The sequence below is a fragment of the Lissotriton helveticus genome, chromosome 7, assembly GCF_964261635.1.
Source record: "Lissotriton helveticus chromosome 7, aLisHel1.1, whole genome shotgun sequence".
In the NCBI taxonomy this organism is placed as follows: domain Eukaryota; kingdom Metazoa; phylum Chordata; class Amphibia; order Caudata; family Salamandridae; genus Lissotriton; species Lissotriton helveticus.
Window position 1 is genome coordinate 896,781,056 of NC_136068.1, and position 72,089 is coordinate 896,853,144.

Here is a 72,089-nt window from a genome sequence, read left to right on the forward strand (position 1 = left end):
ATTCTTGGCTTCCCCGAGGGTGGGCAGGTCGCTGTTATTTGTCCTTTTTGTATCCACCAGTGTATATAGCACCCTCCAATTATCATAAGGATCATCGATTAGATGACCAAGGTCTGCCTGTAGTGCGGGATAAAAGGGAGATTGATACCACCGAAATAGACCAAACTGATACTCCTGAACTGCATTTTATTGACATTGTAAAAGGAGTATTTCCTATTTGGGGCTTCATCATCACTAGCAAGGAAATAAGGCGTCTGTCTAGGGTAGTTGAAAGAGTAATAAATGCCACAGCAGGTATACTAACTAATTTGACTGTAGAGCTTCAGGCTACGAGACTTGTCTCGCTTCAAAATCGGATGGTTTTAGACGTTATCTTAGCTGATCGAGGAGGAGCTTGCCGCGTGTTTGGCAGTTCCTGCTGTGTATATATTCCTGACTCTGCCCCATCTGTTCATTTGGCCATTCAAAGGTTACACCGTCTGGCTTCTGAAGTACATGCAGATACAGGTACCTGGTCCCTATCCGGATTGTTTTGGGATCTGTTGTCCACATGGGGTTGGAAGATTCTAATGATCTTAGCTGGCATAGTAGGGGATATCTTTACCTGCTGTCTTTGTATACATTGTGGGCCTGCCTGTTGCTCTTATTGTGCATCAAAAATGACTTCCTCTGTGACGAAGTCTTCCCCTGCTGTAGTAAAAGCCCAAATGGTTCAGCAAGAAATACGAGATATGATGCAAATTGAGGAAGGTATTTTTGAGGACTGATTTCTTTAGTTAGCTACATCATGCTAAAAGGGTGGTTCTGAGGGATAGAATCGATTTTCCTGTAATCACAGTAATCTTTTGTTAGCATGATGTATGTATTTGTATGTGCAATCTCCATTATTCGCAATAGCTTTTATCTACCTAGTTAAGTTGATAGGGAATTCCTTTACCCGTTGTTTTTCTGTATTCCTTAAACACGAACCGAAAACCAGACAGACGTCATTTTGTTTGTACACACATTAGTTTCGGCAGCGGTCACGTGCTGTCCTCCAAGTAGTCAGTAGGCCCCTGCTAGTTGAGTTATAAGAAGCAGCTGAATGTACACTATTCTTTCTCGTCTTGAGACCCAAGGTCGCATCTGGCTTCAGAGGTGATGAGCGCATTCCTGAAGGCGCCGTGCCTGTGCTCCCAGGCACCGAGACACAAGGGAGTCACCCCTCCTGACCCTCCCCAATAATAGTAGAAGCAGACTTTCAAACTAGCCTTGTGTGCCCTATATGGTCTTTCCTTCTAGCTTCAGTGCCAATTAGTATCTTTCCATGTACGGTGATCTCATGCATCATGATAAAGGTATATATGCCATGTACTGACTATGAACCGGCAGTCTTCTCTGTGCACCGGCTGGGTGATGACAGAGAGGCTCCTCTATAGAGTATTTTGTGTTAATAAATGATTGATTTTTCTTCACTGCCAAATGACTGATTATTTTGGTAAAACGATATTGGGGCTATTGGTAGGTATAGCTCCTTATGTTATTTTTATACTACGTCAGTCCTAGCTAACGTAACGGAAAGTTTCAATTCTCTTATGGACTCGGAGGCGAGGATTATGCCTTCTTTCTCCACTTTATTCTCGAAGCAGCGTAGAAACAGACAAACTACATTTGCCATGGAACATCGGGAAAAGGTAGTAAGAAAAACAACATGGCAACAACCAATCAGGAAGGAGCACCAATGTCCAATCAGGGGCTAGAGAGCCCAACATAGTCCTCTGTCAGTGTCCCCTTTTCCTCTTTCTGAGCACGAAGACAGCCATCCTGGGCACGTCAGGCATCTTGTTTCTGGGAATCAGAACCTGAAACAACAGGGAACAAATTACCTAAAGAAACTACTACTGACACCTACATAGAAACATGTAGCAGTCACTTAAAATACAGTAGAAACCATCACACTTATCTAAAAAACAAGTACTTACTGCAATACGGGGAGGGGTCTCCTCCTGGAGCGTAGGGCAGGATAAGCCTCGCCTCCGAGTCCTTAATAGAATTGAAACTCTCTGTTAAGTTAGCTAGGACATTTTTCATTCTATGTAAGGACTGGAAGCGAGGATTATGCTTGTTCAAAGCTAGCCCACAACCAGTTGAGCCATATTATGCACTGGTATAAAGTAAAACCTCTTAAAGGTAGAGTCCGAAGACCAATCTGCCGCGTTGAGGATATCCTCCAACCAGGCAGCCAGGTGAGACGCCTTAGAGGCCATAGCTCCCAGCGTGGAATGCGCTACAAAGTGCCAAAGGCTAATGCCCGCATCTTGCATCACCCAACGAACCCACCTAGCAATGGTGAGAGATGAAGCTGCCTTAAAGGGTTTCCGGAGTGCAATAAGGAGCTGATGCTCTCCTGGTTGGCGGAACTCTACCGTCATTTCCTCGAAGGCTTTAAGGCATCTAACCACACACAGTTTTGGGGAATCAGGGAACTCCAGATAACCCTGCGATGGCATTTGGTACCACGAAACAATGTGAAGGTCACTCCCTCAGGGGTGAACATCCTTCCAGAAATGTCCAGGGCCCGGATATCCGAGACCTGCCTGCAAGACATGAGACAGAGGAGCATGGCCACCTTTGCCGAGAGTTCTTTCCTGGAAAGAAACCTGTTAGGTTGCCAAGACAGGAACAGGTTGAGAACCTGATTAACATCCCAAAGAGCATAATAGCGTGACTCCGGAGGTAAGAAAAGACGAATACCCCTCAGAAGTCTGCAAACTAAGGGATGCTCGCCGACAGGGGCCCCCTGGACCGGCACATGACCCGAAGAAATGGCTGGCCAAAAAGTGTTAATGGAACGATATGCCAAACCGTTGGAAGCGAGGTGTGCCAGGAAGTTCACGACGTGAACGACGTTAGCGACCAGGGGATCAAAACCCTGTCGCAAACACCAACTGGTCCATCTGCCCCACACAGACTTGTACCTTTTGACCGTACTGTCCGCCCAAGCCTTGGAGATGAGGCTCTCAGCTTCTTGCAAAAGTCCTGGGACTCCCGTCTGCCCCTGAAATCCGACACGCCATGAGAAATAGCGATCCCGTCATGACCAGTGGATGAGGCATCCCGTCTGGATTCGTGAGAAGAGTCGGAAAGTGGTGGAGTAGGATTGGAAAATCCCAAGAAAGTTCCAGAAGAACCGGAAACCAGACATTTGACCTCCAGAGAGGGGTAATCAGTACCAGATGCCTGAGGACTTGAGCTGAGGTTCATGTGATCATCGTGAAGGGAGGGAACGCGAACCTTGCACCAGACTCCAGTCTTGAAGGAAGGCATCTGTGGCCACCACCAAGGGATCCGTCCTCCAGCTGAAGAATCGCGGAATCTGATGGTCCAACCTGGACGTGAGCAGATCCACTGAAAAGGGACCCAGTGATCCTCCAGCGTCGCAAAAATGGACTGGACAGGCTGGAGTCCCAGAAGGGGCCACTAGGTCTGAGAGAGCCTTTGATCTGGTACCTTCCAGGTGATTCACATAGCGGAATGCGAAGACATTGTCCATTTTCAGAAGAATGCAGGACTGTACCGAGTCTCTCATCCGGCAAAGCACTGCAAAGGAGCCCACCAGAAGCTCCAGACAGTTGATATGTAACTTTTTTTCTTCAGGTGACCACAAGCCGCCTGTAGACAAATTGCCGCACCTGGCACCCCAGCCCTGTCTGCTGGCGTCTGATTCAATTACCAGGTCGGGGGCTGAGCCGAAGATCGCCCCGCCATTTCAGGCCTCCATGTGGTCCAACCACCATTGGATTTCAGCTTTTGCTTTGAGGCGTTGAAGGGCCCTGTAATAGCGTGCCCGGAAAGATGGCTGGAATTGAAACCGACAGAAGCCCCACTACCCGGCCAGCTGGCAAAGAGAAACCTGTTGTTTGGACAGGACTTGACATAGCTCGAGCTAAATTTTGGCTACCTTCCTGGAGGGAAGATTGAGAGTAGAGGTTGTGGAGTGGATCACGAACCCCAAGAAGGTAAGAGACTGGGCAGAATGTAACAGAGATTTGCTATCATTGATCATGAAACCCAGATCCTGGAGGAGGGAGACGGTCACCTGAAGCTGAGAAGTCAGCTGACGAGGACAAGAAGCCATCAAAAACAGGTCGACTAGATACACGATAATTCTGATCCCTCAAGCTCTCAAAAACTCCACCGCCGGTTTGAGGACCTTGGTGAAACACCAGGGGGACGAGGAAAGGCTGAAGGGGAAAGCTGTGAATTCGTAGATGAGGTGGCACCAAGCAAATTGAAGAAATCACCTGTGAGGGGGAAAAATCTGAATCACCAAATAGGCGTCCTTCCAGTCCTGAGGGCGAAGAAGGTCCCGAAGGAGCTGTATTCCTTCCGTTTTGAAATGGAGATAGACTAGCCATTCGTTGAATTCGCTCAGATTTATAATAGGTCTTTTGCCTCCGTCTGTTTTGTCCACCAAGAAAAGATTGTTAAAAAGCCCCTGGGGTGCAGAGAGGTAAGGGAGATGGTGCCTTTGCGGTGGAGGGAAGCTACTTTCTCGTCCTTTAAGGCTGAGTCTTGCACGGAGAACTGGATGGGCCAGGGTCTGGTTCTTTGAACTGGATGTCCTATGAACTCTATGTGAGACCCATGTACCATTTGAAGAACGCTTGCATCGTGCGTTAGAGACAAGCCTGGTAACAACTTGCCAGTCACCCCCCTATGTTCAACAGGGAAGAAGGGTGAACACTCACCAGAATTAGAGGCGGAGGATCCTCCCCGGAATCCTTTTCCTTTCCCATGTCGTCCTCTGGTGGGATGAAAGTTCCCGAAACAGGACTGGTCCTGGTACTGACCAGTTAACCTGGGGGTGCTGACGACCAGCCGAATGGCCGTTGCCTCCACTCGGCCCGCGAAAAACACGGGGAAATACTTTCTTTATTGTTATCTGAACTCTGTCCAGCAATGTGAACGTATTACAAGTTCTTTTACAAAAGGCTCACCGAACAAGCCACCTTGAGCGATAGCGCCGGCCTCAGAATCCTCCAGGTCTCCTAACTTTGGGTCTATCTTTATGAGGAGAGACCGGCGGCGCTCAATGGAGAGGGCACAGTTTCCACTGCCCCAAAAAATCATTACCCTCTGCGCCCAGCTTGAAAGGGCCTCCGGAGAGATAATTGAGCCAGACTCTTTGGTCTCCTCGGCCATAACTAGTATTTTTGTGGTTGAACCGAGGGCAACCAGGAGCTTGTCCTGGCAAGCCCTTCAGGATCTATCAATCCCTTTCTTAGGGTCAAGAATAAACTTTTGAAGGAAGGTGGATATGCGGAGGTCAATCTCTGGGGTCAGAGCCACCTTCCCTTCCAAAGATGGGCATGGGCATTCTGCCCGGAGGCAATTGCCGGCCTCCTTTTCTAACGGGCGGCAAATGTGTTCTGCTAATGCAGCGACCTTCTCTGCTAGGATCCACTCCGAGGAGCGGGAGTGGACGATGTCATTGGGGTCCAACATATCAGAAGTGATTTGTGGGGGAGCTAGAGGACGTGGAGGAAGTCAGGGCCTTGAAGGACCTGGAGAATCGGGGTCACCAGACAGGTCTGTGTCAGTAGACTGGAGAGCCAGGGTGGAAGAAGGGGGAGTCCCTGTCAGTGGCACCTTTTGGCTATTTACAAACGCTTGTCGCAGATGCTCAAAAGCGTCCAAATCTACCCCAGGCTCCCAGGGGCGTTTGGCCGGTGGTGAACCAGTGGGAGCGGGTACCGAAGGACCAGAGGTGGCAGGGTCAGCAACAATCCGCTGCTCCAGGCATGAAAACGCCTGATTAATTTGGCTAGAGCGCCTATCTTCCAAGGGGGTAATAGCTTGATCCACCGCTTGGTAAATAGATGAGTCCACCGCCTCATCCCAGGGCATGTCCGCAAGAGGGTCTTCCTCCTCTGGAAAATCGTCATAGTACTCCATGGTACAAACACTGGGGGGTGGAAACTTACAGAGGCAACCAAGGCACAAGCTTTTTTCTTACAGGCTGGGTGGCAGCCCACTTTGGGGGCGGTAAATCCGCAAATTAAATGGATTTCTAGCCCTGGGGACAAATGCTGGCCAAATCACAAGATAATCAAAAGAGACTGCAAACCCAAAAGGGTAACACTGGCCTGGGACATGTCCCCTCTGAAGGCCTTCACAGGGCAATACAGGAACTCTGACGAATCGCCAATTTTTTTACTGTACCGATACTGACTCCGATTCCCTCAGTGTAATGAGCTCAGTGCTTAATTTGTGCAGGTGCTTTCCGGTGCTTAGCACCGGCACTTAATAATCAGGGCCGGGTCTATGCATCTGCTGTGCATGTCACACATAGATGTTTTTAAAAATTTACTGTAAGTCTGTACTTAGCGTGTTTGCTGTGAGTCACGGTGGTTAACAGTGACTGGTCACGGCTGTTGTTGACACTTCTTAATCACTTCACCTGCCCTGAGCCCAAGAAACACTGCACTGTGAACTAGGGGGCTGCGGCGCGCGGCCGCCATGATCAACATATATATAATTCATGAATCTGACTTAGACTTGGGGCAGTCTAAGTCAGATTCATAAATTATATATATGTTGATCATTGCGGCCGCGCTCCGCAGCCCTTAGTTCACAGAGCAGGGTTGACTGTTGCAGTGTTGCCACCTTCCGGTGGGCGGGCCGCGGGGGACACACACTGATTTATTTGGGCGGGCTGGATTTTGGTTCTGATGGGGGGTAGGAGCTGTGTGCGCAGCGCGCGCAGATTTTTTTCACATGGTCACGCCCGCCCCCAACATAACCACCGCAGCTAACTGCTCACCGCGAGTCATCATCGTCGTTGAAGGGGACCCCCGATCGATCACGTTGAGAGAAGGGCCGCCTGTGCAGGCATTGTTCAGCCAGTAGTACAGTGCACTACTGTCTGGTAGCAAGCAGCATCAGGGCGCCTAATCGCACAATTCACTGAGAAAAGGCAGTGCGGCCAGTGTGTGTCTCTGCCAGCCCGCCGGCCGGCTCACCACGCCTAACGGCGGTAAGAAGTTAAACCTTTATTTACTAATCCTCTTTTGAAGGTGTCACAGGCCTTGAAATGATATCCACCCTCCCAACATGATCAATACTTCCTACGTAATCTGATGGGCTCACCAGCTCTGCAACTCTTCGTCACTCTCGAAAAACTATTTCCGTTCTGTTGACATCCACGACCCACCCCCGCCAAAAGCCCCATAATTCACATTCGCTTGAGACGTGAAGGGTACGAAGAGTCACTGAGCCCTGGACACTGGCATTTTTATATTTTCGAAGACAAATACCGCACATTTGCAGGGCAGCTTTAAAAACCCCTACCAAAACAAACCTGTTTATAATTTCCTGGATGAATCGCTCCTCTACCTCTATGGACGAAAGCCCCATCATTTGATTTCCTGGGGGTGTCCGGACCGAGCACAGGAAGGGCCCTCCCACTGCTGCCCCACACACCAGTGAGTGCATGGATGTGCCCCGCCCCCACCCTTCCAGAGGTAAGATATGTTATATAAACATACTGGGTTCTCAATGGTCTCGCAAACTGTGGAAGAAAGAATATCTATTTTATACCAGGCTGAGAGACAGCAGCCTTGACCCCGGGATGTTTCTAGTGTTCTGGCTTCAGAGGATGCTCGCAGTACTTTCTCTTTATAAACTCTACTCCTTCCACCGGGCCTCTACCCCCTCCGCCATTATTTATTTATTTTTTATAGAGTTTTATATAGCGCGAACTTGACCCGAATCGGCTATCAGAGCGCTTTACATAGCACCAGTGAACCAGTTAACTTTTAACTTCCTCTTGCCTTATTTGTCATGGCATTTTTTCATGAGTCTCTTTTCTCTCCTGAATTTCTCAAAAAAAGTCTACATTTTCTCTCCAAATAGTTTATGCAACAATGTTAATGGTCTGAACAGGCACTGTAGCTCATGTCACAAAGATCTGTGACAATTTCAGTCCCCTCTTTTGTAATTCTTTGTATGCCCACATAACTTGTGTTACCACAAAAAAACACATGACAAGTTATGGGAAACCAGGTCCACCACATTTCAGACTGCTGTATACCTAGAGTCCTGGGAGCTCTGTTCAATTTTTATTTATTTTATGGGATGCATTTGTCGAGTGTCAACCTAGCTACAAAAGATAGCAGAGTGCTGTACAGTGGGAAAAGAAACTCATAAGGACAGTCATGCAGACATCTAGGTGTGTTAGCGAAGAGAACAATAAGCACATACATCTTCAAAAGACATTTGAATTGTAGCATCAGAATAGTGTTCACCAGGTAACTACTAGTCTTGAAAACGCGGCTTTCTCCACATTTCTCAACACTGTTCCTGCTGAGAGGCCTCTGCGTATCGCTGGCAGGAAGCCGGTTTAGCAACTCAGCTGTGCTAGTAGCCGCTGCGGGTTGCAAGCACGACCACAGCCCTGGGGTAGTCAGCAGTGAGATAGATGCAGCAGTGCCTGTCTGTGGTAGCAACCACAGACAGGCACAGAGCATCACCACAGCCCTGGGGTAGTCAGCAAAGAGATAGATGCAGCAGCAACCACAGACAGGCACAAAGCATCACCATGGCCCTGGGTACAGTCAGCAGTGGGGTCGATATAGCAGCATGTCTTTGGTAGCAGCTACAGTCAAGAACTGAGCATGACCACAGCCCTGGGGCAAAGTCAGCAGCATGTCCATGGGAGCAGACAGAGGCAGGCACCGAGCATCACCACAGCCCTGGGGTAGTCAGCAGTGAGATTGACGCACCAGCTCCTCTGTGCTACTAAGAAACGTTACCCTAGACCTGGAGACCCACCCAGCAATGGGAAGCAGCAACCCCTCCAGAGCATTCATATAGGAAATGGAGTGATGGTCAGCAATGGAGTGAAGGCACTGACGTCTTACAGCAGCTTTGAATGCAACTAACATTACCATACTCCTGGGTGAATAGTCAGCAGTGGAGTACCGCAGCCCATCTATGGCAGCACTGCTGCAAGCAGATTTTCCGACAATCATGCTGGCATTTCCAGCCAGATAAAAATAGTTGTGGCATCCGACAAAGATTTCAGCACCTGCACTTCATATTTTACAAATTAAGCACTGAATGAGCTGTGGGAACAAAGCGCAGAAATATGCAAATCGGTGTTGCGGTAATTGGAACACCGACCCCGTCTATAGACCCTTGAAACGGGCATTCACCTCGGGCCAGAGCTCCGTTTCTGAAGCGTGCGCGCAGTGTTTGAACTCCTAAGGAGAATAAACACCGCATCGCCCCGAAGCTGGCCTCCTGCGCCACCTGTTGGCGGGAGGTCCGCAGAGCGAGCCAGCAGATGCCCCGTAGGTACGGAAAACCCTGTACCCGCGGCGTCACAAGAGAGAAGCGCCGAAAGCGCTCAACAAACAAACGCACCGCGAACTCGATCCACAATCTAGCTCCAACGCCAGACAGAAAATAGACAGCAGGCGGAGCCCAATAAACACGCCTGAAAGGTAAGCGCAATTGGTGACAATAACGCTAAGCGCATGGAACCATTAATGATAATTCTAATACAACAGCATACAAAAGCATGGAATCATTAAGCAATCACAGTACTACACAGAAAACTGAGAGGCACTTATCTCTATCTGTTGAGCAGCGAAGGAAAAGGAGACAGTGACAGAGGACTATGTTGAGCTCTCTAGCCCCTGATCTTTGTTACCTTTTTCAGATGTTCCATGGGAAATGTAGTTTGTTTGTTTCTACGCTGCTGTGAGAATGAATTGGAGAAAGAAGGCATAATCCCCGCCTCCAGTCCTGACATAGAACTGTATCATCTCCAAAGCATCACTTGACAACACCTCCTAGTGCTCAATGGGGCACTTGTATAATTGTGATGGGAATTATTAATGCTACCTGAGTAACCGTTGTTCTCCATCGGCCTCTCCCCTTTCAATATCCATGCATGAACATTACCCAATGTATCTGCTTCCTTTGGCAGTTTCTATGTACATTAATTGAAAGTATGTTTATTTAGAGCACTCCATGTAATACCCAAGTCTAGTTTGGCCTCCAAGAGATCACCCCTAATGACTGAGTCCCGCGCATCTCATTTCTATAATTGAGATTCTCTTTCTTCCTGCTGGGTCAAATTCAGATGAAGTTATTGTCCTTTACCATACGTTTTACTCATGTCATCACCTCGTATCACCCCTTTTAAGGCTTTCCACTCATTCGCTCTAGTTGCAGGCCCACAGGTATTCTGTAGGCATGTCGGTATGACCTCTTCAATGGATGATGTGGAGGCTGTATGCTGTAGGGCCTCCAGATTCAGATGTAAGATGTGAGTAAACATGACCGGGTCAGTGTTCTTTTATATTGGAACACAAGTGGTGAGAAAGGAATCATTTTAGATAATGAGTCACTTGTATCTTTGGTACAAGGGCTCAAGTTATCAATCTGCGATCAAGCCTACTATATGTGTCACAGGTAGGTGAACAAGAAGTTTATTCCTTATTGATGGGGTGCAAGTTTTGCCATATGTCTATGTAGTCTATTCTGCTCATCGCTTCTGACAGTACCTCTGTCATGGCCGCGTTTGTACACAGCCTAGGTAGATATCTAACCATCTCTCAGTCCAACATACAATATAGGTCCCCGGCCCATACTATAGGGGGTCCAAGTCAAGTTTTACCTAAATCATCCACATTTGGTGCGTATATATTGAGACCATAGATCAATGCCTATCTACCCTCTACCTATAGCGGTGTAAGAAGGGGAGCACTGGTGCTATCCAAATTGAAACACCTCTTGCTAAGAAGAAATATGTGAAAGAATACAGCCGGCCTCGATATTTTGTCTGGATCATAACCGCTTCAGTATCCGCCACATGTGTCTCCTTGAGGAATGCTTCTGTATTACCTGGCGCCTGTTACATTTTTACATAGCAATTAAGGCCTCTTACATTGATGTAAGAAATCTAATATCTTTGCCATTCTGTTTGTTATGTTAGTGTCATTGACAGAACTATAAGATATGCTACTGTCACAACAATAGACTACATGCCCCTAGTGAGATTTCAGACATATATCTATTCAAACATCATCCTAGGAATCCAGTCTGAGGGCCTCATTAACTAGTACTGCAGCAGGGTACACCCAAGGTTTGCTGTGCATCTCAATCGTAGAGATAGGAGCACTGTCTTTGAAGCTGCTAGAATGTATGGGCCAGTTCATCCTACGTATAAAGATACTTTTCCTAGACTTCTCCTGGGTGGGTCAGCAACATCTGCAATCTTTTTTTGAGGCAGTCAAAAGGGAGCTTTGTGTCGTTGCAGACCAGACCTCAGAGATGCAAAGAGAAGGCGGTGCAGGCTGCATGAACTATGCACCAAGAAATCCTGAATCATGCAACCTGTGAGAGGCAAGATGGCGGTCAACTGAGACCGTAGTTCGCGCTGCCCAGGAGCCCGACGGCAGATTGCAGTGAAGTTATGCTGAGGAATTAGTGCGATACGCTAGTTGGTAATAGCGGATAGAGTGAATGATGGAACGCATAACAAGATTGTATTAAGGAAAACGAGGGAGCGGCGAGGAAAAGGCAAAAGGCAGAGTGTGTGGCAGCATGGTGGATAAACAATGCGATTGGATCCTACCTGCGGCATTCTAACTCCGCGGACTCTGCAGAAACAGGGGCGGATTCTCCAGGTGGCAGCTTGTGTGGGGCTGGCTGTTTTGAGCTCCAGCAGTTCTCGAGGGGTGCTTTTGGTGTTGTACCGCTACCTGGTGCCTCAGGATTGCCCTCTTGGTGGCGGTGAAGGCAGCAGCAACGAGGCGGCAGGGTCAGCGGAGTCAACGCGGACGGCCCCAGCGCGGCAGAGAAAGGCAGACCAGGTGCGGCGGGCGAAGAATTCGGTAGAGCTCCTGCCGGTGGAGGAGATTAACTGTTTAGCGGCCGAAGCCGATATTGACACTACTGAAGCGGAGCTTGCTCTGGCTGTAGCTTCTCCAAGTGAGGAGATGGCCCCAAAAATAGCGGCAGCAGTAAAAGCCAAAACAAGGCTGGCTTCAAAGGCCCCTCTGGTGGCAGTTTTTCCACCAGTACCTACTACAGAAGAAACACCGACGCGGGCACAAAGAATAGAGGCTAGACCCCTCTCTGAAAAAAGGAGGGGAGCAGTAGTTAAGCCAGCGGGTCCCACCGTGGTGGACCTTCTCAGAGGCAATGGCAGTAAGACAAAAGAGTCAGCGGCAAAGCAGTAGCACCTGCGATATGCAGAGCGGCAGAAGCCAAAGGGTCCGGTGAGGAAAAGAATCCCAAGCGGACGCATGTACAGGTACCTGAGGCACTAACACTGACACCTGCACCTCCAGGGGTCTCTCACTCTGACACACATAATGAGCATACAAAGGAGCATGTGTCTAATGCTAGAAGTGTTGTGGGGGGGCGATACCGAAGTACTATTGAGAGAGGATGAGACTAGCATACACTCCCTCACTGCTGCCATAAATGAAACCAATGCGAGAACCCCCAATGGTTTAGAGGGTGTAGACGCAGAAGGGACTCTTGACGGTATTGACAATGGTACTGGTATGGAGGCCTCACAAGCTGTGATATTGTATGCTGGGTCGGCGTCAGAGATTGTGTTAGAGGAAAGAGAGGCTTGCGCAGGGGGAAAGCCAGAGAAAGACTCTGAGAAGGAGCTGGATTTCTACTCTCTCTCGGATGGGGGAGAGTGGTCTGATGAAGTTACAGACAGTAGTAACCCTGAGGCAAGCGGTAGTGATCTGGAATTAGATCTTCGAGATAAGGAAAAACCAGGGACTGTCCAGAGGAGAAAGAAAGTGCGAGAAAGGGACCTCTCGCGGGATTACACCTCCTCGGTCCAGTTAACAGGTACTCCGGAGGCAGGAGTAAAGGGAGGGGAGATTACTCCGACAGTAACATCATTAGAGACTATTCTACAAGCGATAGCCGCTCATCGCAAGGAGACTCGACAGGATGGTCGTAAGGCCCAGGCCGCAATGAGAAAGCTACAAGGCGTAGTGCGGAAGCTATCAAAAACATGTGGTACTTTTGGGGAGCGGGTGACCAACCTGGAAACACGGATGTGTGCTACAGAGTCAGACTTGGCAACCACCCTGGCAAAGGCAAAATCGCAGGAAGCACAGATAACTGATATCCGATGGAAGCTGGAGGAACATGAGAACCGCCAGAGGCGGAACAACCTGCAAATTCTCGGTGTCCCAGAGGGGGTTGAAGGGGGGGATGCCTGCAGATATGTCATCGAGCTACTTGGTGAATCTCTCCCCGAACTCACAGACTGGAATTGGGCACTAGAAATTCAGCTGGCACATAGGGTACCTTTTGTGCAGAAGCAACCAGTAAGAGAAGGGTCACTCCCACGAGCTATTTTGGTATATTTCTGTAGCTTTCTGCTAAGACAAGCAGTATTCGAAAAAGCAAGGCCTGAGGCAAAATGCACTAGGAATGGGGTTTCATACTTTGTTCGTCCTGATTTCTGCCACACCGCCGTCGAAAGACAGTGGAGGTTGAGGCAGATGATCAAACCATTCCAAGACAAGAATGCCCAAGCTTTTTTAAATAACCCTGCAAAATTAAAAGTTATCTGGAACGGGCAATCTCGTTTTTTCCTGTCCGAGATAAAAGCTAAGGAATATCTAGACAGCCTAACAACCTAACAGCCTGACGAGGTCAGGAATGACCTAAAATATAAGTAGATGCTGCAACATGCCGCACTGTGTACTTTGGCTCTTTGACAGGACGCCTTTTCCTCTTTGTCTTTCTTTTTTTTTTTCGCTCCCCTGTTGTTATTTTCTCAAGATGTTCCCCTCCCCCTTCTCCTTTGTTTCCTTTTTTTCTATCTATAAGAGCATAGACAGTGTAAGGTAGGGAAGGAGTCGGTTACGTAATATGGCTACATAGCACAACTGAAATTAAAAAAGTGGTTTTTTTTATTTGCGGGTAATCGGGCAGGCGCGATGCACTCATCACATGGAGACAATGAGTGTCACTCGGAGGGGAGTAGGGGGTGGGGGGCTGGGAGTTGCTAGGTAGTGGGGGGAGGGGGGAAAGGGGGCAAAAATGGAGAAAAACACACACAGAGAAGAAGGTGGTGGTGTAGGTTTAGAATTGAGAGCCAGAAATGTATTTCATCAAAATAGCGAATATGTGAAAAGGCTACTGAAGTATAGTAAGGAAAGAGGAAAAGTAAGACTCGCAGAGACGGTTGGAAGTAATAAAAACAATTTTAAGATGGGGAGAATAAGTATATGTTCAATAAACGTGGCAGGACTTAATGATGCAGTTAAAAGGGGCAAACTGGTAGAGCTGATTAAATTAAATACATTTGACGTAATCTGTATTCAAGAAACCCACCTTCCCTGGGGTAAAAGACATCTCATAGTCCTACATGGGTATAACTTGCTGGCTGCCACCCCTTGCAAACCTCCAATATCAGAGGGGTAGCCATATTGGCAAAAACATCTCTGGGTCCAGTCAAACGAAAGGCAGCAGATAAGCTTGGCAGGTGGGCCCTAGTGGAGTTAGGATGGGGGTCTTTCAATATGCTCAATCTATGGCTCAAACTATGACGATCCCCAAATTTTTTAGGAGGTAGAGATGGAATTGGCAGCATGGTCTTTACCACTTGTTTTATGTGGGGACATGAATATTGCGCTGGATTTACTATCTGATGGCGATAACCGAGGAAGGTATCAAGGGCGGAAACCAAGGGTATATAGGGCACTCTCATCACTTATAAATAGTCACGGATTAGTGGATGTCTGGCAGGCTAAAAAGACATCTCAGAGTGGTGGCAGCACTTATTATTCGTTTCCACACAGGAAATATGTCAGGATAGGTTATTTTTTATGTTCAGCTGAGATACTTGAGAAGGCCAAAATAACAATATTACCGAAGGTCATATCAGATCATAATCCGTTCGTTTTAGGGATTGAAGTTTCGGATGGTAGGAAGAACAGGGGGAAATGGACCTTTGATAAGAAATTACTAGTCAACAGGGAATATGTAGAGCACATAAAAAAACGGGTAAACAATTTTTTTGATATTAACAGGTATAGTGCTTCAAGAATAATAGTGTGGGATGCGTTTAAAGCAGGGCTGAGGGGAGAAACCATCAGCTATGTGGCTAAATCCCGAGCTATACATAAGCGGAAAAGCCAGGAAGTAATGCAAAGATTGAAGTTAGCTGAAGATGAACACTCATCTTTAATTAGGCAGGGGAGGGAGACGATGCAGAGTCAGACACTGATTCAGACGCTTAAGGCAGAGATTAATGGATGGCTTGCACAGAAGGCGGCGGAAGAGTTTCAATCTCATCGCAATAGTTCATATGATAGTGGAGAATTAGTGGGGAAGAGACTCGCCCTTCGCACTAGGCAAAAATTAGTACAGAACCAAATCCTAGCTATCAATATGGGGGGCGTGGAATATACAGACCCAGAAGGCATAGTTAAAGCTTTTCAAGATTATTATCAAATATTATATAAGAAAGAAGCTGGGAGGGAGGCAAATAGCATGTTAGACGATATCAGACAATTGCTGACAAAAGATGACCTAGGGCAGCTGTTAAATGAAGATCTAAAAGAGGAATTGGAATTAGAGATAACACAAGAAGAAACTGAAATAGCATTACAGAATCTGGCTACAGGGAAGGCTACAGGCCCTGATCAAATACCCCTTGAGTTGTATAAAGCATTGGGCGGGACAATACTACCATTCTTGTTAGATCTATTTAAAGGGTGAAGAACCGGGTTTTCAAGTACCCAGCGGCGTCAGGGACACGCCCAGAGTCCTCTAGGTTCCCTTGCCTTGGTATACAGAGACACGGAATACTTCTAAGTGGTGTCAGAGATCAAATTTATTCGCTGCAGCTAGTAGCAGAAATCCCAGTAATACAGCACGATGTACAACTCAAGAAACTGCTCAATTTTACTAAGGCGAGACATCCCTATTTATACACAAAAAGGTACATTTAAAATGCACACCCCTGCACCAAAATTCAACCAATAGAAAGTACATGACATCACACAGCATCATACTGTAAAGCTCATTTTACAGTGTCCCAACCCATAAGTTAATATTTAGGCATATCTAAAATAATAATCTGGAAGGCCCGCACAAACCTTTAATTTAAAGCGTAACCCATGAAATGAAGGAACAATAAAGAAAAGTAGTTTCAGATAATGTGCAAGATTAACAGAGACGTAAAGAAACTTAAAAGTTAACAAATGTCTTGAATAGTGATTGGAAAAAGTAAATAACGATCTTGCAGGGAAATTGGCTTGGCAGGGTCAATTCCTAGGTGAAAGGCCAGCTTCTAAAATTAACTCCAGCGCACGAAGAAATCCCTGGTTAATGTGTATATGTGATTCACAACAGGTCAGACTGCTTTGCTCACAAACTAACTTCTGAAGCCTACATAAAAAGTAACACTAGATGGCAGTCACGACACATAGCAAAAACCCAAGTTTCAGAAAAGAAAGTCTTTAAGGAAAGAAACCATTTAGATGTTGTTTAAGATAACACATGCGCAAGGAAACTTAATGGTTAACAAGGTCCTAATCAGTAATTGAAAAACTCAGACAACGATCAGCTAGCAAAACTAGTTTTACAAAAGGTCAGTTCCAGGTGAAAAGGGTTACTCTCTGCAGTTCATTCAGAGACAGAGAAACCCAAATTAATATATGCACGAAAAGCCACTTGTTCGTTGGGCCCACAGCGCTGGCCTACGTGAGGGCAAGATTAAAATGCAGACAGGTTTGAGATTTTCAGAACCACAGACCCTCCTTTTGCCATTACGTAGGCAATAACCTAAACTCATGTCAATCTGAATATAGGTCTATATCTATTCTCATCAGGTCATCAAGGTGTTGCTGTAATATCATCTTATTATCCTTCACTTCTCTCGGAACTGGTCTTCTCACACAGATCATAGCACAAAGACTACAAATGGCGGGACCACACTGGATGCATAAACAACACGAGAAAAGGATAGCTAACGCCATACCAAGAAACGTCAGAATCTTCCATCCCCATTTGGACAACGACTCCCATAACCATCCCATCAATGACCAGTCTCCTTCGTCCACATGAATAGACTCAGAGATCTTATGTAGTCTAGAGATGGCTTGGTACACTGTCGGGGCATTATCTGGTATGAAAACGCAGCAACTAGATCTAATCAATTTGCATATCCCACCTCTATCTGCAAGTATAATATCTAAAACAAAACGGTTCTGTAATGTCATAAGGCGATCAGCTTGAAGCTCAGCTGTAATATTGCTAAGGGCACCTGCAGTCTCATTTATAGTGGCCTCAACCACTCTCGTAAGCTGACGAATATTCCTACTATTAGCCATAGGACCCCAAAAGGGTAGGAAACCCTTAAAGAAGTCTCCAGCTTCTTGTGCGACAGTATCTTTCGCATCGATTACACCTCTACCATATCTTGTCTTATGGTAGTCGAAAACAGCAGTGTATGTAGGGGGAAGCAAAAATGCCACATAACATGTGCCAGAAAAATCAGATGGCAACCATGTGTATGCTCTATCATGACAAACAAAATACGTGCCTTTAGCTGGCACGAACGGAGGGGATTTCTGGGACGTATAAATGTATGTGTGAACACACACACTCTTACCAAGCTGAGCTCTCGGATTCTGACCATTACCTTGCAAACAAAGATGACCTCGGTGGGGTACAATCCAAATAGGAGGGGACCTTCGCTGTCTTTCTTTCTCCGTCAAGCTAACACTATATGTCGTCTTATTCCAACCAACATATGCTCGTACCTCATCTCTAGGGATAGCGTTATACGCATCTATATCTCTAATCATATCAACTATTCCCCGTATCAAGGCATTATTACTTGCATTGTCTTTGACGGAACGTACAGGAGAGGCTTCATTCGCATAGATAAACATTGATTGGAGTGCCCAAACTGACCCGTTAGGCGAAAAAGGCAAAACCAAATATGGCATTCCCTTATCTGTAGTATGTGGCATAAGACCACACACCCAACAATTCGTGGTATTTATGACTAGCTGATGCTGATGCAACATCTGTATAAACGAATTGTTCACAAATTCTGATCTTCGTGTCTGTTCATGTTCAGGTAACGTATGAAACTCATGTGAAGAAACAGTAGAAAAAGAAAGAGTAGGTTGAGAAGTTGGTGCAGACGTCAATTGTGTAGGAGAGACAAACCAGAATATAGTAGCTAATAGAATACATAAAAGTATTAAAATAGATAAAGCTATACCACACTTAGAGAACAACATTCTGTAATATCGATTTTTCATCTCTTGCTTTTTATCGTCATTCCTCAATACAATCTCCATTTTCTAATGTCGCTCACGCAATCTTGATAGAGTACTTCAGCTGTGATTATTAGCAGGTCGTAGGGACACTGCAAGTCCTGCAGACCTACTGCCACTACTCAGGTCACAAACTGAACCGTTGGTACTCCTACGTGACCCTGCAACTGGCAAATGGTAACCAATCAAAAATTTACCAGAAAACCATAATACAATTTCAGAAAAAGCAAGAGAAAAAGAAAAACAAAAGTCAAATGCAAAATACTTGAAGAAATTGTCTCTTTTTGGTCTTCAGTGTGGGAAAAATAAAAATAAATGTAATGTTCAAAGTCCCTTTATTTATTTTATTTAGTCGGCACACTTTGGTCCGTAAAAAAGAAATTCTGGATTGGTGGTGTCAATCTTTAGATGAGGAGGCACAGCAGCTTGCAGAACATTATCATCCTCGCGTTCTGACCGTGTCCATGTCAAATGAGCATCACTAAATGGAACAAATCTAGTAGTTTTTTCACATTCAGAATCGGCTATACCTTCCCTCACCCACTTGTCATATGGTAAGGGCAATGGAACTTTTTTTGTATGGGTGGCATGCACCCAGTTTTTCTTGCCAGCTACTCTAACAGCAGTTCGAGTCACGAACAAAACTAAATGCTGTCCAGTCCACCTCGGCTCCAAATTCTTTGTTCGTTGAAAATTCTTCGTAAGAATGTAGTCGCCGGGTTGAATTGTGTGTCCTGGATCCGCAGTTGCTGTCGGTAGACTGTCATAGACCTGTTGGTGGAGAACACGTAATTTAGCAGTCAAGTCATGTAAGTAATCCACCAACATAGGGTACTCAATACTGCTGTATTCTTTAGGACGAGGCACACCCCAAACATTCGCAGGACGACCAAACACAATTTCATACGGACTAAGTCCCACTCGAGAATGCACAGTCGTCCTTGTTGATAAAAGAGCCAACGGCAAGGCATCCGGACATGTAAGGCCAGTGCTTGCTTGTACCTTAGCTAATTTCAGCTTCAAGGTACCATTGTAACATTCAACAAGTCCAGCAGACTGGGGGTGATTCGCTGCATGGAACTTCTGATTTATTCCTAATCCAGCACACACTTTCTTCATGATTTGACCCACAAATTCACTCCCATTGTCCGACCATACAATTCTCGGCAAACCATACCTAGGGAAGTACTCTCTCAGCAAAACCTTGGCTGTAGACAATGCAGTATTATCCTTTAGGGGGTAGGCCTCTATCCACCTGGAAAAGGCACAAACAACCACAAGGACATACTTCAAATTGTTGCATCTCTCCATATGTATATAATCTAGCTGTATCACCTCAAACGGATATGTAGGAGGAGCAAAATGACCAGCTGGAGTTGGAGTTCCCTTACCAGGATTATACTTCAAACAAATCATACAATGTTTCACCACGTTCTCTGCACATTTCGGGATTCCAGCATTCTGCCAAACTGGAGCCAACAACTTGCATATTCCCTTCGAACTTATGTGAGCCATTCCATGAGCCATTGTAACCACTGGGAGCACATACGCATCTGGCAACAGCCATCGCTGGTGTTCTGACAACTCAACCCAACAACCTGTTGAATCCAACATACCCGTAGTTTCTCTCCAAACACTCACTTCGTTCTCAGTCGCTTCAGCCTGAATCATTTTCACACTTTCTATTGTGTCTTCACACATTCCACTTGCGCAGAATTCTGTGGTATGCGTGCTGTCTCAACAACTGTATGTAAAGTTGTAATAGCATACGCTGCAGTCGTTTCACCATTCGGAAGCTTAAAACACGAACCATCTACCCATAGGGTACCATCAACATTCGTAAGGGGAGTATCCCTTAGGTCAACTCTATCTTTCGTTTCTTCCTCTGTACGAAGAAAACAATCATGCTGTTCTTGAGGATCCGTCTCTGTAGAGATCGGTAACAACGTAGCTGGATTCAGCACATTACATCTTTTAATGTGCACATGACTAGCCAATAATGTCAACTCGTAACCTGACAGACGTGCACTAGTACGGTGCTGTGTCTTAGTCCTGTTTAATAAGGTATCCACTGCATGTGGGACCATTACAATCAACGTACTGTCCAATACCAAACCAGCAGACTGTCAGATAGAAACAGCCGCTGCAGCTGTAGCTCTCAGACAACTCGGCAACGCCTTAGCAACTGGGTCTAACATAGAGGAGAAATACGCGCATGGACGTTGCTTGTCCCCAAACGTCTGTGTCAACACTGACAACGCACAACCTTCTCTCTCGTGCACGTACAACGTGAAAGGCTTACTATAGTCTGGAGTACCCAACACAGGAGCCGAACACAAAGCATCACGTAGTTCAGAAAAACTTTTCTGACATTCGTCAGACCAAGGAAGAGGATGCGGAGTATCTTTCAGAGTCAATGCTAACAAAGGTTTCGCCAACAGTGAAAAATTGGGGATCCACTGTCTACAATACGATGTATACCTAAAAAGGCACGCACTTCTCTCTGTGTGGATGGTACATTCATTTGCACAATTGCTTGAATTCGTTCTGGGGTCAATCTCCTTCCCTCCTTCGACAAGAGATGACCTAAGTAGGTCACTTCTTGGCGACAATACTGTAACTTTGAAGGTGACACTTTATGATGAAGGTCAGACAAATACCGCAACAAAGAAAGAGTAGTCTCTTTACAAATCTGTTCATCATCAGCAGTAATCAACAAGTCATCAACGTACTGAATAAGAGTAGCACCAACAGGGAACACAAAACCGTCAAGCTGAGTTTTCAACGCCTGACTATAGATGGAAGGACTTTCACAATAACCTTGGGGAGCTCTCTTAAACCGGAAGCTTCGGCCTCCTAATGAGAAGCCAAAAATATCCCTACTCTCCTCAGCAATAGGAATACTGAAGAAAGCATTCTTCAAATCGATGACAGAAAACCAAGCTGCCGAAGCAGGAATCAAAGTCAACAAAGCAGTGATATCAGGTACCACAGGAAACTGTGGCACGACTATCTTGTTTACCTCTCGAAGGTCAATCACAAACCGGTACACAGGTGGCTGAGAAGCATCAGTACATTTAAGGATAGGCAAAACAGGACTGTTACAAACATTACCTCTCGTTTCCTCAACTGCACCCTTCTCAACCAGATCATAAACAATCGCTAAAGGAGCTCTCCCACCATCACTCGAGATCTTGTATTGGGGAATACGAGGTAGCCTAGCATTCGATTTAAGTGTGACAACATAAGGTGGAATCTGCAAAAGACCAACATCATTTGGACCTGTAGCCCAAAGTGTATCAGGAAGCGAACGTAATTCCAGTGGCAAACAATCCTTAGACAAATACATTGGAGAAATCACTTTCCTACCAAGGGTAAGTTGTACTCCTGAAGGAGAACAATGTAATGTCGCATACAATTTTTTCAGCAAGTCCAAACCCAACAGATTCTCACCACAACCAGTCGTTAAAATAAGTGGAGCTTCCAATTCACAAGGGCCAATCGAAAGGGACAAAGGACTAGAAACCGGATTACGAACTGGGGCGCCTGAAAATCCTACTGAAACATTGGTCAAGCCAGACAAACATTGGTCAAGCCAGCACCAGTATCCAAAAGAAAAGGTTCTACCACACCTGATGTATTCACTTCAACATAAGGTCCACTCCGGTCTACTGGAACTGACACTACTCCCTCACTTTGTCCTTGGCTGTCCTAGTTATCATTATAACCAGAACTCTCACCTTCGACATAGTAATCCTCAACATAATACTGGGCAGACTGATCACTCGGAACATTCTGTCTGTCAAAATAATTCGCAGAATTCTGTAGGGAAGAGGAACGCTCATTCTGAGGGATCACACCACGTCCCCTACCCCTAGGAGCTTGCTGAAAACTACCACGACCTCTTTGACCAGATACACCATTCGCACGCTGTAACAAAGCCGGGCAACTATTCTTGTAATGACCTTCCTCTCTGCAATAGGCACACTGATTAGGGCCAGGAAAGAATCGCTGTACATAAGGCTCGGGCTTCTGTAACAAATTGTGGAGGTTGCTGAAACTGAAGCTGATTCTGACGAGGCGGATAAGCTTGCTGCAAAAGAACTTTCGTCTTTAACTCTTTAGTTTTTTTCTCCAATTTATCCTTCTCATCTTTATCCCTATTCTCGTAATATTGTGCAGTAGCCAATATCTGGGCCGACGAAGAGACAGCCCATGAACTCTCAGAGTCCTTTAACTTATTAGAAAGTTCAGGAAGCAAATTAAAGACAAATTTATCCACAAACAACCTTTGACCACCCTCCGTACTCATATGCTGACCACTATGATCAATAAACGTCTCTTCAAACCTAGTGAAGAAATCAGATACACTCTCGTCTTTCTTCTGCTTACATGCTGCTAACTTATCCCAATTCACTCGTAAAGCGGGCATCATCGTTTTCATCAGATTAATAATTCTACCTGGTAATTCTGAAACTAGAGGTTCAGGTTTAGCACCTCCCTCCTGTCTACCATCTGCAGCAACAATATTCGCCCAGGTATCACCTAATTCAGCAGCATGATTCTCATGACGAATCTTTGCCCACAAGGGTTGAGGGACTACATTACCCATCAACATATCGATGTCAGCTAAATTCCTAATACACGCTTCAACTGTCTGGGACAACTCCTTGTAATAACCAGCAGGATTCTTACGAGGGTCAGGTAAGGTCTGCTTAAGAGCCAAGACCTCTGCTCTCTTCCAAGGGACATGTACCCATACTCGCTGAAAATGAGCCGGAGCGGCCTGAATACCCAAATTTACATTAGCCTGAACTGCTTCTTTCCATACTGGAGGAACTTCTCTTATAGGGTACTGTTTCACTTTCCTCCTAACAGAGGAATCAGGTTCATACAATGTCTGAGGTGGAAGTCTAGATCTGAAAGCAAGTATTGTCTCTACGGCATCTGTAACATCAGATTCCACTATCATCCCTTTGGCAAAATCTGACTGAACATCGAGCACATCCTGCGGAATCGGACCCAACTCATTATCTTCCCATTCCTGACGCAGAAAAGTACACATTACATCAAACACATACCTTTACTTAGGCGGTTTCCACTGAAAAAAAAACATCCATAACTGCTGGCCAATTATACCTCGAAGCATTTAAAATCCACCTACGAGCCAACAAATCCAACACTGTCCGTTCTTCAGAACTAGGAAGCTGACTACGACTCTGCTTACGTTCCGAAACAGGGGTCATATTCAGTGACCCAAACAATGGTGACAATAAATTAGAAACAGTTTCTGTCATTCGTTTTCGAACAGAAGGAGAAGAAGTAGACATAAGAACAGGAGAATAAGTATTCTGAGGCAAGGAAGGTGTAGGGACAAGAACAGTAGAAATCGAAGAAGCAGAAGGCAAAGGAGTTTGAGGCAAAGCTGATAGCAAGGCTGGCGACCCTAAAATGGGTTGCGCAGGAGAAGGCAAAACCATCTGTGGAGCACCGGGTGGCTGAACAACAGCAGGAGGTTGAACAACAAAGGGTGGAACAACCGGGGGTAATAGAGGCGCAGTAGCACCCTGCACATAGGGAGGAGGCAATCTTAGTAAATGAGAGATCAAAGGATCTTTTTCAGGGTCTTCCATCACTTTCGGAGGAGAAGACGGCAAGGCCGGATAACATTTATCTATGGCCATGCAACGCTGTCTATCTAAGACTTCACTCGCACGCTCTTCTCCATCTTCCTTAAACTGTCTAGCAGCTTGTAGTACTGACATATTTTTATCTTTCCTATCTCTCTTTGCTTGCTTAATTTCTCTCTGTTTGGCTTCCTTACGCCAAAGGCGGAAAGAGTCAAACATTGCCGGCCAGGCTTTCTTCTTAAATAGCTTAATTTCTAGATTGTCTAAAATGGATCACTGAAATAATATCGAGGGACAGAATATCGACCAACAAAAATATCGTTGACAAAATATCGAGAGACAAAATATCGAGTTTCTATCTACAAACAGGTAAGTACAAAAATATCGAGTTAAAAATATCGTTTACAAAAATATAGTTGTAAAAAATATCGACTTTAATAAAAACAATGTTTAATTACATTAATATAAAAAATTAATTACTAAAATATACTTAACAATACTTAAAATAACTTTTAATAATTAAATAATTAATGAAAGTAAAAAAATAATATTTTTTTAATCATATTTCTTAAAACATATATATATATAGTAACAAAATTTAATTAAATAATAGCCAATATTATTAACGTACAAATACAATAGAGTAAAAATTACTATTCCCACTCCAGTGGGTGCAACAGTAGGGAAAGCGTTGGATAGCGTAGGGGTTAAAATTACTATTCCCACTCCAAGGAGTGCAACAGTGGATATATGACGTTACAACGCAACTTTTACAACGCACTACCATTACAACGCAAGTATTGGTAAGTATATAATAATTTTTATAATTTAAATTATTTAAAATTAATTTAATATAATTTAATTTCATTAAATTAAATTAATGTAAATTTAATTTTACTTTATTTTTACACTGTACCCCTGTACCCCAAAAACCCATAACTGACCCTGAACCCTAAAAAAAACCCTTTACCCAAAACCCCAAAACTGACCCTAAACCCTAAAAATACCCCTTTACCCAAAAACTAAAAACTGACCCTGAACCCTAAAAATACCCCTTTACCCAAAAACCCAAAACTGACCCTGAACCCTAAAAATACCCCTTAACCCAAAAACTAAAAACTGACCCTGAACCCTAAAAATACCCCTTTACCCAAAAACTAAAAACTGACCCTGAACCCTAAAAATACCCCTTTACCCAAAAACTAAAAACTGACCCTGAACCCTAAAAATACCCCTTTACCCAAAAACTAAAAACTGACCCTGAACCCAAAAAATACCCCTTTACCCAAAAACTAAAAACTGACCCTGAACTCTAAAAATACCCCTTTACCCAAAAACCAAAAACTGACCCTGAACCCTAAAAATACCCTTTAATTTAACATAATTAGCAATTAATCAATTAAATTAAATTAATTACCAATTACATTTTAAATAATTAACAAATATTATTTAATTACCAATTAATTAAATATTACTACCAATTAATACATTTACATATTTAATTAATTATAATTAAATTACTTCCCACCCTATTCCCCTATAAACCCACAACCCGCTACAGGAAATACATTATTTTAATTTACATAATTAGCAATTAATCAATTTAATTAAATTAATTACCAATTAAATTTTTAATAATTAACAAATATTATTTAATTACCAATTAATTAATTATTACTACCAATTAATAAATTTACGTATTTAATTAATTATAATTAAATTACTTCCCACCCTATTCCCCTATAAACCCACAACCCGCTACAGAATAAAATTACACAATAATTTTAAAAAAATCATTAATTAAAAATAATTATAACATAAAATGACACTTTTCACACATATTATAACATAAAAACACTATAAATAATTAAATATTATTTAAAAAACTATATTTTTTACTATCTAGATTATATACTTGGATATTTTCACTTTCTATATTATTTACAGTCGATATTACTTCACTTACCTTAAAAACGATATTTTGACTGTCGATATTCTGTCCTGTCGATATTTTGTCCAAACGATATTTAAAACTCGATATTCTGTCCAAACGATATTTTGGAGTCGATATTATGTCTGTGCACCGTCTAAAATCTCTGTTTCAAAACTACCATGTGGGGGCCATTATAAAACACCATCTTTTTTAGTGTAGCGGACCCATACTTCATTATAAGTAATAGGGCCCACTCCATGTTTTGAGTACAATTCATAAGTCGGAGTTCCAACCGGAGGTATCGGACATGAATCCTCCAATCGGGAATCCCTGTTACTACCACAAACAAACCAATTACCAATTTTACCAAAACCAGGCATCTTGCTCACTAGTCTGGTTTCAAACTTCAAAGAGAATCAAAAAATGATATACTTGTAAATATACAAGCCCTTCGTCTTTGGATACTGCAGCAGCCAAATCAAAACCAAGGAACCAAACAAAGTCGTGGGAGCGACCCACTTATACTTAACTAAATATCTGTCACGCCACCAGAAGACCGTCTACCGTCTCGCTTTACAGACATCAATCGGAGGGTCCAAGACAAGGCGACAGTCAGGGCAGAAGTCCTTCGCAGCCGTTGGAAAGCGGGAAGCCTCGCAGAAAAGTCCTTTGGTCCACGCCGACATGCAGGGGTCGATGAAGTGGGGGCCCTCCTCCAGAATTTCCTCACGTGGCTCCTCGCAAACTTCGGGCTTGGACCGGTACCACTGAAGTCGGCCCGACGTTGGGCGCCAACTGAAGAACCGGGTTTTCAAGTACCCAGCGGCGTCAGGGACACGCCCAGAGTCCTCTAGGTTCCCTTGCCTTGGTATACAGAGACACGGAATACTTCTAGGTGGCGTCAGAGATCAAATTTATTAGCTGCAGCTAGTAGCAGAAATCCCAGTAATACAGCACGATGTACAACTCAAGAAACTGCTCAATTTTACTAAGGCGAGACATCCCTATTTATACACAAAAAGGTACATTTAAAATGCACACCCCTGCACCAAAATTCAACCAATAGAAAGTACATGACATCACACAGCATCATACTGTAAAGCTCATTTTACAGTGTCCCAACCCATAAGTTAATATTTAGGCATATCTAAAATAATAATCTGGAAGGCCCGCACAAACCTTTAATTTAAAGCGTAACCCATGAAATGAAGGAACAATAAAGAAAAGTAGTTTCAGATAATGTGCAAGATTAACAGAGACGTAAAGAAACTTAAAAGTTAACAAATGTCTTGAATAGTGATTGGAAAAAGTAAATAACGATCTTGCAGGGAAATTGGCTTGGCAGGGTCAATTCCTAGGTGAAAGGCCAGCTTCTAAAATTAACTCCAGCGCACGAAGAAATCCCTGGTTAATGTGTATATGTGATTCACAACAGGTCAGACTGCTTTGCTCACAAACTAACTTCTGAAGCCTACATAAAAAGTAACACTAGACGGCAGTCACGACACATAGCAAAAACCCAAGTTTCAGAAAAGAAAGTCTTTAAGGAAAGAAACCATTTAGATGTTGTTTAAGATAACACATGCGCAAGGAAACTTAATGGTTAACAAGGTCCTAATCAGTAATTGAAAAACTCAGACAACGATCAGCTAGCGAAACTAGTTTTACAAAAGGTCAGTTCCAGGTGAAAAGGGTTACTCTCTGCAGTTCATTCAGAGACAGAGAAACCCAAATTAATATATGCACGAAAAGCCACTTATTCGTTGGGCCCACAGCGCTGGCCTACGTGAGGGCAAGATTAAAATGCAGACAGGTTTGAGATTTTCAGAACCACAAGGGATTCAATATAGCGGAATTATCCCCGAGTCATGGAAGTAAACGCGAATTGTTGTCTTCCCAAAAAAGGGGAACCACTAGATAACCCTGGGTCACACAGACCAATCTCCTTAATCAATACAGATATAAAAATCTATTCTAAAGTCTTGGCGTCCCGGTTAGGAAGGGTCACTGGTCATCTGGTCTCCCCGTGGCAGCATGGTTTCATACCAGGGAGGCAAACAACTGACCATATTCAAAGAGTAATAACATTGTTTGACATCATGTCAGAAACGGGGGCCAGATGGCCATGATCCTTCTAGACGCCGAGAAGGCGTTCGATCGAGTAACCTGGGGTTTTTTATGGGGGATTCTGGAGCTAAGGGGGTTCAGTCAGGGTTTTGTCAGGGCGATCAGAGCAATGCATTGTAACCCAAAAGCTCGGATACAGGTTTTACAAGTCCCTTGCGCCTCTTTTGCGTCATTTTTAACATGGGAAAAGTGACGCAAAAGTAGAGCAAGGGGCTTGTAAATCTGCCCCTTTGCGCCATATGTATACACAAATAGGATCCTCTACGTTCACATTGGGAATGATATAACCCTTCCATGTTTTTACAAATTGTAAGAGGATCACATACACACAAACCCATTAACCTCATTGCTTGAAATATTTTCAATTTGAAGAACCCCATAAAACTAGATTGGTACAGGCCTACATGGACAGGCGTGATATCCCCATTTCGTTGCAAGACCATTTACATGACACAGATGTTAGGCGATTTTCTAATAAACGGAGTGATGGTTGCCATCTTTCATCCTAGAGCTCTAAATTACAGGGGAGGTGGCCATACTAATTCGGAGGTGTGTTGAATATAAACAGCAGTGGGTAATTGGGGATCCGGGAGGTAGCTATTTAATGAAAAGGGGCACCCTGAACTACGATTTCATGATCAAAACAAATTTATATGATGCTAATGTTGGTACCTATGAAATATTTCATTGTATTAGGTATATATATGCAAGCAAAATATGGGGTGGCATATATTATGTATATAATGTAAGGGCCTACTAAAAGACATAATAGACAGGCAATCTCAGATATTCCGGAGGCACTGAAATAGGAATGGAGATGTTTGACATGCGGTGAGCGGAGTGTGGGAGGAGCGAGCACATTCATGTTATTCCACTGTGCACAACTCCTCATCAAAGATGGATTCCTGGTTGAGCATTTCTCATGTGCTACATTGAGGTAGCCAAGCAGCGGTATCTCCCTCTCATTTTATTAGATCACTCACCAGTGTTTTTGCTGCTCACACCCGCATGTGGGGTGGGGTGGGGGAGCCCCTGCATATTTCCTTCCAGGGCAATGGAGGATGCCGCCTTCCTTATGAGAGGCTATGATCATCACAATACTGAGGTCTTCCAAAGATCCGCCCTTACCAAATCCTACCATCCTTTGTCTCTCCTTAAACTAGATAGTACAATACTGGCTCATATTATCACCAAGAGATTGGCGCGTGTGAGAATCTTTAAGTATTTCCCAAGTAGAAGAGGTTTATACAGCCCAGGGGCGCGACTACTCCAAATGTTAACAGTATTATACGCAAACCCGACTGCCTGAGAAAAAGTCAATTACTCGTTATCAGGCTCCAAATCTCTAGAGATTTGCCACAACCATAGAATCCCTGGCATGTAACCTTCGACAGCAACATGTACACAGGGGACTGGCCTTCACTAAAAGAAGACTGATTTTATGAGTTAATGTGTATGACACAATGTTAGTCATCAAAAATACAGAGACAAATCACATGCCGATGCTCCCTGAAATCACGAAATTTGAAGCCTATTCCGCAGTGACCTGGAGTAAATCAGAGGCCTACTCATTGAGTGTGGCCACTTGGGCATCCAGTTTAGACAACCCACTGCTAAGGTGAGAGTACTTAATAAAGTAAAAATTTGACATTGCTAGACTGCAAGAGTGTATCCGAATAAACTAGCCCTTTTATTTAACCTGGACATGTCGATTTACTGCTGAATTCTGGGTGGAGATACTAGGCAAAGTGTCCCAAATTGTGAGCTGAGAGATGCCCAGATCACCTGATGTGGTTGTGTTGGGATATGTGGCACATGTACCAAAAACTGTGAAACGCTTAACTGTGATACTGTTATTGCTTGCTAGAAGTGAGATAGACATCCATTGGATGAAAGGACTGGCACGGATAGGGTGGCTGAGAAAAATTACCAAGTGCAATGTGAATGCTTAACTTTTCTCGGTCAACACACCCACTGCTCGAACATTCCCCTATCTGGTCTCCCAACACAACATGGCCCTTTCACTGCTCACAGGATGGCACCATGGGAGGATGGAGGACTCACAACTATGGGCTCCTTATTCAATCAATCAATCAATCAAGGCTTTTATAAAGCGCACTACACACCCGTGGGGGTCTCAAGGCACATGCAATGATAAAAATTGAATGCCCCATGCTGAATTGGTACACATTTATAAGATACCTAATACATTATTTACGACTCACGCCAGCATCCTACATTTCGTTCGTAAATATTGGCACGTTGAACATTGCGATGCCCCAACATCCCAATTATTGCTGGCATTGCACATAATGGGTCACGGGAGCCATTTGGTCATATGGCTATATAGGGGACTTGGAGGGCATTTGCAAATCTCACTGTCACCCCTCCATTAGAAATGGGAAGCAGATATTGCGTGTGTGCTTACTGACAAGGAATGGGCCGTAGTTCTTGAATATCCCAAACGTGTATCCCGAAATGCTCGATTTAAATTTATACAGCTAGCTCTGTTACATAGAGCATACTTGACGCCGTATAAGGTCCACACAATGTACCCATTAGCCTCCTCAAATTGCCCTCGATGCCACCTGCCCGGAGCTGATTTCATCCATATGTTATGATCCTGCGCCTCCCTACAAGAGAATTTGTGAGAGGTCACTGACAACTTATCACAATTGTCTGAAAGACCCACTTGGTCCACAATAGAGGTGAGCCTGTTGGGACTATCCCCCCTACCACGGAAAGCCTAATTGTTACGCCGATTCACTGATCTCTCCCTAATACTGCTCAAAAGACTGCTCACACAGCATTGGAAAACTCATGCAGCCCCGAGGAAGGGAGCTTAGGGAGAAGAGATAATACGATGGGCCAAGGTAGAAGGAGAAGCTCTTCAAAGAGAGGAATATGGAGGGCTTCATAAGAAACCAATCTCACTGGACTGGGGTCAATTGTTGGAACACTCCAAAAGTAGCATCACTGCCAATTAGTGCAAATATGGTCTGGACTGCCACAAATGTATAGCTAATACTACTGCTGAATGCATTGTGCTAAAAGTAGTAATTGTGTCACCGTTGTCGGCTTTCCGTTCTGTTCCATCCTTCCCCTACTACCCCCTCCTTTCGTTAGCCCCCTTCCCCTTTCCCTCAACCCCCCGTGCCACGCGCAGCCCTCCCCGTCGGCTCTTGTATAGACCGTTTTGACCAGACCCTACAAGCAAGTCTTTATTTGGAATGTTATTCTTAGGGGTCGGACTGGAGAAGAGTTGAGCATTCTGCTCCGAACAGTTATTTGTAATTTAAAAAATTGTAATGATCACAGCAATTCGCACTCCATGATGCAGACCTCGAGTCATCAAAGCTTACATTATTCTTTATGTGAAATGAAGAAATGTCCTGCTATTAATAATATGCAATCTATGTATACTGTACCTATTATTGAAGCATTACCCCTGCATAATATGAGATACCTTATAAAAAAGCTATAAAAAATATGTGTTAAAAAAACTCGTCTCGGTCGTGCAGCTGGCAACTTCCATACCAAAAGACATGTAAGCACTGCTACAAACATACCACGTACAGCTATGAGATGCTTAGGATGGTGATGAGAGAGCATTTCCATTGTAACTTGTTTCAATCGTAAATGGAGGGCCGGAAAATGTGATCTATGAAGTATTGTTGATATGGCAAATTATATACAACTGTATGTACTTTACTGGGTCTTGGTCCCTGTTGGTCCGAGAACTGCAACGTATGAGCCTTACATACATCACTGTGATGTTGATGCAGAATGCTGGTGTTATGTATATTGACTGACTTGCTTGTTGGAAAATGTGAGTGTAAATGGCAGTCAGCTTGCCAGGGTATGTGTTTTTAGTGCCATGGAGAGGCTGCAAGGTGATCTTTTAGGCAGTTTTAAAACTGTGGAACAAACCTGCATATACTCTCTTTCGCCCATCCAGATGCACGTACTCACACACCCACTCACAAACATATACATGCACACACTTTTCCCACCCTTTCACAAATAGGGGTGGACAGAACTTGCAGAGTTTCTCTCTCAATTTTGCACCAGGGGCTTGTTCTGCACTGCAAAATCAGCATGAATGGCAACATGCAATGCACCAGAGAGCACTGCTTCTTTGCTGCCACTCGAGTAGATTTTCTTCGTAAGCAGCAGCGTTCTCACCGCGAATGGTCACATCTCATTTAGTGCTGTCCTAACACCTGAAAATCGAGCTGGGGGCGCCAATTCTCACTCGCCTACTTAACGCTGGTGTGTCACACACAAGAAAAAACTCTGCCGCACTTCGGTTGGCGGAGTTTTACTGGAACTCCGCTTCATAAGCGTAACATGGAGTATGCAAAACTCTGAGAACTCCACTGGCGGAGCGGAATTTATCACCCACCCCTATACAAGAACAGCACTCATACAAATACACATATATTAATAGATACACACACACTCAAATATTCAATGGAGCACTTACCTAGGGACCGAGATTTGCTGGAGGGAGAAGCACGATGACCCATGATGATGCTGGAGGCTGCAGGTAGCCAGCAGGAAGAGGAAGATCCCCCTACCTCCTCTCATTGGCTAGCCTTGTTAAGTGTCAAACAATGAGAAGATGACTTTTCCTAACTCGTCACTGGGTGGAGTTGGGTCAGTGAGACTTGCTGATCCGACCCTCTCTGTGACGAGTTGAGTAAAGGGTGCTGTGAAGCCTCACTTATAGACAGTCGGCCCTGGGCACTTTAGGGATGAAGCCTAAAGCTGCAGGGTTGACTCTATCAGTGTTGCTCCCCCTTGTCATCGGGGCTTTGCCAGGCAGATGAGGTCACTGCCCTCAGGTTGTCAGGTACCTAAGCATTACCGCATATATAGTGCCTGGTTTCCTGTCCTTGGCACATTGAGTGTCTGTGAGGATGACCTTTGTTCAGGCAACCAGGCACTCATCCTGCACTGGAAATGAGTGTCAGAGCCTTGACGCCCTCACTGATGGGTAGCCAAGGATGCTAGCACTTTGCAAAATAAATAATATTAATAAATAATTTCCTCTTCCTAGCCCTTTTTATAGCTTGGAATTTTAACCATGTTCTTTCTGTCTCCTTTTACAAAAGGAACCTTGAAGCTTTATGGAAATATAAAAGTCTGGTTCTAAAGCACACGTTCACTGCTGGAGCAGTTTCCTAACAATAAACGTAAATTTGTATTGTTTTTCAACTCATGGTGTACATTTTATTGACCTTTGAAGGATAAGGGTTCAGTGGAGCTGCCAGGATTCAAATTTCTGATCACAAGTTTAAACACAAGCCAGTGAGGTGGATTCATTATTCAAAGGAGCAACTGGAGCATGAGAGTCTGCTGGACCACTATAACCTGTTCATGAGACACAAACCTCCACCTGCCCCGAGCCTCCAGCTGAGGCAAAGAGTGGACCCTCTCATTGGTAGGATTGAGCCAAAAATATTCTGGCCATGAAACCAGGGGGCATATTATCAAGGTGGCCGATATGAGATTATCGCTGCTTTTGCGTCCGTTTTCGGCCGCAAAAGCGGCGATAATTTTATCGCCCTATTAGCAAGCTGTCGCTAACAGCAGTTCGCGACAGATTGTAAGCGATAGCGAGCGGTTTGGGGCCCGCTTTGCATGTCAGCGATATTCATCGCTAATGATATGCAAAGTGGGTGTACCCAACCTGTTAGCGACTGAAAGCAGTCGCTAACATCGCTATCGCCTATGGCGTAGTGACAAGAAAATTTGCGCTAAGCGCGAATATCGCTGAAAGCTAACGCCTGCTCAGACCAGTTCTTAGCCTGTATATCTAATGGGAGGTAGATATTCAGACTAAGTCCCTATTAGCGATAATGCCTGAATATCGCTGGATTTCCAGCGATATTCGCGTATTTCGCCGCTATCGCCGGATATTTTATTTTATCGCTTTGGCGATAAACGTTGCTAATAGCACGTTATCTCTGCGATAAAATCCGGCAATGCACGGCGATAAAAAAAATGTTGCTAAGCTTATTTAGCGATAAATATCGCTGGTTGTTGATAATATGCCCCATGGTTAGCGACTTTATGGCGCTATTTTATTGAGAAATTATTGATTAAATTGTTTCACGTAACTGTCACAATAAGAGGTACTAAAGGAAATATAAATGAACATTTAGGTAAAAATGTAACATGGGGTAAACAAACATATTTAAAAGTAATATTTGAAAAATATTAATTTTTTCTTCGCCGGTTTGGAACAGTAGTAGAGTTTGTTTTATATTGTATTTTCTTATAATCTGTAATTACAGCATTAAAAACGCTCACTGGACATAAACTAGCGCCAGATTTTCTCCGCACTTCTCAGTACATTACGAGAAATTCAGACCGCACATATTTCGAGAATTTTTTTACGATGCCATTTACCTGAATAAGTACAATGAAATATGGTCGTTCGTAGTCATTTATTCATGAACGTGAGGCTTTTATTTCTGTGTGATTTTGCAGCGCTTGTAAAATGCATACTTTTATGGTGCTGGTATGGAGGATGGACTTATTTTATGCGCATAGATTTTGGAAGGCTTGTATTGATTCTAAATCTTATAAAAGTGATGAAAAAGCAGTGCCATTAAAAATCCCTGCCGATACAAAACCGGTTACAAATAATATGACACGTCACCAACGAGAATAATTGGCGAGTAGAACACAGTTTTTTGCCGAGAAAAAGGAAATTGATTCCACCCCTTAAGGCAGCTGAACTCCCTTCAGGGTTTGAAAGGATCCCGAGGGGAAAGACCAGTGTCTGTTAGTCGCCGCTCTGTTAGTTTTAAGCTCTTAGAACCTGTGAGTTTTGATCTCGACCGCGCACCATCAGTCAGTCGGATTCTTTGCGGTGTATTGATTGTCACTTCCGCTCCCGTCTGTGGTTATTTCCCAAAAGGAAACTGTCAAAGCGGAAGCAATCAGTAAAGCGTGGCGCCTGTAATCCAGACTGGAAGGTCAAAGTCGTTCATTCTGATTTGGTGTGTTTGAAACAGAGAAAAATACAGAACACTGAGCCGGGCTTAAGATGCGAAATGACACCTGCGCTCTATTGCGGGCACAGTACAGCATCACTTTGTCAAGTATTGTCTTACCTGACTGTCTTTGCTCCCACTTATTTGTACTATTAGCATTATTGATGTACCTGTTTTACTATGCTCCCCCATGTACCTACCTCACCCCACTTATTACCTGCAACCACGCTATGCCCAATGGACTGTTATCTACTCTCCTGTTGGTATCCATGCTTTGTAAAGCGCTCTGATATCTGCAAAGATCTTGTTCGCGCTATATAAAACTTTCAAAATAAAAAAAATAAAATGGTCCCAACATTATTCACCAAGGAGGAGGAAGTAAAACCTTTATAAACCACAGGAGGACAGGTCCTTTAGCTTCTTACAGAAAGGAGGTTGTTCTCCACAGTCTGCAGGCCGCTGCCTCCGCCTCGAAGCAGGTCCCAAGGAGCTGAGGGCAGGGGAGTGATGCAAGGGGTGCATCCCCCCACCCCTTCCTCACCCGAGTGACCAGTAGTAAGGCAGGTTCTGCTTTAACAGCTTCGGACACCTTCTCTTCCTCCACGAATACTCAGTGGCCAGTGGTAACCAGAGGACAGAGGACTTGTTTTTTCTTTCTTTCACTTCACTGTCAATGGCAATAATGCTTGCATTGGCCCTGTGGGTAGCTACTCTCCCCTTCAGCTGTCAGACTGTGGCGCACTGCTGCATACTCAAAGGGGCAGATTTACAAGGAACTGATGCATCGTGATACGAAAGCCTCCTATCGTGGCTCTTCATACGATTCAGCAATGATGAGGTACACTTCTTGGGCCTTTGCATCCCTTGCCTGAACGATTCATCTCGTTTAGCAGATCCCCAACAAACTTCACACACTAGATCTTGGCCGTATTACAGCGAGTGCCCCAGGGGCACAACAGGGGTTTGCACCCACTTTGCACACCCCAGGGCACTTCGGTATTTACAAAAGGGGCCCCAGACGCTTGTGCAGCCAAGGGTCGGACCGGGAACCAAAACCAGCCCTGGCAAAGTGCTCGGCCGGCCCCCCCCTCCCCACTCGGGGGGTTGGAGGTGCCGCAGAGCGTTGCTAGGGACGGTTTCCGGCCGATTTTGTTGCAGGGCCGATTTTCTATGCTGCAAAAATGGCCCTGTAACAAAATTGGCCCCCAGGGGCCCAAAACCGGCCCCCACCCTTGCGGCGCACTGGGGGATTGCCCGGTGCCCGCTATGGCCAGTCCGGGCCTGGTGCAGCCCCTTCTATAAGAGCGATAGTGCTGGTGCACATACAGCGCCAGAGCGATCTGCAGGGGGTGTTCCCTTATTTGCATGGGGCGTGCCCCATTTAAATGAGGGAATCACTTTGCCTCTAAACCTGCGCTGTATTACAGACACGGGCACAGAGGTCAAGAACCTCTCAGGAGGCGCACTGACAATGTGCCACCTAAAAGGTGGTGCAGTGTCAGTCTGCACCCTGAGAGCAGCCCTCTGCAGGGGGTAACCAGAAATCCCCTTGCAGACTGCACCCTCCTGCAAGAGGATATCTAATCCCCCTTCAAAGTGTAGCCTGGTTGCCACCTGCACAGTGAAACACGGATATTTCCCTTGAATGCGCTTCCTCCAGCGCAGCACGAGTTCGGGGCTGCCCTGGGGGTAGTGCATGCTATGTAATAGGGCGCACTTTCACTGATTACGCCCGGCACACCTGATTTAAGGTGCACCAGGCGCAAACGGGGAAAGTGCACCCTGATACATAGTATGGCCCCTGGATGGTTATCTCGAATATTCATGTGTCTTTTGCACAGGAGAAAAACTTCTTACCCACTTTGTGCAAGTTGCGCTCTTGTTGTATATGTTACAGGGAAGTAACAGTGCTTGGACTCTGTATGCTAGATATAGTGTATACATGAATAAAAGTTTACGGTATACACCTTTTGAACCTCGTCTGGTGGTTGTATGTGATATAGCCGAAATTCCTATATGAAGAAAATGGTTCAGGGCGGATTTATTTCGTGCAATCATTGCTGACGATTTTATCTTTTAGAATGGCTTTCATCCGGTTGGTAAATGCTTTAAGAAATGTTAGTTTTTTTCTTGTTTAAATTTCGTCCGGGGGGGTGGGGTGGTTCTTCAACTTAGCTCGCGTTTTTTGAAACCCTCTTCCAGGCCCCTTGTTATACTTCCCTTCCTACTTTACACACGTTTTTTTTCAAACTCCTTACGCCCTCTCTCACTTTTGTCCCTTTTTTAATATCCTTATAACTATTCCCAATTCACTCCCTTGTTTTTTACATACCGCTTACTCCCCTTCCTGCTTTATATTCATTTTTTAATTCTTTTTAAGGAGGTCTCCTTCTTTACCTACATTTTTTTACAAACCCCTTGTTCCCAGTTACTCCCTTTTTCAAACTCCTTTACTCCCTCCAGCTTTACCTGATTTTTACAAACCACTTACACCCACACACTTTACTAATGTTTATTAAACCAATTACTTCCCTTTCTGCTTTACTTCCATTTTTTTGCAAACCCCTTTCCCCCTCCTGCCATGCTCCCATTATTTTCAAACTCCTTACTCACACTTCTACTTTATTCCATTTATTTTTCAAACTCCTTGCTCTCTTCCCACTTTATTACCCTTTCCACTTTACTCCCATTGTTTTTTCAAACCCCTTATTTCCGTCCCACTTTACTCACTTTTTCAAACACCTCACTTACTCTCCCACTTTACTCACTTTTTTACCAAAACCCTAACTCACCTTTTGATTTACTCACTTAAAAAAAAACTTTTCCCTCAAATGAAATTTCATCAGCCTGTCAGAACGATGGATCACTCTTCTGGTACTGTGGTTGGTGGTGATGTTGACTTCCTCTCATCTCTGGTCCACGGCAGTACAGTTGGATATAGAGTGTCACTGGTGTCGAGGAGGGCTGGCAGTGTTGACAGCCTACTTATCATTGTAATCACCCTCCATGTGGCCGCCTGTGACATGTATTGTATTGTATTGTAAGACAATTTATATAGCGCGATGGCAACCCTAAGGCGTCCCAGCGCTGCGGAGGTTTAGGTCTAAAGCAGAGTTGCTGGGACTTATACCGGGTTGTTAAAAAGCCAGGTTTTGAGAAGTTTTCGGAATATCAGCAGTTTAGGCTCTGATCTGATTGCGAGGGGGAACGTGTTCCAGATCTTGGCCAGGTTGTAGGAGAGTGAGCGGCCTCCACATCTCGCTTTCTTGATTCGAGGCACTAAGGTAAGGTGAGAGGTCCCGGATCTAAGGTGTCTACTGGGGTGGTAGGCCTTTACAAGCGGACGGTTAATAGAGGGCCCTGTTCCCCAATAAGACCGATGGGCGATGCACATGGCCTTGAATTCAATTCTAGATTTTACAGGGAGCCAATGGAGGTCTTTTAGGCGGGCTTTGACTGAAACTCGTCGGGGGATCTCGAGCAGGGTCCTGGCGGCGCAGTTTTGGATGATTTGGAGTTTATTCAGTGTGGACTGTGGAGCTCCAAGGTATAGGGCATTCCCGCAGTCCAGGCGAGATAGGATAAGCCCTTGTACCATAATCCGTTTTGAGTGGAAGGGGTGAAGGGGGAGGATCTTGCGTAGTAGTCTTAGGAGCCCAAAACAGATGGCAGATAGCTTAGTTGCCTGGTAGTTGAAGTTGAGTGCTCTGTCCAGCCATATGCCGAGGCTTTTGATTTGTTCCTTAGGTAGGGGGGGACAGCCTAGACAGAGGGGCCAGATTAGTTCAATGGGCTTATTGATGGTATTTCCCAAGAGCATAATCTCTGTTTTCTCCCCGTTTAGTTTTAAGCATGATGCAGTCATCCATGCGGCGACTGCTTCCAGGCATTTGTGTAGGCTATGGTGAGAATTGAATGGGGGGTCCAGAGCTACCAGTAGCTGCGTGTCGTCCGCATAGGTGATAATGTTTACTCCAAAAGGGCGGACGACCTCGGCTAGTGGGCTTAGGTAAACATTAAAAAGGGTGGGGCTCAGGGAAGAACCCTGGGGCACCCCACAGTTCAGGGGTTTGCTGGGGGAGGCGTATTCTTTCTCAAATACCTGGAACGAACTGTCTGTGAGAAAAGATCTCAACCAGGTGATTGCTGTTCCCGAGATGCCTATTCTGCTAAGACGGTGGAGAAGAATGTTGTGGTTCACAGTGTCGAAGGCGGCACTAAGGTTGAGGAGAACGATGGCCGTCGACCCACCGTTGTCCAAGATCCTTCTTGCCTCCTCCGTCACTGCGACCAGAGCCGTTTCTGTCCCGTGAAGTGGCCGAAAGCCCGTCTGTGAGGGGTCAAGTATGGCATTGGATTCTAGAAAGTTTGTCACGACTGCGTTAACATGCTTTTCTAGTAGTTTGCTGAGCCAGGGTAACAGAGAAATGGGTCTGTAGTTGGAGGGGTTATTTTGATCCAGGCTCGGTTTCTTTAAAAGGGCCTTGACCATGGCTTGTTTCCAACGTGGAGGGAGGTGTTGAGTAGGTCCAGAATAATGGGCGAGATCTGACTGGTGACCGAGAGAAGAGCTTGCGGGGGGGCCGGTCCTTGGGTGAGCCTGATTTGACCTGCTGCATGATTGTCTCTAAATTACCGAGATCCAGGGGTGGGAGGTGTGAGAGTGTAGAGGGGGATGGTGACAAGGGGTCTGGGTCTAGAGAGCAGCCGGTCAGGGGGGTGTTTAGCGAGAAGGAGGAATTAATAATTTCAATTTTTTGGTAGAAGAAATCCGCTAGCTCGTCGCAGTGAGCCTGAGTGTTGTGGTGCTCCTTTGGTGTCTCTGGCAATTGGAGGAGAGATTTTGCTATTTGGTAAATCTCCTTAGGAGTTGTGGAGTTGCTGTGGAAGGGTTGGAGTATCCCGTGCTCCTACATCAGATGACAAGTCTCTTGTTGTTGCTGGTGCTTTATTTTCTGTGAGTTCTCATCTATGCCGATCTCAACACTTGTTGAAGAAGTTGTGCACTTCTCAACCTTGCATGATGATACTGCGTAAATGGACTTGCAAGACGTTGTAGTTAACTTGTAAGTGCTGGCTTTTGAGCTGTCCACATTGTAATTCTTGATGCAATCACTGAAGCAATGATTTTGGATTTAGTAAACAGTCCCAAAAGCAGCAACGGCCAAGTGTGTGCAGAAATGTCGGTAGCTGACATGGTTCCAGGTCGCACTAAACCATGCACAATTCAGTCTAATCAATGTTTCCCTCAAGTTAAGCTAACTCTTACAACTGTGATCTGTCTTGTTTTTTATAAATGCTATTTTCGGGTATAAATTCAATTTAGTCTGTGTTCCTAAAAATTTTACTCTTTTGAGTACTTACAGAACGCTTTTCATCAGAAAGAAAATATATTTTTCTGTCATGCAATCAGTTCAGAGTTACCAATTTTTTTTGCGTTTAAGTATTGTTTCTTTATAAAAAACCCTGGAGTGGCTGTGTTCACAGAAATGTCTCTCAAATGTGATATTATGCATGGTGATAGCTTGTCTATCCGGTAAATAAAGTGTTCTCTCGCAAATTCAATGCATCAGGGCTCGCCAAAAAGTTTCTCCCGAGTTGTTTTGTATCACAGAATCCCAGGTTACCTCGCAGGCATTAAAGGTACATCATTCGTTTGAAAATGTATCTTTCGCAGATTCAGTTCAGTTACTGTTCCCATAATACCTCTGGTGAGTCGTGGTTTCTCACAAAACTCCAGCCTGTCTATCCTGTTAAACAAGCTTTATTTCTCGTTAATGCTATTAAAACAATGTTGCCTTTTTCGAGTTGTATTGCGTGACCTGACCTTTGTACCAGATAATGTATTTCTCAGATCAAATTAAATTCCCTATCCAAATTAAATTGAATAAATGTACCAAAACATGACTCTTGAATCATTGTCTTTGCATTTCAATTGCCCACCTATCTAGAGAGAAAACATTTTCGTTTCAGAAATTCAATTTAAAAAGGGTAAGAATGTTTATTTCTTGATTCATGCCCTCTTCAAAAGTTTCTTCTAAAAAATGTATTTCACTTGCAAATTCAGATAACTCATTATTTCTAAGAATGTTTCTCCCTGCAATCATGTTGTAATCCCTCCCATGACAAATGCAAAAATTCTGAAAATCAATCCGGACAAGTATAAGGTCTTGGCCATTGCCACCGCGCTCAATCCGTGGAGTAACCTTTTTTGGCCGCAGGAGCTGGGCGCTAGCCCAGTCCCAGCCTTGGTCGTAAAGAGCCTTGGAATTAAGATAGATGCTGATCTGTCTATGTCCCATCAGGTGTCTGCAGTAGTGGGAGCATGCACGGGCCTGATGAGACAGTTCCGCAAGCTTGCCCCTCTTTTGAGTTTTTCCACTCTTAGACTGATCGTGTCGGCGATGATAATTTCTCGCCTGGACTATGGTAATGCCCTTTACATCGGCCTTCCGGAGAAACTACTGAGTCGGCTCCAGGTTACCATGAATGATGCGGCCAGGCTGATTTTTAAACTGCCCAGGAAAGCTCATGCCACCCCTCTCCTGCAGCACCTGCACTGGCTCCCGGTGAGGCAGAGAGCCAAGTTTAAGGGCCTTTGCATTTCCCATAAGGCCATTCATGGCCAAGCCCCACAGTATGTAAAAGATCGCCTAGCTCTGTACACTCCCATTCGGACGCTTCGGTCCTCAGAGGCTTGCCTGCTGAAGTGTCAGCGTTTCAGGCTGGCTACCAAAGGGGGCAGAGCTTTTTCAACTGTCATTGCCCCTTTATGGAACAAGCTACCAGAGATCGTGCGTAAAGAGCTCGCTCTTCTTGCATTCAGGAAGAAGTTGAAAACGGTTCTCTGCCAAGAGGCGTGGGGGTCAGATTAATTTCTGTCCCTGTGCTGGGTGGCTAGGTTCCGTTTTTTCTCTCCTTCCACAGCGCTTAGAGACCTGCAGGTGATAATTGCTCTCTATAAATATACATACCAATACCAATACCAAATGCATGTATATCTGCTTTACCTTCGCCCCTTCAAGATCACTCCATCAAAAACAGGCCCTATGCTGCCTTTCGGCTCCTACACTGCATACGAATTGCTGCAGCTTCTGCCATTAGCACAGCACTGTTTTTAATGAATTCCAACAAATGCGAGAATTATACAACTCACAAATCCAGTAAAATAGGAGGAACGGAGACTGTGTCCAATTTAATCACCTAGAATAATGGAGTGATGTATGCCATCTATTGGTCCCCCCTTAATCCCTCTCTCGCCCCTGCCCTGACAGTCACTGAGGACAGTGCATGTTAACAGGATAGGATGAAGTATAAAGTGGTGAGTGCCTTCACCATGTGCGACTGTGTCCACCTCAAGGTGCAAAGCTTTGCTGTTCTATCACACACTGAGTCTAAAACGTCCCCAGTGCGGATGGTGAAACAGCCAAAATGATGCACAAAATACATGGTTCAATTTTTATTGTTCCAGCTCCTAAGGTTTGGTTTGTGGCTTTTACATCTCAGCTAAACCGTGAGTAAATCTGGAGGTTAAATATCTGGTTCTTTTTTTTTTGTTCAATAAGTTCATTAGTTTTAAGAAGTATATAAATAGTTAAATACAATAAAAAGTGATACAAATGATGGAAAGTCAAGAAGAATAATATATCTCTTGGTCTAGTCACAAATAAGTCGTCTTAAATATTACATATGGATAATATGAAAGAAAGAAGGGTTATACAAAGGAACTTCAATAACCATCAAAAGCATCACCATGATATAAGAAGAAATATATGGAGAAAGAGAAAGGAAACAGGAAAAAAGAAATAGTGCGAAAAACAAGACAGTGAGAGAAAGAAAAAGAGAAGGTAGAAAAGAATACAAGGGGGGAGAGAGAAGAGTGAAGGGAAGGAAAGGAAGGAACTCCTGCCATGCCACATATGCACAACAATTACAACAATCAACCAGACGATGCAAAGGGATACTGATCAACCAACCCTTTCAAAGCCAAATCCATATATGTATCCAAAGCTCCCCAAACACCACTAGAGATAGTAGGGGAAAGATGAGCCTCATCTACCGAAGTGTGTGCACTTCTTAAAAAAGAGACCCATGCCCACCAAGTATGGTATGATATGGAAGAAAAAGACTTCCATTCCATAAGAATCACTTTAACAGCTACAGTCAATAAAAGATCCAGTAATTGTAGCTCTAAGGAGTCCCAGGGCAGAGGTATTCGGGAAGCCAATGGGCCCAACATAATCATGGGAAAGGAAAGCTGGAATTGAGATTGAAAAATTAACACAAGATGTTTATGTATTAAATCCCAATAGGGTTGCAAAAGTGAACATTCAAAAATCATATGGGGATAATCACCAGCAGTCAGACCACAACTCCAACAAAGATCATCGTCCTTCAGATTCAGAGAGTGTAAGCGCACTGGAGTCCAATGAAGAAGATTGATAGAGAAGAATTTAGATTGAATTGAAGAAGGGGCAATTTTATTACAAAGAGAAAGCTTCCCAATCAACTGCCAGGATTCGGGAGATATATGTTCAGTGAGTTCCTGATCAAAATGATGTAACCATTTCTGTTGTGTAACGATGACCAAGGCAGAGGAAGTGGGAGACAGAAATTTATACATTTTCGAAGCCACCTGCCCAGATCTAAGCCACAACTGGAACAACGCAATAGTAGGAGAATTAGGATCCAGACGCAATTTAGCAAGAGCAACTTTTATTTTTTAGAAAGGTGTAAAAGTCTAAATTAGTGAGAGAGAATTGCTGAGCTAAGGAGGAAAAGGGTAACGGATCATTATTGGAATCATAGAGATGACGAACCAGCGTAATCCCCTTAGAAGCCCAATAAATTATCAACGTGGGATCAATAATAATTTTGATTCTAGGATTACGCCACAATGAAGACCACCTCGATTTATGAATCGGGGTAGCAACTTTCTTATCAATTGACCCAATTGCTGTAATGGTATCTAGGATGATCGTACGGGAGAACGGAATAGATAAGGTGGATGAGGTAAGAAAGGAAGAGGTTGGCAAGGGAAAAGAAAGAGCTTGCTCAATCAACACCCAGGAAGGCGTGTGACCCGGGATAGAGGAAAACCATAGAGCCCCTTGAGACGCTAAGAAAGCAACCTGATATTTCTCCCAATCGGGAAAATTACAACCACCCATATCATAAGGTTTCCTTAAACATTTATATGCAATTCTAGCTCTCTTATCATTCCAGAGGAATTTAGAAGTAAGGGAGTCAATCTCATGAAAAAAGGAAGAAGATAATTTTACAAGGAGCATAGAGGACACGAAGTTAATGATAGGTGTGATCATCAATTTTAAAGTTTGGAGACGACCCCACCAAGAAATATGCTTGGGGACCAGGCGTCCAAAAGATGACGCACTTTAAGTAGAGTTTGAGCTTCGTTGTAAGCCACTGTATCATAAAGAGTACTACAGAACCAAATCCCCAAATATTTAAGCTGTTTGGATTGCCAATTACAACCTGCTGTACCCATATGTGCTGGGAAACAGTAAGCATTCAATGGATACATTTCCGTATTATCTCTGTTGAGGGTATACCCAGAAACACTAGAAAAAAGAGTGATAGTATCTGTAATAGCGGGAATGGCCAAGAAAATATCATCAGAAAAAATGAGAACGTCATCCGCATAAGCTGTCTTTATGTAATGTGAGCCGAAAGTAAACCCTTTAATATCTGGGTGGAGATCAATTAATCTAAGGAGCGGATCAATAGATAATAAAAACAAAAGCGGAGACAAAGGACAACCTTGTCTAGTGCCCTGACAAAGACTAAAAAACTCAGACATAGCCCCATTGACTCTTATATTTGCTCTAGGTTGGGCATATAAAGACATAACCATATTAACAAAAGAATCTCCAAGATTATGTGCATGAAGGACAGCATGTAAAAAGGGCCTAGAAACCTTATCAAAAGCCTTCTCGGCGTCAAGGGCCAGAGCAGCTGCTGGAAGGTTAGACCGCTTAGCTGTATCCAAAATATGGCAAAAGGTACGAATGTTGTCTCTAGCAAGTCTACCCTTGACAAAGCCCGTCTGAGATGGATGAACAAGATTAGGAATATAGGATTCTCAACACTTAGCTAGTATTTTGGCAAAAATCTTTGCTTTCATGTTAAGAAGGGAAATAGGGTGGTAATTTTTGGGATCTGAGTGATCTTTACCATCTTTTGGGATCACCACAATAGTAGCATCCGCCGCAGAACCTGAGACCGCACCTCCTTGAATAAAAGCATCAAAAACAGACTTAAGGCGAGGAACAACAGAAGGAAGAAAGATTTTATAAAACATAATGGGAAATCCATTAGGACCGGGAGCTTTACCCGAACGTGTGGCTTTAATTGCATGTATAATTTCCTCCGACGTAATCGAGTCACCCAATTTTACACCATCCTCCATTGACACAGACTGAATAGGGATTGACTTTAAGAAATCTTGGCATTGTTCAAAGGATGATTGATTAGTGGGAGTATAGAGTTTACTATAAAATTCACGAAAAACTTCAGGAATCTCGTTGGTCTGAAATTTTTTAACACCAGAGCTATCATTAATAGAAGATATCTGAGAAGACTTAAAATTAGATTCCTGAAATTTCAACGTCGCTGCTAAAATCTTACCAGCACGATTCTTCAATAGTAAACGCATGGATTTCTGGGCCTAAACTCCAATGTGAGCTCTCTTGGTAACAATAGTATTATAGGAATACTTTAAGTTTTTAATGGTTTGTAATAGTTGTTTGTCTTTAGAACTTCGAAAAAGAAGCTTTTGTTGTTTAATACCAACTGCTAAATCTTTAAGTTCTTTCTTAATAACAGCATTTCTTTTCCCCATAACTTTAATAATTTGACCTCTAAGTGTACATTTAAATGCATCCCACAACACTATTGGAGAGCTAACTGAGCCTTCATTATCAGAAAAGAAATGTTCAATTTCTTCATGTAAAGCCAAAATTTCTGTATTTAATCTCCAAGAACGAGGTTCTTTTTTTGGAGCAAAGTTTAAGAGAGAAAAGGAAACAGCCGCGTGATCTGAGACAAGAATAGGATGGATGTACGGGGAAGATGAAGATTGCGCAAGAGACGAGTGAACCAAAAGATAATCAATATGAGAAAAGCTAGAATGAGGAGAGGAAAAGAAAGAAAAATCACTACCTGTAGGATTATGAAGACGCCAGATATCCTGAAGATTAACAGAGGAGCACATGTTTAACATTTGTTTGTGAGCTCTGGGAGGACGGAACGAAAAAGCAGAGTTCCTATCCAACAAAGGGTCCATTGGTAAATTGAAATCACCCCCAACTATTAGATTGCCTTTATGCGGTGTGTCAGCTAGTTTTTTAGTGATCACCCGCCAAAATGAAGGATCATCACTATTGGGAGCATAAATATTAAAAACATAAAGATCAACAACACCATCAGAAAGTCTAGACAACAACCAACGGCCCTCAGAATCATGTTCAGCAGAGACCACCGATAAACCAGAAGTCTTAGAAATGAGTGTTATCACACCATTCTTTTTGCCCAGAGCATCAGAACACACAACATCAAGGACCCACTCTTTCCTCAGCAACAAAGGCTCTTTGTAAGATACTTTCGTTTCCTGCAGTAGTACCAAGTCCGAAGATAAAGATTTACCGTAATCCAGAATTTTGGATCTTTTCACCGGATGATTTAACCCCCGAACATTCATGGAGACAACATTCAAACCAGGCATAATCTTACAAAAACATTAAATCCGTAAGGCATTGAGAACAAAGGACACAATACAAAAACCAAGACCGCCATCCAAAGACCTACAATAAACCCCACCAAAGGGAGGCACCAACAGGAGATCCAGGAAAAGAAAGAGAAAGAGAGAAAAGAAAGCGTAGAAAGAAGAAAGAGGAAAGAGAAAAGCAGAAAGAGGAATAGAAAAGCAAAGAGAAAAAGACCCACCAGGGGAGGTCTATAAAGGACCAAAATCATACCAGGGGGGACATGGAGGGGCAAGCAAGGGGACCACCAGGAAGGACAAAGTAGAAGATCCAAAAACCCCATCTTAGATGATAATATAAATTAAAAAAAAGGCATAAAGGGTGATAAAAGAAGTGTGTCAATATACATTATAATGCATAGGAGAGAGAAAAACTAGAAGAATAAAATCGCAATATATAGTATAATAAAAACATCATGAATAAATACGAACTAGAAATATCAATAAATACAATTTCATCACGAAGAATAAAATACTTAACGAAATATGTAGTATATAAGTATGAACCGTATACCTAACATTCATAATAAATAAAAAGAATTGATTAAACAAGAAGGATAAATATATAAACATGAAACAAAATACATCAGTCTCAAATATCTACATCATATAATTTCATTCTAATATCCAGAAGAAAAGATCAGACTAGTGAACAGGAACCAGGAAGAAGCGTTAATCCATAACAAATAAGCTAGAGATAGATTGAAATGAAATAATATAATCATATCAATATGTAAAAGAACAAAATGAAGAAAATGAGCACATATAATGAAACATAAATATATCTACCAAACAATCAATAAAAACAAACTAAAGAAAATAAAACATAACAGCTAAACACGAAAGAAAGGAAGGAAAAATACCAGCGTAAGAAAAAACGCAACACAACAAAAAAAAGAAGAACAATCATTGTGCAACTAAAAAAAACATCGAAAACAACCACCAAGAACATGAATGGTATAAGAAGAATAAACAGAGAGACCGAAAGAAGAACAACACATCAAAGAAAAAGGAGAAGCTACCACCAGGGACATTGAGGCTCAGCAACATATATCCTTAAACATGAAAAGAAAGAAAGAATTAACCACAATATAGAGAAAGGAAAACATGAAGAGAGGGAAGTAGTAAACCTGAAGTAGTAATGACAACAGGTAACATAAAATGGAAGAGGTAAGAAAATCAAAAGGAGAGACGAAAACAACAGAAAAACAGTTACCTCAACAACCGCGTACAGCCTATTAACTAGAAAACTAATGAAAACCTTCTCAAAAACTAGAAAGGAAAAATCTTCGCATGTATATCTGAAACATGTTACACGCCTAGACATCAGGAAGTAAAACTCCATAGAAAAACAAGGAATCAAGATCCTGAAGGACCAGGAGCAGGAGAAGAGTCCATCTGAGATTCAGACTGATTAACCGGAAATTAAGAAAGATCAGAGGGTTCATCAAAGATTCGTGACCTGCCCTTAAAGGTGATACAAAATTTCGAAGGACCAGCAAAGGAAAAGGGGATGTTCATGTCCAGGAGACGTCTTCGCAAGTTAAGAAAAACTTTCCTTCGAATGACAGTGTCTCTGGCAAAGTCTTGCGATATAGCAATCCGATGACCTTCCCAATTCACCACCTTGATCTTCCTCATGTGAGCCAAAATTTATTCTGAATGTTGATTACGGAGCGGTTTAAAAATGACCGCCCTAGGATGGGATGAGGACTTGGGCCTAAAAGTTGGTACTCGATGAGTCCGTTCAATTTCAAAATCCTTCTGAAATTAAATTTGTAAGGTAGATGGAAGCCATTGGTATAGGAAGTCTATCATCGAGGAGGCTGATTTTTCTGCATCTTCCGGTAGGCCAAAAATATGCAGATTGCTTCTACGATTGCGATCTTCCTGTTCCGTGAGATCTCTCCGCAATGCCGCAATTGAGCGTTCCATCTGTTGTAGAGACTTAGAGTGCTGTTGCGCAGTGTCCTCCACACCACTAATACGTGTCTCCGCATTTGTAACCCGAAGAGATAGTGCTTTGAAATCATTCCTGATAGCCGCTACCTCAACTTGTAATAAGTCAGTATTGGTCTTAGTAGATTGTGCAATATCATGGACATCATTTAGACGTGACAAAATGGTATCCAATGTGGAACTAGTCTCTTTTTGAGATGACTCCGGAGTAGGGGAGGTTTGTTTGGACCTCTTCAGGGCACCTTTTGAGTCTTTAGTATTGGTATTGGGAGAAGGACCCATGGGGTCAGCCATAAGGTATAAACACAAGAAGAACCAATAAGCACCCAAGAAAATCTGTTATGAAATCCGGTAAAAAAGAGAAGAGACAGAACTTCTGAAAAAGCAGTAGGTTATTCAGGATATAATGACTCACAACATCAATAGGGCGTCCGCCTTAAGAGTCATCCAAATAGCGGAAAGAAAACATGCAGTTATCCTGAGTATAAGGTATAAGCTGTAAAGAAGCAGAGTAGGACCATTGCCACACCGCTAAAATGGCACAGATAGTAAAACAGATGCAATAACAGTGTCCAAAAAATACTCCTTAGTGGCAGACCGGCAGGGTCATAGTGAGAAAGACATTTTCAGAAATATGTAGCAAAACATAAAACTTAATAGCTGAGGGGGAAAACGGCATTTACTCCTGCAGAGCACAAAATGGCGGCCATATGTCTCCAAGAGATGTAGGAAAGTACTCCGTGCTGTAGAAATACCAGGTTGACTAATTAAAGACACCTAGATAGCGTCAATAGCTCACCGTATGCTCTGGTATGCAGTGCATAACCTCATTGCTGCAGACAGACGGTGTACGGAGACTCAAACAATCGCCTCATAAATGAATTAAAAAACGGGGTAATATTGCAGGAAAACAACCCCTAAGCAGATACAGAGAGGTGCTGTATCAAAAACATCACCAAGTCTTCAGTAAAGGGAAGGATAAATAATGTCTTGCCTGTCAGGTGACAAAAAAAACAGGAGCGCCGCCACTAAAATATAAAATGGCGCTGCCGGGCTCGTAGTGAGGAAAGGCTACTGCGGCACAAATGAAGAGCAGGACAGAGAACCACAAAGCGGAAAGCCGCACAGCTGGTTCACAGCATATTCCGATGGCGTTTGCACTAGTTATGGCCACACTTCTCATCTCGGCTGAACCGCAATCCTTCCTGACGGCTCCCGACTCGCCGGAGCTCAAGCGCAGTCCGCCATTCCGCAGCGGCGCACAAGCCACGCCCCCGTTAAATATTTGGTTCTAAAGCCTTTTTCGTTACTAGTTAAAATGCAGCCAGATGTCACATGGTGACATCAATCTAACTATTTATAAAAAAATAAAAAATGCATGCCTCAATTATCACTTTTATTTGTACTATTATGTTTAGGCTTTCCTGTTTTCAGTTTCTATTTTTGGTAAATTCTGGTGGGGTTTTTTCAGTGTTTTCCAGTGATTTCAATACCTTAAAGAATTAGCGGTTATCAGTGGTTACACATTTTCACACCATTGAAAACAACAGAAACAGTGTTTTTCCGGTGTTTATGGAGCGGTTCTGCACGGATAGTGCATGGTATATAGACAGTGTACATACAGTGTATATGAGGACCAAATACATTTCTACAAATCAAACTTTTTGTACTACACCATACAATACTTCTTCAGTGAGTCTTTGGTCATGCGCGCTGCCCCTTTCTTCCGAGGTAAACTTTTATCTGTGAAAATGCCATCTCAACATTGACCATCAAAAAAGGACAGCAGCAATCTGTGTCCAGATCATGGCTGAGATCAGACCAGGGCACATGTCAAGGGTAGGGGTTCACCCACAGCAGAGGCAAGGAGAGGTCCTTTGTGTGCCCAATAAGGCTGCCATGCTCTAGCGATGGCTATTCTGCATATTTTGCCAAATTTATTTGCTCCTGAATTCTCAATTCTCCTCTCGATTGCAGTAATATTATTACTGCATGGGGGTCCTACCCTGTAGAGTAGGACCTCAGTAGGGTCTGCTTGCAGCAGGCACCTCTACCAACCCTTCCCCTCCTGCAGTGATACAAAACAGAGTAGCTACTCACTCGACCAAACAGAAAGCACCTTGAGGCCTCTAAAAGAGACAGGAGATTTCTATAGCAGTTCTACAATACAATGCAATACAGGTGAGGGGCTGATTAAAAGGGTTGGAGGTCACTATTTAGGGCAGCCTGGGTTTCTCAAGTTCTAGGCGTCCAGCATCCAGAGGAAGCGCAGGGGTCCTGGGTGCCAGGGTGGATCCAGTGTCAAAGTGAGTGCCTGAGAGGAGGGATATTGGGAAAATAGAAGGGGGAAACTCAATGCTTATTTCAAACATCCCCACAACAACGGCCTTATATCCACTCACATTCTGTTTGAAATATTATAAAACGCAAATACACATTCTGCAGAATTAAATAATTCCCTTATTCTATGCAGAGTCAAAACAGCACGGATGGGTACTCCTCTCGATAGCTCAGTGTCTTTCTCCATTTATATATGTGTTTATCTGTGCATGCGTGTTGAGGTGATTAAACACATACACAGGTACGTTCTAGAGTATAACTGCTGCAGCGGCTCCTTTGCCTTCATACTCTAGGCACAAACATAACTTTTGCATGCAAGTTTAATCGTTTCCCGACTGGACGCACAGAGCGGATCCCAAAAAACAATTATCACAAGCAAAAAAAGCCACCACGCCCTCCGTCTCTTACAAGAAGCTGAATGACCCGGCCTGCCTTCCTCCTGGCCCTTTGCAGAATGATTTTTTCTTGCCAGTGTGAAAGATGTCACCCACTTGATTTAGCTAATTTAGATCCACAGAAGACGTACCTTGAACAAAGGTCTTCAGTTAGTTTGGGGCCTGGTTTCAACCAGAGTACACCAGCAATGATGTAATGGGGAATTGGGTGGGAAGATATAATTACAAAAATAATTGTCAACACTGTACAATTGGTTGTCACTTATTTTAATTTCCTAAATTTACAATCTAGAACGTGTACAACAAACGTGATGTCCCAGGATTACACTTTTTGTTAAAGTTCTAATTCTGGTATTAGGGCTCTTAACTGAGAATATACAGTCAACATTGGTAATTTTTTTATTTTCTTCTAAAGGTGTCAAATCACTTCATGTAGGATGTGGGCAGCTCAGCCAATTCAGATTATTGATGCTAGAAAATTTACTTTTATTTGGTCGATGGTTGTATGTTTATTGCTGGGGTTTACTTTTGTGTTGCTTGTGAAACCTCCTGATGTATGCCACAACTGTTTTGTGGGTCGGTTTGTCACTCTGCAGCCTTTTGTCACCTGGGGCACTTTTAGTTCTGGCTTCTTAGGGAACACCATTATGGGACTTGTAGATTTACTTTCAAAACAAAGTACTGATGATTCAGAAGTCACGACCGGCTTATGCTTGTGGTACCATATTGTGGAGTCTGTATAGTTTGCAGTACTCTAGCGGGACACAAGGTGACGAGTGACATCTTCAGCCAGTCCTGAATTTTATGCCAAAAGCAAATCACATTATGGAACGTGTAGTTTTGTTTGTAACAATATAAGTGTCGGCTTACAAATTTTCAGCTTAAGAACTTGTGTTTTTATAAAGTGCTGTGTACATTTTGACTGTATCTCAGCACTACACACAAACAATGACGCAGTCACCCAACTGAATGTATGTAATGGAATTCTGCTGACCTTCTGGGGTAGGAAAAGAGATGTGCACAGAAATAAGGGAAATACCAGGAAAGAAAAAAAGCTGCAGAAATGGTAAGGAGTTCTACTTGTGAAGTAAAAAAGAGCTTTACACTGCAGTAAGGTTCCTGCCCAGGGCACATAACTCTGAAGTAAAAGAACAGCTATACACAGGATAAATTGACCTGCCTGTGGCAGTAAACGAGTGATGGGTGTACAAATATGGGGACTTACCCCTGAAGTAAAAATAGCAACTGTACATTCGAATAAAGGGGTCTGCCTGAGAACTAAAAGAAACGTGCCACAGGAATAAGGGGACTACCTGGGAAATTAAAGAGAACTGTACACAGCCATAAGTAGAACTGCCCGGGAATTAAAAGGGGAATCTACACAGAAAAGAGGGACATACTTCTGAAGTGAAGGGGCAGATTTATACAGGATAAATGAACCTACCTTGGGAATGACAGACCAATGTAAATAAAAATAATAGGACCTACCTGTGAAGTAAACAAACTCACTTAGTTTGCTACATAGCAATTAATGAAGAGAAAAATATATTTTCCTATATCAGAAGAAATATCACTTGTGCATAGGAATGTCTGCCTCATTTACACATGAGAATTTTCAAGATTTCCTGGAATACAAAAAGATGTTTTGTGAATAATATAAAAGTCCAATACCTCTTCAAATTAAGCTGTTTGTCAAGGATGTGGTTCGAGGCTGTGAACTCAAGAACACGCTAATAAATATTCCAGGGGGTGGGGGGGCTAAGTCTTCCAGCAACAGGCAGAGTGGAGCTGCAGGGGCTCTGAGAAGGGGCGAAAAGCAACAAAGCCTCAATAACATGTAAATGGTCTTTTAAAGACCTGTGAAGTACCGGGTGTGGCTGTGGCTGTCCACGGGAAGCTGTCTCAGCCCGGGCTGACACACACGACAGGGGTGGGGCTGGAAACGATGTTTGTGAGAGCTAGGTGTGTGTAAGAGAGCTGTATGTGTGAGAGAGAGAGCTGGGTGCAGAGGACGCGCTCTGCACTGGCAGGCTGTCAGACCCCAATGAGGACAGAGACACAGGTTCTGTGCCCCAAATCTAGGCCTCGTACTGGCGGCATTGGCCTGCTCAGTTACAAACACCCTGTCGGTGAGAGTAGCAGCCCTGCACTCACTGAGCCTCAGTTACTGAGCGTCAGAGCTGGAAACCCAGCAGGTTACAGAACTTCTGAGGGGGTTTTCCAGCCGCGGCCTGTGGAGGGAGTTGCGGTGGGGCAGGCAGGCGGGGCAGGGGAGGGACAGGGTAGGGGGTGGTAAACACCGGAATCTGGATGATTGCAGGTAAGTAAACAATTAAATTAATAAAATTAATTTAGTTCCGTGCCCTGCATCGCATTTTGTTATGTAAATGAGTGAGTGTGAATTGGTGAGAATGAGGGAAAGAGTAAGACTAAGCGACTGAGTGAGAATGAGTGAGAGAAGAGTGGATAAGAGTTAGTGAGGGTATGTGTTAATCCCTTCAGTTTTCTTTTATCCACAAAGAAGGGATATTGCAGAAAAACAGATTTGACTGCAGTGGTTCATGCCCTGAGGCCCAGAGAGGAATGCCCGCTGTTTAGAAAGGTGAAGACGTTTGTTGATGCATCTTTATGTGGGGGATACAATGACAAAATTTACATTTCAGCTTGGAAGAGTTAGATGAAAGCAATTTTTTTAAAGGTGGGATAACCGTTATCAAATACAACGGTAGTAGATTGCTAGTACTTAAATTATAAATCGGGGTAGGTAATTCTCAAAAGAAAGGCATCCTGAAGATATGTTTAATCATATCGTTATCTTGTATAAGGATGAGATCATTGAGGCTGTCTTTTAACAGAGAGTAATGTAAATAAATGATTTATCCACCACCAAGTGCATTTGATTGATTTTATATCCTGATTATAGTCACTTGAGATGGAAAAGTGCAGACCTAATTGCTACGATGACCTAAATTTACAATTGGAAGACATTTTATCGTAAGAGAAAAGGTGGATTTTATTCTTCGATGATCTCAACTGAGAGTGTTTTGCATTAGTCTCTGCATTGAATTTATATCAGAGTGCTCTCAACCTCTGCTGTTCTTGCAAACTTGCCCCAAGCAATGTATGACAAGTTGTAAATTTGTCAAATGGTGGTAATATTTTGGAAGAATTGAATCTGGTTCTTGGCCTTAGGCTTGTTAGAAAACCAACACTGACCTTGCTAACCCGTACTGATGGTTCAAGGAGGGTCTCTGTCCATCTTATTACATTGTTGGTTTTCATTAAATAGAGAAAACAGGTGCTCAAAAGATGGTAATCTGTTATGAATCTGTCGCCTTTAGGATTTATCAAAGCTTAATCTGTGAACATGATAATCTTTTCCCATAGGTTGGCACTTTCTGAGTAGTATGACATGGGGCCATCTGCGACCTCTGACCCAGCTCGCAGACAGGTCGCTCCCCACGCTGCTGCACGGCTCTGCCTGCATTGGTTTTGCCTAATCTTGTATTTTTCCCCTGTGCCTAACTTGCTTTCTTGCCCAGACTTGTTTTATTCCTCTGTGCCTGTAGTTGCTTTCTTGCCCAGACTTCTTTTTATTCCTCCGTGCATTTGTACTTGTTTTCTTGCACAGACTTGTTTTTATTACTCTGTGCCTGTACGTGCTTTCTTGCCCAGACTTGTTTTTATTCCTCTGTGCCTGTACTTGTTTTCTTGCTTAAACTTGTTTTTCCTTCCTGTGCCCAGTTCTCCCGCGGCCCCTGCCTGTTTTTTCCACCGCTGCGTCCCTGCAGCCCCGCCCCCCTGAAATCCCATGTGCCGCCCCGCTCCCGCCTCCCAGCTGCTCCTCCCTCCCACATCCCCTCATACGGAGGCCATGCAGCGGCCGCGCAGCAGCCGCACACAGCAGGCGCGCCGCTGGCGCAACAAAGGCACGCCTATGGCAAACCCGTCTGCACCCGTCCGTGCCTGGACCGCGCCCAGCGCAAGGACCCCTGGACCCCGCGTATGCCATGATGCCCGACACCGATTCGATGCCAGAACCCTCCACGCACTCAACACCGGACGATCACACACCTACTTTCTGGCCACCCCGAAGCACACCCATGGAGCTTTCACCTGCCGGAATTGCAGCTTCACAAGCATCCACCCCACCATGCTGCTGACCAGGAAAGAACCCAACCACCTCAGATGCATCCTTCTCAACACCGGCTCCGCCCGCAAACACACAGTTGAACTATGGGACCTACTCAACTCAACCTCCCCAGACGTCGCCTTCCTGACGGAGACCTGGCTGAACCCCGCCTCAGCACCCGACATAGGCATAGCCATCCCGGAAGGCTACAAGATCACCCGCAGGGACCGCAGCAATGGAGCAGGAGGAGGAATCGCCATAGTCCACAGGAACACTCTCAGAGTCTCGACCAACACCGATGACACCCTCAGCACCGCCTAACACCTGCACTTCCAGATCCACACCGACCTCAACTCCACCCTCAGAGGAACCCTCATCTACAGACCCCCCGGACCCCGACCACAGTTCAGCGCCTACATCGCGACTTCGTCAGCACACATGGCCTCGCCTCCATGGACTACATCCTCCTCGGGGACCTGAACTACCAACTTGAGAATGACACCAACTCCACCACCCTGATCGACAACCTAGCCAACCTCGTCCTCAGACAACTCATCACAAAACCCACCCACTCCGCCGGTCACACGCTTGACCCCATCTTCTCCACAAGCCCCCATGTCTCCTTCAACCACACCACTGGACCGACCATCGCTGCATCCACTTCACCTTCAAGAAACCCACCACGCACCACCGCACCCAACAGATGCCTCGTCGCTGCTCGAGCAAAGTCACCAAAGACCAGCTAACCCCCATCCTCGCCCAGGGCCCACCGGCCGACCCCACCGACCCCAACACCGGCGCCCGCAACCTCAGACAGTGGATCAACGACTGCGCCAACACCCTAGCCCCGATCAAGAAACCCTCCAACAGTCACACCAACAAGAAAGCCAGCTGGTTCACTGAAGAACTCCGGGCCACCAAGCAAACCTGCCGACAGCTGGAGAAGATCTGGCTCCGTGAATGAACACCGGACAGCCACGCAGCCCACAAGAACGCCACCCGCAGGCACGATTACCTCAGCAGATCAGCCAAAAGGGCCTATTTCAAAGACCACCTAGACAACAATGCGCACAACAGCAAAGAGCTCTTCAACATTGTGAAGAAACTCTCCAACCCCAGCTCCAACACCAATGACGTCCCACCCTAGCAAGACCTGTGCGACTCACTGGCCACCTTTTTCCACCGCAGGATTGCAGACACCCATGACAGCTTCAATGCCACGACCGCTCCGACAACCACTGAGACCTCCACCCCCACAAACACCATCGGCACCAACTGCCTGCTCTCCTGGACCAACATCAACGATGACGACACCATCAAGATCATGAACACCATCCACTCCGGATCTCCGTCAGACCCATGCCCACATCACATCTTCAACAAAGCCAGCACAGCTATCGCAGCCCTATCTCCAGAAAGTCGTCAACACTTACTTCGAGACAGCAAGCTTCCCGAAGAGCTGGAAGCACACCGAGATCAACGCCTTACTCAAGAAACCCAAGGCGGATCCCAAGCACCTCAAGAATCTCCGGCCCATCTCCCTGCTCCCGTTCCCGGCAAAGGTCATCGAGAAGACCGTCAACGAACAACTGGCCCGCTACCTCGAAGAGAACAACATCCTGGACCATTCCCAGTCTGGGTTCCGCAGCAACCACAGCACCGAGACTGCCCTCATCGCCACCACCGATGACATCAAGTCCCTGCTGGACAACGGAGAAACGGCGGCCCTCATCCTCCTGGACCTGTAAGCTTGCTTCGACATGGTCTGCCACCACACACTACGAACACGCCTCAACAATGTCGGGATCCAAGAGAAGTCCCTGGACTGGACCACCTCCTTCCTCTCTGGCAGAACACAGAGAGTCCGCCTTCCCCCCTTCCGCTCCGAAGCCAACGAGATCATCTGCGGCATACCCGAGGGCTCATCCATCAGCCCAACTCTGTTTAACATCTACGTGGCACCGCTCACCCACGTCGCCAGTCGGCACGACCTCAACATCATCTCCTATGCCGATGACACACAGCTGATCCTCTCCCTCACCAAGGACCCCCACACCGCCATATCCAACCTTCAGGAAGGAATGAAGGCTGTCGCTGAATGGATGAGGAACAGCCAACTGAAGCTGAACTCGGACAAGACCGAGGTCCTCATCCTCAGATCCACCCCTTCGGCCTGGGACAACTCCTGGTGGCCGACCGCACTGGGAACTGCCCCAACACTAACCGACCACACACGCAACCTAGGGGTCATCCTAGACTCCACCCTCTCCATGACTAAACAGCTCCATCTGCTTCAACACCCTCCGCATGCTCCGCAGGATCTACAAATGGATCCCCACTGAAACGAGAAGAACAGTCACCCAGGCCCTCGTCAGCAGCAGGTTGGACTACGGAAACGCCCTCTATGCAGGAGTCTCAGCCAAACTCCTGAGATGGCTCCAACACTCTGCATGCCTGATCCTCGACATCCCTCACCGCAACCACATCACACCTCACCTGAGAGACCTGCACTGGCTCCCGGTCAACAAGAGGATAAGCTTCAAGCTCCTCACCCACGCACACAAGGCACTCCACAACACCGGACCAACGTACCTCAACAGGCGGCTCGCTTCTACACCCCCACCCGCCAGCTCCGCTCCGGCGACCTCACCCTTGCCACAGTCCCCCGCTTCTGAAGAATGACCTCCGGCGGCAGATCGTTCTCGCACCTCGCCGCCAAGACCTGGAACACCCTCCCCATCCACCTACGGCAGACCCAAGACCTGCTGACCTTCAGAAAACTCCTCAAGACCTGGCTTTTCGAGCAGTAGCAGCATTCCCCACCTCACTGCCTTGAGACCCTCATGGGTGAGTAGTGCGCTGTACAAATTATATGATTGATTGATTGATTGAAATGACCTGTATGAAAGAGATGTGAGGACCACGGGTACATGGGTGTTTTTCATTCTTCTTGATGTCTGTTAATATATTTATTCTTCCCTTAAAGAATTTTTAAAATATCATTTAAAGACATTGAGTATATTTTGTGTAGTTGAAAACAGAAGGCCTAGGAAGGAATTTATTTATGTGCATCTTGATAAACATGGGTGTTTATTATAATATGCTCAATAAGGTGTGTAGTTTATTTGACGTATAGTTTTTATTGTTCTTCTTGATTGTTGATTCTGTTTGGCATGCAATCATTTTTTTTAGAGACAAAATAGAGTCCACATTTTTATAAAACCATAGGTACTGAACTGGTAATGGAGGACACCCTGAGTATGGAGTGGTTTTCTAATAAAGATAAATGAATGTAGGCCCACATGCATCAAGCATTTTTGGAGTCGCAAACGGTGCAATTCCTTAAAATCTGCCGTTTGCGATTCCAAAAGTGCTGTTTGGGATGCATCATGTTATTTTAGAAGTTGCAACTTTTTTACGATTTCCAAAATTGCGATAGCATATAAGAAATCGCAATTGTGCGATTTCTTAAATGCTATGCATCATTTTTTTTAAAAAGTGCGATTTTTCAAATAGGAAGTGCAAATTACCACGAAGTTCAACCTCGTGGTAATTTGCGAAATTGTTTAAAAATGCACAAAAATACATTTTTTAAACTGTTAAGTTACAGACACACATGTCCTTAGGACATGTGTGTCTGTAACTTATACTGAAAAGTACATTTCATGGGTGCAGGGGGGGGTCATTTGGACCCCCCTCTCCACCCTTGAAATGCATTGATGAATTGCGATTTCAAATTGCGAATTCGCAATTCCCATTCATTCCTATGGGCATTTTGGCCCATAGGAATGAATGGGAATTGTGAATTCGCAATTGAAAATTTGCATTTTTTATGCAATTCGGTAAAAATAGCGATTTTTACCGAATTGCAAAAAAAATGCAAAAATATTCATGCATAGGCTTTTACGATTTCTTTTCGCAATTTAGAACTCGCAAAAGCCGATATTGATGCATGTGGGCCGTAGTGATTAATCCACAGAATTGAAGAAGGGTATAATGCACTTGAGTAGTTTCAACAGGAATGATATGACTCAACAGAGTATTGTTGATGCCCCTAAGCTGTGTATGAGGCTACGTTATTGGCCTTTGATCCAAATGTGGATTATTCAGATATTGAGGGATGCTGTTAAAGGGGCTTTTTTGATACCCCCACCCCATCAGTACAATGATTCAAACCTTAAGGCTTGAACTGGGTTTTGTATCCCGGGACCGTATGATCATATCTTGGAGTTGCATTTTATGTATTCACTGCGACACAGCCAAACGGTAGTACATGGAATTAACTAACAACTGAAAATTATGCCTTGTCACATCAGGTCACCAGATTTATGACTTACACGTCTCCAAGAGTAAATATAATGCACATTGAAAACTCTGTAAGAATAGTAAAGGTAAAAAAAGTTAGCTCAAATCAGTAAACATACAGACAGAGAGTTTTTGACAACTAAGGGGCACGTGTACAAGGAAGAGTTGAGCTGCGCCAAATTTTGCTGCAAGGCGCTCTGACATTTCCAAGATGAAAGGATGGGCAGTATTTACAACAATACGGAGTAACCTGTGTTTTCCTGAGCGCTGGCGCTACAATTAGCTGCCTAGGGCAAACGTGTTGCAGAGAATAATTGTTTATGTGCAAGACTGTGTCCCTTCCTGCACTTAAGCAATCAATAATGGTTACTTTTATGTGTGATTCTGCAGCACACTTAGAAGTAGCAAATCGTCATTATTTAATGATTATTTATGTGCATGTGGGGACACCTTCCTGTACATAAACAATAATTTGTGGCATTTTGTTCTTTCTATGTGGGCTGCAGAATGCAGCACACATAGAAAAAGCAAAAAACGAGGAGAAGTAAAAGTATTTCTCCTGGTTGTGCCATTCTAACGCCTGCCATTGCATGGCGTTAGTTTTGGATGCTGCCTCAGATTTACATATCCTTGTAAATCTGGGGCAGCTTCAAAAAGCAATGGGTGTTGCGGCGGAACACCCACAGCAACACCCATTGCACGCCCCTTTCATGCAGATATCTGCGTGAAAGGGTGCCTTACCACAAAAAGTGGCTTAACGACACTTTATAAATATGGAGCTGGGCATTGCGCCACGGGGGAATATTGTTAAAAGTGATGTTCCTGTGACACAATGCCCTTGTAAATATGCCCCCAAGTCCACGATAATAAATGTTCTTCCTTGGATTGCAATAGACGACTTGTTTCCTTGTCTATCTGATCTACGGAATAAATACTTACATGAATAAAATTAGAAAGTAAGAATTGGTATCAACCCAGTTTGTAAAACCCCAGATCTTATGAGAAAAGTTAAGCTGACTTGGTGCATATGTGGTGTAGGAGTCACACACATTCTTTTAGATTGCCTCTTATTTCTGAAAAAACAGAAAAAGATGTTGTGAATGATGGGGCAATTTAGCAAGAACCTCGTTAAAATTATCGCCGTTTTAGCGGAAGGAAAGACACATGGTGCTAGTTGGACGGCAGCTAGGTGAGATCAGCAAATTCAGGGGGCTTTGTGAGCCATGGTGACTGAACCCGCCCCGCCCAGAGCTGGCTTGGGGCAGAGTCATGTGAAGCAGTGGAACTTTCCCATAGGAGGATTCGTTCTTGGCACAAGTTAACAGGCCAGAAGGGCTCTTGGTTTCATGAGACACTAGCGGTCTAACGTCAAGGTCTATTGAAATATAGATGGGTTCTCCTTGCCGTGGATTGGGAGGGGACCTGTAAATGAGAAGTTGCAGGTGAGAAAGGAGCTGTTTTAGTGGGGGGCTCTGTCGGCGACAGGGGCCGCCGCCAGAGCTGTGGCAGAGTTACAGGGCGACCTGGAAGCAAATGGGTACAGAAGGGTACCTCTGCACGGCACATAGGGGTGCCAGAGCCCAGGAGCCTCATGAGAGGTTCCTGGAAACTGTGTCAGTGCCCCGTTAGTCCTTTGGGCGGTTATAGGCCTGAATAACCAGGGGCTTGCCTTGCTACGCTCCGCCCTGAAAGGGGCGTGAGTAATAAGGGACCAGGTGTCACGTGATCCGGGAGAAGGATCACCAGAAGGGGCAGCACAGACGTGTTTGCCCCAGTGCTGCTCCGCTCATCAGGCAGGCAGGTGGCGAGAATGCTGCCTGCCCTTGGATCGCCCGTAATATAACCCACCATATTTCATAACGTTGTATGTAATAAACCTGCAGCATTTTTCCCAATACAAAAACTGTGTGGTGTGTACTTATTTGCATGCATGCTATGTGTTTGGGGGTGGGAAGTGTTGCCATGATGGTACTATGCACTTTGCATAAAGTCAATAAAAAAAAGGAGTTTTGCCGATTGATCATGCATTTAAATGAAATTTGGATTATGTTTATATATTCGTTTACATGCCACTGAGCTTCGCACTGATTGATTTGCTAAATCCAAACTGGGCGGTATTGGTGTGTCCCTGACAGGTATGAAAAGTCTGAGGTCATATCATTGGTGCGCATGGCAACCCTTGGGGTCTTCCTGTGCGCTGGCATTGGTGGCCATAGAGCTGAGTTGTGGACCTCGCTCTGTGATTGTGCGTTTCAATTATGCCAGGTGTGCAACTGCATGACATGAAACCGGAAGTGCCACCAGGAACGGTAGTACACTTTCACACACATATGCTGCCTACACGAGACTAATGTGTGCTTTCCAGGCCTACAAAATATCAAGGACAAAATAAAACGTATGAGTAAGGCAGAGAATCTGAAGGAAAAAAAACACGTCCATATCAATAGTTTGGCTTTGTCTAACTATTGACTTAGAAAGGCTGCGCGGCAGCAATGCTGCTCTAACAGTAATTCCTTGGAGCCCCTGCTCTCTCTGCACCAGTAATGATGTCATTACTCAGGTTCTATTAGGCACATGTTATGCCCTCGCGCAGCTTAGAATCCCATTTGAACCTTAACGATCATGGAAATAGATTTTTTCAGTCTAAATAGGATTGTGCTGTCATGCAAAGGCATCAAAGCTTGAAGAATTAGTATTTCATCAAAGTCATGGGAATGGTCTTTTAGAAACAGAATTTTATTTTTATTTAGAAGTCTGAAGACAGCCTTCCTTGTCGGTGTAGCGGGTTACAGATGGGCACCGTGAAGCCGGGTTAATAAGAAGATTATTACACTCGCACTGATGACGCAATTGATGGAAAAGGGAGGAATGCAGAGCAATAGCCAGATGCAGGTTGTGATCCCACATAAGAACGATTGCAACACGCATTCTCAAAGCCACGAAGTCTGGCAATGACTGCAAGCCTTTTGGCTTTGTCAATGTTTGTTTTATTTTCTCTTGGTTTTTGTAAAACTTTTTTGATGGTGGAACTGCCAAACCCTCGTCTTTAAAAAAAAAAAAAAAAAACTTGTCTAAAAGAAATTATATTTTTTTGTCTAAAAAAACGCATTGCCATAGTAGTCCCTGGCACTGAGGAGAATTACTTTGCATGTGGATGTGATCCATGTGAAAGAGCAGAATGCCCTCACTCAGAAGGATGTTACCCACTGGCTGAAGTGCGCTGACACACTGCTGTATGCTGTAGTGAGTGAAAGAAAAATGTGAATGACACAGCAGACCAATAGAAGAAGTGGACAGGCTGTAAGCCTTATAAGCATATTATAAATAGTTTACATTAGTGAAAACAAAGGATGTTGGCTAAAGACAAATGAACCAATGAGCAGTGGAAGCCAAACAAAAGTCTGAATGAAGGGCCTTGACTTATGCCAAAAATCTTTTCCACCTTATTGTATACCCAGCATATGAGAAAGCAAGAAAATGTACAAATTCAGGGGAGAGCAAGAGAGACAGATATATTGCACTGTGACCGTTCTGTCGCTCCTGTGGTGCCCCTTTAAGCACTTAGCCAAGGTGACTACATCTCTCTTCTTACTGTTTTATGAGAACAAATGTTATTATGTGTATAATTCGTCCAGACACAAAGACAGTAACCACTGCACCATTTCTGTCGCGCTCTTTGGAAAGAGACATCAAGACTGACAGTAAGGAATGCCACATCACTCCCTGCGTGTTAGGTATGTTTCCTTTTTTCCATTTCAGAAGCACACCCTCACTTTGTGGATTTGGTTTTGAAACAGAAAAAATCATGCCCGGTGGGCCTCCATGACATGGTGCCCCATCCAGCATTTATTTTCACCAGAAGGGCTCCCACTACGTTAGTGGGGCCATGATCAGCCTAAAGATCCACTACAGAGGGGGGAAACACAGGATAAGTCAGACGTCCGGCCAAGGGGTGGGTGGAGGCTGGCTGTTCTCTTCCCCAGCTATGGTATGTACACGCCAGACTCATATTGACCCCATCAACGCATATAGCTCTGAGAGGTGTTTGATAGAACAACAGTGTTTGACTGCCCTCTTTGTTTGGGTCTCTACTGATGACGACACAAGTGATGATATTCCAATAACCAAGTAGCACTTTCACTTCAAACCCACCATCTAACTTTTCACTTTACAGCAACTTTGAAACGTCGGTGTTAGTAGCTCGTGTGCCTTTTATAGTAAATGCTGTCATTCTAAACTACCCGATGATCCAACTGTACCGGGCAGACACTTGCACTTATTGTACAGACACCCTTAAGGGACAGACACCTTGATCACTCACATTCTCTCAAGTCCTGTGTGCTACTTAAGACACATCTATGAGGCATAGGGGGCCTTTGATAGGACATCCGGGTGTCACAAGTCTTGATGTTCTCAGGTTAACATCATTACTCTTGTTCATAAATGTATCTTTGGCTTCTCCATCCAATCAGAAGCGCTGTTCTATATCTATACTAGAGCTCGTTCTTTCAGTCTCACTTTCCGGCCACATAGACGAACCCGAATGAAGTGGGGCCAAGTTTGCTCATTGCTTGTGTTAGAAACGGGACCCCCGGGCGGCCAAGGCTCACGCCAAGGTCAGTCAGGGATCACCATTTCTAAGGTCAGGGCAAGGGAGTTACACACCAAGATAACCCCTGCTCACCCTCTAGGTAACGTGACGCGAGCAGCAAGGCTAATCTCAGAGGCGATGTGTAAAGCGTTTGCGCGCGCACCCCAGCAACAACACCCTAGGCCCACCACAAAGGAAACTCCACACAAGGTTATATCAAAAATAGCCTTTGTATTATAATAATAAAAACACATTAGATAACACACACACTTTACAATGTGCCAACAGGCACGGGCAAGATTTACAAGGGATTATGTACAGGACAGGGCCACCTGGACCACTGTCAGGGGTATGCACTTTTTAGAAATAGCACTTGTAGGTATAACACTTAGCACATAAACATATAATGACTGTAACACAGAAATAGTAAATGTAGCATACAACCAGTAACTACTGGTAAAGGGTAAATACCTCCTACGCCACCCTAAACACTGTAGGGAAATCACGCAGGGAACTAGGACCTTATCATCAGGACCTATGGAAGGAAAACCATCACCTAAGCAAGTCACATTTAGCAAAGGCAACAAAACATCAACATTCCTCTAAGCAGGTCACTTTTAGCAAAGGGAAATAAAAGCATAAACAATTACCTAAGCAGGTCACTTTTAGCAAAGGTAATATCAAACAATCCTCTAAGCAGGTCACTTTTAGCAAAGGGGATAAAACATAAACAATTACCTAAGCAGGTCACTTTTAGCAAAGGTAAAAACAAACATTCCTCTAAGCAGGTCACTTTTAGCAAAGGGGAATAAAACATAAACAATTACCTAAGCAGGTCACTTTTAGCAAAGGTAACAACAAACATTCCTCTAAGCAGGTCACTTTTAGCAAAGGGGAATAAAACAAAGAATCACCTAAGCAGGTCACTTTTAGCAAAGGTAATAACAAACAGTTGCACATGAAACATTAAAACACATTCAGAGGTGCAGGTAGAACATTTGCGCAGAAATCACATAAGCAGTAACTCATAAATTGCGCAGGGTGCTTGTAGCACAACACTAGAATTGTCCCTCAGGCCAACTGGCCTCGCAAGGGGCTTAAATGCCCTGAGTCTCAATGTCAGGGGAGGCTGCGCAGGCAGCACAGACACAAAGCCTAAACGTAGCAACTGTCCACTAAGTGCTGGACAGTTGTAAATACTGCTGGCCAACGTTGGAGCCTCGTGGCTCAAGAACAATGATTGGCACCCAGGAGCCTCTCTGGGGCTCTAGAACAAATGGGGGCGATGAGCCTCTCTCAGGGCTCACACAACTGGCACCCCCTGAGCCTCTCGGGCTCGTCACGGAAACGATAGGGGCCTGGAGCCTCTCCGGCTCAAAGAACAAATGCCCCCCTCGAGCTTCTCTGAGCTCGCAAAACCAAAATGGGACACTGAGCCTCTCGGGGCTCTAAAGCACAGGAAATGGCCCCCAGGAGCCTCGGGGCTCCTAATCACAAATGTAGGGAGCTGGGAGTCCTTCGTGGACTCAGCATGGACGTCCGAGCGGCCCGCTGCCAACCGGGGCCGCTCTATCACCCCCGGGACGCCTGGAGCCTCTCGGGGCTCAAGGAAACAATGGGGTCCGCCCAGGAGCACCAACGAGGCCCACCCACACTCACCGGCTGCTTCAGGGACGCTGGGCGGGCGCTCTCTCTCCTCGGGGCTCCGGCGGAGGTCCGGGGCTCTCCTTCGCTTGGGGAGCCTCGGCCGATGCACGCAGGCTGCTTCCTGCCTTCCGGCGATCTCCTCCTCCCCCGAGGACGCGGCGGGAGGCTCGGCCGGCTGGGCCAATCCCAGCGCGGCCCGGGCTGGAGGCGGGTGCTGCTTCCTCCGGGCTGCGGCGGTGATTCCACGGGCAAATGCGGCGTGGGCAGCCGCTCAAATTAAATAGAAACGGGGCAATGCCGGGTGGGCACCGGCCTCAAATTAAAATATAAAGCGAGGTAGGCACTCGCTATGCCTGGCAAAGCGCTCCAAAGCGCTATCATCAAAATAAGGCGCACCCAGCGCTTAGGGGGGCAAAGCACACGGCAAAAATGCGGCGTGGGCAGCCGTGAAAGTCAAATAAAGCGCTCCACAGCGCTAGCAGGCAATTTAAGCACTCCCAAGCGCTAGGGGCATGAAAGCAAAGCTCCAGCAGGGACTGGAGGCAGGCAGGGGGGCAAGGCAGGGCCAGAGCCAGCACACTGGGTCTCCAGGCAGGGAGACAGTCCAAGTGGCGATCCTCCTGGCCCCAGCAGCAGCAACAGCCCCCTCTGGCAAGGATCCAAAAGTAGAACAAATTGTAAGGGGACACAGCCCCTTCTTATACCGTGAAATCCTTTGTTTCAGGGTGCAGGGTGGGGGGAAACCAGTTGCAGCTGGCTTGGGAGTACCCTTGATGGCCCAACCACCCCTTTCATTCACTGGGGAGGCTTGGGTCGTTAGACAAACCACAGGGGGGCGGAGCCAGCATTGTGTGGGGAAAACCCCAGCCCATCAAGGACCCAGGTGCACTCCTCCCACACATCACTCATGCTGATCTCACACTCACCACCGGGCAGACCCATCCAGACTTCCTGGAGCCTGGCATGCCAGCCAGCTCCAGCCAATCACGCTCCAGTATCCTCACTGCACACATACATCAATGTCCAGACGTAGCACTTCCCTTCTAGACACATACAAGCCGCACATACCATCGCGCAGCATTCATTCTCACGAGTTCACACATACTAAACTCGAGCCTGCACTCCCCACGCATCAGGAACTAACATGGACACACACATTACCCATGCATTCCTATGGGAGGGCAGGCCAGCCATACTACACGCACGCACTTTACTCTGGGACACAGGGAAAAAGTGCGCCAAGACCCAAGAATCACTACCACAGGGTCACAAATAAAAGCAAAAAGATTAGGGGTGAACCTGCCCTAAGGCCCAAGTCCAACACAACCCCCTTCCAGCCAAAACGCAGGGCAGACCAATCACCACCGTGATGGGCTTCCCTGCTTGGGGCTATAAAACACGGACGCGGGCCCACAACTGCAGGGACACCCTCCTGTTTTACGCCACGGTGAACCCCTAGCGTTCCTTTTAAAACTACTGTAGGGACTAACTGGGGTACCCCACTGATACTCTCCAGCTGCCCTCGGCCAGGACCAGGCCCTAGGCCATCCAGGTACCACTGGATCCTGCCTACTCACAAAGTGGGGGGTAGTAACCCCTGGCACATAATAGCCATTTTCCACCCTTCCTGTCTGCAAGACAGGGCTAGACTGCCACTGGTTCTCCAGCCTAGGGTCTACAACCTCAGGCGGACCAGGAGTCTCAGGGAAGGCTCTCCTCCCCCTACCTCTTCTTCTAGGGTTCCTCCTCCTCCTGCGAGGGGTACCCTCTAAACACCGTCCTCCCAACCTAGGGTTTAACCCCTCAGGTTGCACCGGGGTCAGAGGTGGGCTCTCCCACCCTCTGCACCCCCTTCCAGAGTCCTGCTCCCTCCCAACCGGGGCGGTACCTCTGGAAAAAGAACTGGTCAGGACACTGATTACAGTAGTCCCACCCTTCAGGTCAGGCGGATCCTGAACCTGGCCTTCCAACCTCCGGTCTAGAACCTTTGGTGGAACCAATGCCTGGCACTCCAGGACTTCTGGGGACTCACCTACTATCCCCCAATCACTCCTTTCGCTGGACTCCTGTACCCTCCCTACTGGAGCGGTACTGCCAGACTCTAGAACCATAGAAGCTCCGCTTACAGATGCTCCAGGTCCTCTACACACTAGGAGATCTCCCTCAAGTGAACTAACAGGCAAGCTTAGGTTCCCATCCTGGTGTTCCCTAAAGAAACCATCCAGGCTCTGTGACAGGGCTTCGGGCATCTGGGGACTCTCGGTCACACACTCACTCCCGCTCCACTGAGACAGGCAGTCAGCCCCTACACCCTCCTCACTAACCTGGGACCTAGCTGGGCTACTCTCACCCTCCTCCACCACGCTGGGTTGGAGGAAACCTGACCCACTATTGTTGGAATCACTCACTAGTGATGCTAAAGAACCTCTCGCACTGTCCCAGCGATCTGCTTCCTCTGCAAGGTCCCAAGGACAAAAACATTTCAACTCCAGCAGGTGCTGGCGCAACTCTGGACACACAACACTGAGCAGTTGCTCCCTGATAACTACGTTGAGCAGTCCATCTAACTCAGATTCCCCGTGAACCTTTAACCAATCAATCACTGCATCATGACAATCATCGGCATAATCCTCCCAATCCTGGTGAGGCAGTTTCCTAAGGTTCCTGAACTTCAACCGACACTCCTCCTCTGGGGGAACAGGTACCAGACTCGGGAAACTGGGAGTGGGACTGTCTACACTAACACTTAAATAGCTGCCACCACTGGATTCAACCCTCCCTGGGGAATCCAGAAAATCAAAATTGCACTCAGGGGATAACCTACCCTCTAGGGTTACCTTCTCCCTGAACAAGGCCCTCTCAGCCTCTAGCTTGGCGCACTCCAACCTGAGCTGTTCCATCGCTAGCTGATGCTCCCACTCTTCCCTCCTATCCAACCACTCCTCTGGGGACAGGACAAGGGATGGGGCGCTGGTACTGACACTGGACTCAGCAAGGGACTCCCTATCTATGGGGTCCTCACTATCTGCTGATATCCATCCACTGTCATCATCATACAACTCACATTCTTCAGGGCTCTCCACAGACTCACCACCCTCATGGCGTGCGGCCCGGGCCCTATCTCTCTCACTGTGCTCAAGATCCCACTGACCCTTTTGCCATAGGATCAGGCTGTCCCTAAGCTGGGACTGAGTATCCAACTCACTCACCTCCATGCCGCCCTCTTCACAGAATCTGACCAGCTCTGACCTACTGTACCTAAAAAGACAACAGAGATCAAAAACAAGCTCCATTTTGGCGGACGTTCTCAAGAAGAGTTTGACACAGGGAACCTGGAGGTCTGAGCTTACACAGGAGTACACAATTACAAAATTCAGCAAGATTCCTATCTCAGAGAACTTGCACTCCTCTGTCCAGTGTAACACACCACTCATTCACACACACCCTCCCCTCGGACCGGTAAGGCAGTTTCTACCACCCCTGATTTTCTCAACCTGACCACAAAGACACAGGTACCAAACTCTGGAAGCAGGGCAGGGAACAAATGTACTGGACAGAAATTACAAAATGACACCTTTCAGGAGAAGCAATACTTAAACTTCACCTAAAAAAACAATAATCCCCAAAATGTGGTTATCTAAAATTGCAGAGTTTTGTAATGTGGCCTGTCGCCACTGTGGTACAGCGCAAACGCAAGTCCAATCCTCACCGCTAGCCACCAATGTTAGAAACGGGACCCCCGGGCGGCCAAGGCTCACGCCAAGGTCAGTCAGGGATCACCATTTCTAAGGTCAGGGCAAGGGAGTTACACACCAAGATAACCCCTGCTCACCCTCTAGGTAACGTGACGCGAGCAGCAAGGCTAATCTCAGAGGCGATGTGTAAAGCGTTTGCGCGCGCACCCCAGCGACAACACCCTAGGCCCACCACAAAGGAAACTCCACACAAGGTTATATCAAAAATAGCCTTTGTATTATAATAATAAAAACACATTAGATAACACACACACTTTACAATGTGCCAACAGGCATGGGCAAGATTTACAAGGGATTATGTACAGGACAGGGCCACCTGGACCACTGTCAGGGGTATGCACTTTTTAGAAATAGCACTTGTAGGTATAACACTTAGCACATAAACATATAATGACTGTAACACAGAAATAGTAAATGTAGCATACAACCAGTAACTACTGGTAAAGGGTAAATACCTCCTACGCCACCCTAAACACTGTAGGGAAATCACGCAGGGAACTAGGACCTTATCATCAGGACCTATGGAAGGAAAACCATCACCTAAGCAAGTCACATTTAGCAAAGGGAAGGAAACCTAAAATAATCACCTAAGCAAGTCACATTTAGCAAAGGCAATAAAACATCAACATTCCTCTAAGCAGGTCACTTTTAGCAAAGGGAAATAAAAGCATAAACAATTACCTAAGCAGGTCACTTTTAGCAAAGGTAATATCAAACAATCCTCTAAGCAGGTCACTTTTAGCAAAGGGGATAAAACATAAACAATTACCTAAGCAGGTCACTTTTAGCAAAGGTAAAAACAAACATTCCTCTAAGCAGGTCACTTTTAGCAAAGGGGAATAAAACATAAACAATTACCTAGGCAGGTCACTTTTAGCAAAGGTAACAACAAACATTCCTCTAAGCAGGTCACTTTTAGCAAAGGGGAATAAAACAAAGAATCACCTAAGCAGGTCACTTTTAGCAAAGGTAATAACAAACAATTGCACATGAAACATTAAAACACATTCAGAGGTGCAGGTAGAACATTTGCGCAGAAATCACATAAGCAGTAACTCATAAATTGCGCAGGGTGCTTGTAGCACAACACTAGAATTGTCCCTCAGGCCAACTGGCCTCGCAAGGGGCTTAAATGCCCTGAGTCTCAATGTCAGGGGAGGCTGCGCAGGCAGCACAGACACAAAGCCTAAACGTAGCAACTGTCCACTAAGTGCTGGACAGTTGTAAATACTGCTGGCCAACGTTGGAGCCTCGTGGCTCAAGAGCAATGATTGGCACCCAGGAGCCTCTCTGGGGCTCTAGAACAAATGGGGGCGATGAGCCTCTCTCAGGGCTCACACAACTGGCACCCCCTGAGCCTCTCGGGCTCGTCACAGAAACGATAGGGGCCTGGAGCCTCTCCGGCTCAAAGAACAAATGCCCCCCTCGAGCTTCTCTGAGCTTGCAAAACCAAAATGGGACACTGAGCCTCTCGGGGCTCTAAAGCACAGTAAATGGCCCCCAGGAGCCTCGGGGCTCCTAATCACAAATGTAGGGCGCTGGGAGTCCTTCGTGGACTCAGCATGGACGTTGGAGCGGCCCGCTGCCAACCGGGGCCGCTCTATCACCCCCGGGACGCCTGGAGCCTCTCGGGGCTCAAGGAAACAATGGGGTCCGCCCAGGAGCACCAACGAGGCCCACCCACACTCACCGGCTGCTTCAGGGATGCTGGGCGGGCGCTCTCTCTCCTCGGGGCTCCGGCGGAGGTCCGGGGCTCTCCTTCGCTTGGGGAGCCTCGGCCGATGCACGCAGGCTGCTTCCTGCCTTCCGGCGATCTCCTCCTCCCCCGAGGACGCGGCGGGAGGCTCGGCCGGCTGGGCCAATCCCAGCGCGGCCCGGGCTGGAGGCGGGTGCTGCTTCCTCCGGGCTGCGGCGGTGATTCCACGGGCAAATGCGGCGTGGGCAGCCGCTCAAATTAAATAGAAACGGGGCAATGCCGGGTGGGCACCGGCCTCAAATTAAAATATAAAGCGAGGTAGGCACTCGCTATGCCTGGCAAAGCGCTCCAAAGCGCTATCATCAAAATAAGGCGCACCCAGCGCTTAGGGGGGCAAAGCACACGGCAAAAATGCGGCGTGGGCAGCCGTGAAAGTCAAATAAAGCGCTCCACAG